The sequence below is a fragment of the Eubalaena glacialis genome, chromosome 2 (assembly GCF_028564815.1).
Source record: "Eubalaena glacialis isolate mEubGla1 chromosome 2, mEubGla1.1.hap2.+ XY, whole genome shotgun sequence".
Taxonomy (NCBI): Eukaryota; Metazoa; Chordata; class Mammalia; order Artiodactyla; family Balaenidae; genus Eubalaena; species Eubalaena glacialis.
This window is the reverse complement of record NC_083717.1, coordinates 169,703,856-169,774,604: the sequence shown is the minus strand read 5'-3', so window position 1 is coordinate 169,774,604 and position 70,749 is coordinate 169,703,856. Positions and strand designations below refer to the sequence as shown.

General features: G+C 52.3%; 1 long non-coding RNA gene across 1 annotated transcript; it reads left to right on the top strand.

The window, feature by feature from the left end:
• The first annotated feature begins 46,511 nt into the window (after positions 1–46,511).
• On the top strand, positions 46,512–67,022 carry LOC133085614 (uncharacterized). Its single transcript, XR_009699571.1, has 4 exons — positions 46,512–46,550; positions 61,064–61,270; positions 61,787–61,999; positions 66,419–67,022. It is a non-coding gene; the product is annotated as an uncharacterized LOC133085614 (long non-coding RNA).
• Positions 67,023–70,749: the final 3,727 nt, after the last annotated feature.

Genomic DNA, 70,749 nt, shown 5'->3' with positions numbered 1-70,749 from the left:
GCCAGTCAGGGTTCTTATTGGGAACAACTGAAATGGACTCTGACACTTTTAAGCAGAGGAAAGATTTGTTGGAAGGATTTGGGGATGCTCACAGCATCAGCAGGAAGGCTGGAGATCCAGCTCAGGCAGGATCTAAGGGATGCTAGGTAGTCAGCATCATTGCCAGGGTCACACCACAGGGCGGTCTGCTTAGAATGCCTTTGCTGGCACCACCCCTCTGCCATCCATGGTATGATGATGGTTAATTTTATGTGTCAACCTGACTGGGCCACACGATGCCCCGATATTTGGTCAAACATCATTCTGGGTATTTCCGTGAGGCTGTTTCTGGATAAGCTTAGCATTCGAATCTGCAGACTGAATAAAGCAGACTGTCCTTCCCAATGTGGGTGGGCTTCAGCCAATCAGTTGAGGGCTCAAATAGAACAAAAAGATGGAGGAAGGGAGAATTTTCTCTCTCTGCCTGACCACCTGAGTGGAGACATTGGTCTTCTCCTCCCCTTGGACTGGGACTTAACACTATTAGCCCATAAACACTTCCCAGGAAGGGAAATTCCCACCCTCAGCCCCCAAACGGCAAAAGAACATGGGTGACTTTCTCAGGTTGCTCATCTAGAGCTCCATACTTCTATCCTCACCCCGGACCTCCGCTCCGACTCTGAAGTCCAGGAGGCTGACCAGTGTGGGCCACATCAGCTGAAGTCTCATGCCTTCTGCTTCCGGTTGGATTTGTCCAATGGGACTGATTGGAGGTTGAGAGGAGAGAGGCTGGGGTATTTGTTCCCCTTTCTACTTTCCTTTGCAGCTATGGCTCTCTCCAGCTTCCGGTCATCTCCCTCCCTGTCCCATCAGGGTCTTCACTGTTCTTTGTGGTTTCCCTTGGCACTGCCCACCCTTGGTAAACAGACCCTTATTGAAAGACTCAATTGCCCTGTTTGAGGCTAACACTTCTTTCCTGTTGGAATCTCAAATGATACAGGAACTTTGGAGACTGGGAGGCAACAGAGCCCCCACCAGTGCCCACAACATGGTGACACAGATGCCCAGGGGAGGCAGGCAGCCTGGTAAAGTGGCAAGAGCATGAACTTGGGAGACAGACCTACTAGGGTCTGAATTTTCAGCCCAACTTTTACTATCTGTGTGAACTGGGTCAAGGTCCTCAACCAGGGTGACCCTTCTTTGGTCTTCATCTGGGAAATAAAAGTTAATTTTCATCTCCTGGATTTGTCGTGAGAACTGCACGAGAGATTTATGAAGCACTTGGCACTTAGGAGACCGGTGATGGCAAAAGGGTCCACCTTACGTGCCAGCTCCAATTGATCAGTAATGGCTCCTTGGAGCCCTGTGTGGAGAAGAAGTCTGACTCCCCATCCCGGCCCGGAGGTGATGGGTGCACTCATGATTGATTCGTGATGGCTGTCGCGTTGTGGACCAGGAAGTGGCAGTAGAATGGGCTTGCCTTCTCTGTAGTAGACACTCACTAAATGAGAGCTATCAGTTTTCCTATTTCTCTGCTCTTTGGGAAGAGAAGTAGGATTCTGCTGGGGTCAGAAAGACCAGGATCCTGCTTGACCCGTGTCCATTCCCGCCAGCACTGCCCAGGTCCTGAGTCACTGAGCCGGCTGTCCTGGCTCAGCACAGACTTCTCGGCGGCGAGGATGGTCCAGCCAGCCCTTTCCTTTAATCAGCAAACTGCTTCAGCCCTATCGAGATTGTTTAAGGTCTTCTTCCTCCTGGGACCTTCTCTTGCTCTTTTCAATCCTCAAATGCCAACCTTATCCTCCCGCCAACAGATGCCACATACACACACACTCTCACATGTGCACCACCTCCTCCCCATAGTAAGTTATAGGGAATTATTAACTTGAATTTCTCCACCCCATGTCACCCCCCCTTTCCAAATCTCCCCCATTATCTCCTGCCCCAACTCAGGGGACCTGACATTATTCCAGCAACACATACCAGAGTTGGTTGAAGACAGAATAAGTAGAAGAGAAATCACGGCCGCAGGCACCCTATGGGGCGAGCTGGAGCCTTAGTGATTGCCAAGTGGCCCCTGGAGTCACAAAGAAAGAAAAGGGAACAAGGAATCCTTTTCAGAAATCATTTTCTTTCTAGTTTCACTGGCACCTGGGAGTAACCTTCATGTACTCATTTAGTTAAGAAATATTTATTGAGCACCTCTTATGTGCTGGGCACATATATGCTCTCTGCCCTGCAGGGGAGATGGACAAGTAGAGCCCAGTGGGTGCTGGGCAGCACAGGGAGCACTGAGATGGAGGTGAGCACAGGGGCCGGGGGGAACCTCTGATCGGAGCAACACGGAGGGACAATCAGAGATGACTTCCCTGAGAAAGTGGCTCCTAAGTCAAGTCTGGAGGGATAAGGAAGCTGGTCCAGGCGGCAGCAGGCGCAGCATGTGCAAAGATCTGAAGGTGTGTGTTTGAGGAGCTGCTGGTTGCTGGCAGGTCACTGGAGCTGGGGCTCTAAGCCAGAAGAGAAGAAGTGATGGGAGGAGCCAGCGGCAAGGGAGGGGTGGGGCAGGTCCTCCAGGGCCTTGAAGGAGTCCAGGTTTTCCCAAAGTAGTCCCTACCCCTGCTACCTTCCCACCTCCTAGCCTGTCCTCTGCCCTCCACCTGCCTTAGCAGCTGAGGCTCTAAAGGAAATCTCCCATTCCTCCTCCTCCCACTAGCTGTAGCACTTCCCAGGGATTTAGGGGCAGACGCCCTCCCCCCATGCCCTGTTGAAACCGACCAGGGGTCTTGGCCTTCCCCAATCAATAGAAGTTGACTAGAGGCCAGATGAGAAATTCAGGCAAGGCTTTCCTGGGACCCCTGCTGCAGCAGGGGGGAACGAGAACAAACAACAGGTTCCCTTGCTTGCTCGCTTGCTGAGGGGGGCAAGCTTTTTCCTTATATGGAGTGAGGGTAGGGGTGTGTCTAGGGGTCAGGCCGGAGGGGCGGCTTAGGAGTTTTTCTCACCCCTTAGGTGGTGTTGAGTGCAGGGGGCATGCTCAGTACCCTGCTTTTGCCCCGACACCCTGGTTTTGCTCCCGGGTCTTCAGAAATGGCAGTTGGGTTTTTTTTGTCTTTTTGTATCTTTTGGGTCCAGAATTGGCCCCAACTGCGCAGGTTCGCAGTTATTTTTAGTCGCATATAGTTTCTTTGTATTTTGTAGCTCGAGGGGAGGTGTGTCCAGGTGCAAGCTTTGCAGGCACGCAGTTATTTTTAGTCGCATATAGTTTCTTTGTATTTTGTAGCTCGAGGGGAGGTGTGTCCAGGTGCAAGCTTTGCAGCACTGCAGCAAAGGGTCCCAGGTCCTAGGCCTGTCTCACTGTGAGTCCTCCAGAGTGTAGTGAGGGCTGATGGATGCTGAGGGTGGGTGGGCAGGGGGGTGGCAGTGCCTGAATGAGGAGGAACTACAGAACTGGGGACTGAGGCAACCTGATGAATGAAGGCTTTAATGCAGTCTGGCTAGTAACTGGCTGACCCAACCATCAGGTGCAGTTTAGGGTGAAGCAGGGATTCGTTTGGGCATTTTGTTTCTCCAGTGACTATTCGCAATTATCACCTCCTCTTGTAAAAACCCTAACACCTTTCCCCAGCTACCTCCCCTGCTCAGACCTGCTTCTCTTTGGAAAATGGGGAATAGTGTGTCTGTGTAGCTGTGTAGCTCTATGTGTGCGTGTGTGCATGAAAGTATCTCATATATGTGTGAGGAAGTGTGTGTATAAATGGGAGTGCATGTGCTTGCATCTGCATGAAAATATCTGCTGGTGCCATGTATGGGAGAGCCTGTGTGCATGAGACTTGTATGCCTCTGTGCACATGGGGGAACACGGATGCATGCATGTTCACATGTGTCCAGGAGAGTCAGTGGGTCTTTATGAGTGTGAGTGACTGTGAGGTGTGTGTTTGCAGTGAGTGTGCATGGGATTCTGTGCAAATGGCCGGCATGATTGTCTTTGCAAGGGAGTTGTTGCGCTGGGATACTTACATGAACCAAAGCAATAAAATGCCCAGCTGGTCTCCCTGCTTCTCCTCTTGTAATCCATTCTCCACCCAGCAGCCAGTGTGAGATTTTAAAAATGCAAATCAGATCGTGTCACTTCTAGGCTGAAAACCCTCTGATGGCTACTCACTGCATCTGGAATAAATCCAACCTTTGACTGTGGCCTGGAGGATGGGCCCCCATCCCAATCTTTGAACCTTTGTCCTCATCTCCTCCCACTCCTCAGGCAGGCACCCCTGCCTCAGTCACATAGGCAAGAGCCTTTATACCTGCTGTTCCCTTCTCTGGACCCCTTGGCTGCCGGGCACTCTCTTGGCTCCAGATTTCAGCCTGACATTATCAGTGGGGCCTTCCCTGACTCCCCTCAGTCCTCATCTGTCCCATCACTCTGACTTCTTTCCTCCCCAGGGCTAGGTCAGTTAGGTCTGAAGCAGGTGCTGAGACAGAGTTAGTTGTGCACAGGAGTTTGTGTGGAGCAGCCCCTGGGAAGGAGTAGAGAGAACTCCAGATTGGGCAGGTCAGGGAGAGGCCAGCAGACCACAGTACAGATCTGATAAGGTCTCTGCCAGCCTCCTAGGTGCGCGGAGCAAAGACTGTCCACTAGAGGAGTCCTGAATTAGGTGGAAATGGCTAAACCTTACACCATAGCTGGCTCAGTCAAGGGCCGGAAACATCAACTCAAAAGCCAAGGTTCAAGAGAATGAGAAGACAAACCACAGATGAGAAAACACTTGCAAAAGACAGATCTCAGGAAGGACTGGCATCCAAAATATACAAAGAACTCTTAAAACAATAATAAGTTGATTTATAAAAAATGGGCCAAAGACCTAAACAGACACCTCGCTAAAGAAAATATACAGTTGGCAAATAAGCATATGAAGAGATACTTCACATCATATGTCATTAGGGTACTGCAAGTTCAAACAACAATGGAACGGCCCAAATCCAGAACGCTGACAACACCAAATGCCGGTGAGAATGTGGAGCAACAGGAACTCTCATTCATTGCTGTTGGGAATCAAAATGGTACAGCCACTTTGGTGTTTTTTTAATAAAACTAAACATACTCTTCCCACACGATTCAGCCGTCACACTCCTTCGTATTTACCCAAAGGAGTTGAAACTTATGTCTACACAAAAACCTGCACACAGATGCTTATAGCAGCTTTATTCATAACTGCCAAAACTTGGAAGCAACCAAGATGTCTTTCAATAGGTGAATGGATAAATAAACTGTCGTACATCCAGACAATGGAATATCATTCAGCACTAAAAAAAGAAATGAGCTTTCAAGCCCTGAAAAGACCCGGAGGAATCTTTTTTTTTTTTTTTTTAAGGCAGGATTTCTTGCATTCACCTTGTTTTAAAAAAATAGATTTATTTATTTATTTATTTAATTTTTGGCTGCGTTGGGTCTTCGTTGCTGCGTGCAGGCTTTTCTCTAGTTGTGGCGAGTGGGGGCTACTCTTCGTTGCGGTGCGCGGGCTTCTTATCGCGGTGGCTTCTCTTGTTGCAGAGCATGGGCTCTAGTCGTGCGGGCTTCGGTAGTTGTGGCACGTGGGCTTCAGTAGTTGTGGCTCGCGCGCTCTAGAGCGCAGGCTCAGTAGTTGTGGCGCACGGGCTTAGTTGCTCCGTGGCATGTGGGATCTTCCTGGACCAGGGCTTGAACCCGTGTCTCCTGCATTGGCAGGTGGATTCTCAACCACTGCGCCAGCAGGGAAGCCCTGGAGGAATCTTAAATGCATATTACTAAGTGAAAGAAGCCAATCTGAAAAGGCTACTGTATGATTTTAGCTCTATGACATTCTGGAAAAGGCAAAACTATGGAGATGGTAAGAAGATCAGTGGTTGCCAAGGGTTAGTTGGGAGGGAGAGAGGAATAGGTGGAGCACAGAGGATTTTCAGAGCAGTGAATCTCTTCTGTGTGATACTACAATGGTGCATATTTGTCCAAATACATAGAATGTACAACATAAGAGTGAGCCCTAGTGTGAACCATGGACTTTGGGTGATAATGATATGTCAGTGTAGGTTCACTGATTGTAACAAGTGTACAATTCTGGTGGGGATGTTGATGGTTGGGAGGAGGCTGTGTGTGAGTGGGCACAGGAGCATATAAGAACCCTGTGTACTTTCTGCTCAATTTTGCTGTGGACCTAAAAATGCTCTTTAAAAAAAGTCTGTTAAAAAAGAAAGGAAGTGGGCTTCCCTGGTGGCGCTTTGGTTGAGAATCTGCCTGCCAATGCAGGGGACACGGGTTCGAGCCCTGGTCTGGGAAGATCCCACATGCCGCGGAGCAACTAGGCCCGTGAGCCACAATTACTGAGCCTGCGCGTCTGCAGCCTGTGCTCCGCAACAAGAGAGGCCGCGATAGTGAGAGGCCCGCGCACCGCGGTGAAGAGTGGCCCCCACTTGCCGCAACTAGAGGAAGCCCTCGCACAGAAACGAAGACCCAACACAGCCATATATAAATAAATGAATAAATAAATAAATAAATAAAAAAGAAAGGAAGTAAGGAAGAAGGAAAGAAAAAAAAAATCCTCAGACTTTTCCCCTGGGCTCCCTTCTCCTCTCTCCCCACCCTCATCCTTTCCTTCTGCTGTGCAAGTGTTTTCTGACTTCCTCACAGGAGGACATGTTTGCTAGGCATGTCTGTCTGTCTGTCCTTCTCTTTTACGTTTTGGCTGGAGCCTTTGTTAAAGATTTTCCCGCTCAGGGGCCAGGCTGACCTGGAGATTTTTCATCTCTGCAGTTCCTCTGCCAACCTTGCAGGCCCCCATTCCAGCTTCCTCCCAACCCATCGAACTTCTAGAAAGAATTCACCAACAAATGACAGCTATGATCCGCTCTGCACCTGGACACACCTCCCCTCGAGCTACAAAATACAAAGCCCTGTTCTGGTGTAAATATGTCTCCTGACACCCAGCCGAGGAGAAGGAAATTCAAGAGTGGAGAGAGAAGAAAATCCTGGATGTCTCATAGCAGCACCTCTTACCAAGCTTAATCTCGCCTCCTTTGGTGTCAGAGTGAAGCAAGAGAAGACGTCTTCCCTCTCTGTCTCCAGGGACGGACTTGAGGGGAGTCCACAGACTGTGTGCTGCATTTCCATTTCCCGGGCCGTGATTAAAACTTCCAGAGGGGCTTCCCTGGTGGCGCAGTGGTTGAGAATCTGCCTGCTAATGCAGGGGACACGGGTTCGAGCCCTGGTCTGGGAAGATCCCACATGCCGTGGAGCAACTAGGCCCGTGAGCCACAACTACTGAGCCTGCACGTCTGGAGCCTGTGCTCCTCAACAAGAGAGGCCGCGATAGTGAGAGGCCCGCGCACCGCGATGAAGAGTGGCCCCCGCTTGCCGCAACTGGAGAAAGCCCTCGCACAGAAACGAAGACCCAACACAGCAATCAATCAATCAATCAATCAATCAATCAATAAATAAATTAAAAAAAAAAAAAAAACTTCCAGAGGCACCAAGCTCCGAGAAGATTAGGCCATCTCCAGCTCCCTGAGCAGTACAAAATAAATCAATACTAAGCCACAAAATAAGTGTGAGGAAGCCCTTTAACGTTTTGAATTCTCCCATGATGACTATTTTGAAGTTTTGTATTTTTTGAAATATAAAATGCAAAATTCTTAAATGTTTTTCTTCTTTGCTGATTCCCTAAGTATGGGTTTGGTCTTGGCCGTATCTGTAATCAGCCCAGCTGAGCTTCCGGTCCCCCACCAGGGCTGCTCTGTGCTGAGGCTGCAGAGGGTGGCTCCAGGGTTGACCTTGAGGACTTCAGGGGTCCTTCCATGAAAACAGGCCTGGGGTGGGGTGGGGAGGTCACGTAGTCAAGCTCAGGGCTGACGGGGAACAAATTAAGTAGGGAACAGGGAGGGAAGAGTCTTGGACTGGCATTGGGAGGGGGTTTTCTCCTTGGCTAGGGTAACTCGGCTTAGAAAATCAAGCTTGAATCAAATCAACAGAGAGCTGCTGAGGTCCATTGTAGGCAAAAATCCAGGCTGGAGTGTGAGACCAGGAGTGGGGTCTTTTTTTAAAAATTTTTATTGGGGTATAGTTGATTTACAATGTTGTGTTAGTTTCAGGTGTACAGCAAAGTGAATCTGTTATACATACACATGTATCCACTCTTTTTTAGATTCCTTTCCCATATAGGCCATTACAGAGTATCGAGTAGAGTTCCCTGTGCTATACAGTAGGTCCTTATTAGTTATCTATTTTATATATAGTAGGGTGTATATGTCAATCCCAATCTTCCAATTTATTCCTCCCCCCCTTACCCCCCTGGTAACCATAAGTTTATTTTCTACATCTATAACTCTATTTCTGTTTTGTAGATAAGTTCATTTGTATGTAGCTTTTTTTTAGAATCCACGTATCATACACCCCAGTGTTCACTGCAGCACTATTTACAATAGCCAGGACATGGACACAACCTAAATGTCCATCAACAGAGGAATGGATAAAGAAGATGTGGTACGTATATACAATGGAATATTACTCAGCCACTAAAAAAGAATGAAATAATGCATTTGCAGCAACATGGATGGACCTAGAGATTGTCATACTGAGTGAAGTAAATCAGACAGAGAAAGACAAATATCTCATGATATCGCTTATAGGAGTGGGGTCTTATCATGCCTGGGGGTAGCAGCCTTGGGCTCCTTTGACCTGGGGGTGGCTCAGATGGTAGAACGGAATGGTCAGGCGCCCACTGTGATGCTGCCCATCAGCTCAGGTATATTCCCTCCTGTAAGTGTTGGAGGATCCTTTCTGCATCACACATGGGCAAACTGAAGCCAAGGTCACACGCCCAGTGAGGGACGAACTGGGCTTTCTAACTGGGTCAGTGTGAAGATTTTGCATCATGGTGACCCTCAGGGTCCAGAGCCTGGGGCTCCTCACTGGTGAATCTTATCATCACCTGGCTCCTCCTGAGGCTGGAGGGAAAGGGGAACGGCCTGCAGGCCTTTATGTCATAACTGCATATTTAGTCCTGCTATGTGCCAGTAAATGCTTCAAATATATCGTCTCATCCACACAACCCCGTTTTGCAAAATGGACCCCATTTTGCACACAAGCTAAGATAAAGGAAGATACTTGCCCGAAGTGACACAGAGAGCATGTGGTGGGGCCTTCCGGCCCATGAGTGCATCTGCAGAGCCCATCTGGCTTCCAGCTGAAACTCAGGTCACAGCATCTAGCTCAGTGACTGGTCTGTTATGGGTAAGAACTAAGTATCTGGTAAAAGAATGAATAAATGAATGATCGATTAACTCGTTCTGGCCCCAAATCTGTGTTCTTCCTGCTTTCCACCTAGTCTGGGGATCTGGAAGCTGAAAGCAGAAGCCCTAGGTCTTCCTGGTGGGAAAGGCTCCCAGGGTGTGCTGGTGAGAGCACCCTGGGTGAGGGGCTGCAGCAGGGCCAGGGCGTCCTGGCTTTGCCGATTCAGGGAACCCCTCCCCTCACCCTTGCCCTGCACAGCCGCTCCTGGTGGCTACGTGCAGTCTCAGAGGACCCTGGAAGGGGTTCACCACAGAATAAACATATGAGCTGTACACCCAGTGATTTAGAAGAGCCTGCTGTGCTGGCCTCCCTCTCCCCCCAGCCTTGCTGTTGCTGTGGCAACCGGCCTCACCAAACCAGAGCTTGCTGAGGGCATCCCAATTAACCCCTTCCTGGCACAGCGGGGCCCTCAGCTATGTCAGGTCTCCCGTCTACGTGGCCTGAATGCCCATGACACTGTTGCCCAAGAGCCACCAGAAGAGGCAGGGTGGTACTGTGGGCAGAAGTGGAGGCTTCGGGGGCCAGAGGGCCTGGTTGAATTTTTGGGTCAACTGTGTGAACTTGAACACTCCAGTAAACCTTTAAAGCCTCAGTTTAATGCACCTCATGGTGCGTGCCCTCATGGGTTGCTGTAAGGGTTGGATGAGGAATGCACAGGAATGCCTAGCGGGATACTTGGCACAGTTAAGGCAAGTCACAGGAGAAGCTGCTCTGTGCACAGATCCAGTCCACTCCCGTTACTGCAGGGCACGTCGGGGAAGGGCACACGCAGTCAGACACACAGAGCAGTGATTCATCTGGAGAAAAGGAAGCCCACAGCCACTCAAACTGTATGAAGCCTGGATGTTGCCCTGGGAGATCCCCATCAAACAGTCCATTCATTCCACCTTGAACTCAAACCTCTCCAGGCCCCAGTGGGCTCTGGGACTCCCAGGAGGAAACTGATGGAGAAGAGGGCAGGTCTGTGCGCACAGAGACCGGGGCTGAGTGGGGTGAGGGGAGAAGGTGGGGCCGGGCCTGGACCTCTGGAAGTCAACTTGGCAGAAGTGAGTTTGGGGCCGCCTGCTGGCAACTCCAATTGAGCAAACAGGTCCCTAAGGGAAGTGACAGCAGAGACTCCAACAGACCAGGCAGTATTAATGGCCACCATTTATTGAGGGTCAGCCAGGGGCCAGAGTGATAAACGCAAATAAGACCACATTCCCCCCACCCCTGCTTAAAGCCCTTTGATGGCTTCTCCCTGCTGTTGTCACCAGGACCCAAACCCTCAATATGGCCTACAAGATCCCCATGTCCTGAAACCTGCCCACCTCTCAGCTCACTTTGCCCCCAGTCACCAGGTTTTCTTTGGTTTTGGTTCTATTTTCAAATGAACCGTGTTTCTTCAGCCTCAGGGCTTTTGCACAAGCAGGCGCCTCTACCTGGATGCTCATTTATTATCTTTCCCCAGTTTTATCAACTGTAAGAGACACACTAAAAGAGACCAGCTTTTTACTCTGAAATAATTTTGGGCTACATAAAAGTTGCAAAAAACAGTATAAATAATTCCCGTATTCCCTTCACTCAGTTTCCCCAAATGTTGGCTTTTCAGCGTGTTTACGTTTGTACTGGTGTGTTGGATGCTAGAGCCATTTGTGTGTGTCTCTTCCCAACTCCCTGTGCAGTGACTTCATGTTGGTGGCTTGAAATTGGCTGTGGAGGCAGAGCATCTACAGCATAGAAACTGGTAATCAGGGCCTTTTCCCCAGGAAATGCTGTTTAACATTTACCACCATGCTACCCTTGTATCAATCTCTTTTCTTTCTCTCTCGTTGTGTGTGTGTATGCATCACTCTTTATGTGTATGTACACTTGTAGTCCTTTTTTTTTTTTCTGAAGTGTTTGAGAAACGGTGACAGACATGTCCCTTTATCCCTAAATACTTTGGTGCGTATTTCTTAAAAAGAAGGACATTCTCATACAATAACCACAGTACATTTATCAAAATCAGAAAATTAGTATTTATACAACTCTATGCAACTCTATTTTCTGACCTTATTCAAACATCTCCTAATGTCCTTTATAGCAAAAAAAGAAAAAAATTCTGCTCTGTGTACTATGTAAATATCTTGTGTCGTATCCCCTGCTGGTTGTAGCATCCATTTATGATTCTTGCCTAAAACAATTGATATTATGATGAGTAATGATTGGCAAATGGTGATTTTCTAATTCCATCATTTCTTCTACATTTGTTCCTTAGCGTTCTTTGTTAAGGAAGAATGTTCTTTTCTTCCCCAATCATTTGTTTGTTCATTAATTTATTTATTTTAGGATGGACTCATGGATTCTTATTTTAATCTTTGGGTTATATTCTATAACTCATTATTTATTTCAGTGCTCAAATTATGCCAGATTTGTCCAGGAGAAACCCCTTTAAGCTGGCTCCATTCTTACTGACATGTCCTCATAATTATTTTTTCTTTAAGCACATCGTCACTTTCTGGCACAACAAAATGTTCCAGGGTCATTTTATTCTTTGCCCGAGTCAGCCCTGGAATTGGCTGTTTCCCCAAAGTGCTGGTTCCTTTTAGTGGAGAATGGCATTTAGAAACCAAGATCTGGGAACTGGGGTGCTCTGTGCTTCTGGGGAAGATACATCTTTTCAATCTCTGACAACAGTATGCATTTTACAGTCTATGGTGTGTAACGATCCACTGGTCTAGCATTTGGCTCTTTTCCTTCTGGCCACTTTTCTACTCGACCTGAAGCTTAGCCCAGCAGTGAGCCCTCTGCCAGGACCACTTCCCCAACCTTCCCACTGTTCTCTCTGCTTGGTTCACACGCCCTTTTGTCCTGTCTCCCCTTTCCACTGAACCACAGTCTGGGAGCCTATCTGCCAGCACTCTGCCTGGAGATTTTACACCAGGCAAGCTTGCTGCAGGGCAAGGTGGATTTCTCTTGGATTTTACCCTATTCTGATCCCTGCCGTTACAGACCTTCTTTGTTTTAAATTGGGTGGGAGATAGGAAACTCCTCTGGGGCTGAAGGAAAGCCTAAAAGAGTTCTTTCAGTAAGCACAAAATAACATTTCTAAGGGTAAGAATGCTCTGTGTCATGGTTAATTACTAGAGTTTTTCTTTCTTGGTGTTATCTAAAATAATAGTGTTTTAGATTCAGTGAACTAGATCACACCTAGTTATCCTTCAGAACGGAGCTCCCAGTACTTCCTCATGAGTACTTTTCCTCCATAGCACTCAACACAATCTAACATAGATTCTGGGGTCACTGTTGGTTCATACCTGTCTGATGGCCCCATGAGCACGTGCCCTGTCTCTCATATTCAGAGCTGTATCATCAATGCCTGGCACATTGTAGGTGCTCAGTAAAAATTTGTTGAATGAATGACTGAATTAATTTTATCTTCTCAATAATCTGCAAAGCAGAGATGACTCTCCCTACTTTACAGATGGGGAAACTGAAGCTCTAAGAGACAAGGTTTGTTCAATGTTGTTCCACCAGTAAGTGGTGGGATGGGGATTCAAAACTGGATTTGTTGGAATCCAACATCTGTGCAAAGTGTTTCAATGGAGGACATGCTTTTAGTGGAGGATTGAATTGAGTTTTTATTCCCATGATGAGTTTGGTTGCTGAAGGAGTTTCTAAGTTCTTAGAAATTAGGGCAGCACAAAAATGATCCAAAAGAGGGCACAGAACAGGGGCTGGCGCTGCAAAACTGCCGCAAGGGGCCCTCTGAGTGGCCATTGCCACTCATCTCATCCTTTGCCATACTCCTACTGGACCAGCCTGGACTACCAGGTCCCATTAGGGAAAGGCCAGGCAGAGGTAGGGGCCAGGGACTTGACCCCAACCATGAGCCCCGCCCCCCAGCTCCACCTGACTAGCCCTGGGCCCAGCCAGGGTGCCTTCTATGGCAGAAGGCACTTGTCCCAAGGGCTCCACCATCCCATCTTCCCTGCCTCCTACACATGCCCAGCAGCTGGGCAGAATGGAGGTTACACCTCTGCTCGGGAGATAGGGAAACGCAGTCCCAGAGGATATAAATACTCACCAGAGAGTAAATTTCTCCATCTGTACAATGGGAGGATTGGACTTGGTGATATCACAGGTTTCTCCAGTTCTCCTTGTAGTGGTTTGATGACCAGTGGCCCCTCCCCCAGCTTTCCTCCCCCCCTCCCCCAAACCTCAGGGCTTTTCTGCCCTCCTCCCAGGGGAAACAGTGCTTCCAGTTGCTTCCGGTTGAACTGACCGAGTCAAAACACAATCCTCATTCACATTTCAAAGACCCCGATTGCCTAATCCAGATTATAGACACACCAGCCACCTGGTCTCTGAAAGTCCCTGTCCTGGCCAGGCAGCTGGGTTGGCCTTTCATGAGATGTGGAAAGCACCTTTGGAGATGGTTTGAGAGGCACTGAAAGACATTTCCACTTCTAAACAGATCTCTCCTAGAAATACCGCAAATTATAATGCTACTCACACTTGAGCTTGTATGCATTAGGTGGCAGGTACTCATTTAATCCTTTACCATAACCCTGCGAGGCGGGTGCTACTCTTTCCCCATTTTACATATGAGGACACAGAGGCATAAGGAGGTTAAACGACTTGCCCAAGGTCAAGGTGGAGAATTGGAACTTCTTGAGTCCAGGTTCATAACCACTGCACTCCGCTACCTGAAATTCCACTCTCGGCTGCCTCACCTCTCATTTGGAATGCGAACACCATGGAAGATAGCCTTGGAACACCAGCATTTCAGTGAAAAGTTAGATGGGCCAGCTGGGCTGCAGACCACCACCCACCGGATGCTTTAGGGACTTCAGGCCCTGGGCAACTTCTGGTCAGCTCTACCTCCGGCCTGCCCCCTCCCCTCCTCACTGCCCCAGGGCCAGCCTTGAGCTCACCGACAGACCAGACACACACCCAGGCCTGCAACACAGGTGAGAGGGGCTGCAGGTGACTAGAAATCACCTCCCAGTGTTCAGACAGGCCTGGGGTTCCTGGTGTCATGAAATGTGAAGGGCAAGGTCCCAGCCTGTTCTTCCTGAGGGGCCAAGACCCTTGCTTCAGACGTGGTGAGAAGTGGGCTCAGGTACCCCGGAATGAGAGGCCATAGCACTCATTAAAGATGGCTTTAAAATGAACTCCTGGCCAGAGGGACTGGTACACTATGTGCCCTACTTAGGACCACAAATACAGCTTAAATAGACTTTAAATACAAACTCACCTGTCACCTGATGAATCTACTTCCTGTGCACACAGGGGGTGCATTCTCCAGAGGCTGTACCATGGGCTCCTGTGAGCACACCCCAGCCACATTCACATCTGCATTTGTACACACACACACACACACACACACTTATAGTTGAGCCCCCAAGCACACCCAGCTTTCCAAAGCAGGCACCCACAGGTGATAGAAAGAGCGTCATATCATTATCATCTCTTACTGGGATAGAGACACCCAGGGGGAAAAATTGCCTGGTGCTACTCAAATGGAGAGTGATGCTCTCCTCTCCTTCCCCACTTCCTCTCCACACATCCCTCACCCTACTCTGAGAGCCACTCCTGTAGGGAGTGTGGCAGCTGGAGAGGCAAGAGGGTGCTGGGAGATAGAGTCTGGCTCTAGGCAAGAAAGGGTTAGCCTAACGGGGTCTGAGTCTCCAGTATTACAGCCAGGCCTCCCTCCCACCCCCACCCCGATACAGACGCACACACAGCTCCCTACCCTGGAAAGAGGGCCAGCGTACCCAAAACCAAAGCTCAGAACGGTGGCAACACGATCATGGGTTTGCCTCTGAAATCTGCATCCCTCACATGGCTACATCCTAAGGAGACTGATGGTGGTGGGGGAGGAGAGGGGTTGGGAAGGGGAGGGGAGGAGGAGAAGGAGGGGGAGTGGAAAGAGGGAGACAGGGCAGGGTGCCTGGGTTGGATGCAATGACCATGGGACTCAGCCTTCAGGCAGGACTGGGGTATCCAATGGTTAAGGGGGTGATTCAAACCCAGGCCTCTAGCCATAGGTGACCCAAAAGGACATCCCCTCTGGGCTCCCTCTTCTTCATCCATCATTCTAGAACCAAGACTTGTTGACCCTAACTTATTAGGGGTCAGGGACCTCTTGGAGGAATTTGTACAACCTCTAGACCCCATGCCAGGAAGATCTTCCTACACACGGTCATTAGCTAGTACTGCCCAGGCCAATCTGAGGACCCCTCCAAGGGGTTCATTAGGAACCTCACCCCAAATGGTGAAGCAGTGTTTTCCAAGAGTCAGCGGGGAATGCTTGCAAAGAATACAGATTCCCAGGCCCAACCTCCCCCAAACTTAAGTAAAATCTCTGGAGGATGGGTCTGGACCTGCATTTTAGAGGCACATCAGCCAGATTTGGGGCTGGTTGTAGGTAGTTGTAGAGGGTCTGGGGAAGGGGTACTAGATAAGAAAGCAGATTCCTGGGCTCCAGCCTCAGACATCCTGATTTGAAAAGTCGAGATGGGGTTCAGGAATCTGCATTTTAATCCAGCAGCTCAATGTTATTGATGCAAAGACCTTGGGGAGGGAAGGGAGAGCTATGACCCAGTCCTAAGTTATTAGGCTAGGTAGGGGCACAGGGAGACCTGTTGATGGATTCATACGGTGCTCCAGAAGACGGTTCTAGAAACACATGTGCCAGGTCAGGTAACTGGTACTCCCCAGGGCTCAGTGAAAGGCCCTGAGGTGGGCTGGTACAGGAGCCCTGCTCCAGAAGGTGGGCAGCTGGTCTTAAGTGCCAGTTCTGTGCTCATCAACTGTGGGGCCTGTTTTGCTGCTTGTGAAATGAGGGGACTTTACAACTCCAGCTTCTGTGACCACATAACGGTGGCCTTGGCCACGTGTCAGGGCATCACACAGCCCAGCACGCAGCCAGCTCTCCTCACCAGCACCCTGCCCCAACCCCGGAGAGGAGCTGGGGCCAGAGGCTATCTGTTCCAGTGCCTCCTCCATGCCAGCTTCCTCGTGGGCCTTGAGGAATGCACCTGACAAAGCCACTCGCCAACCCCGCATTGTCCTCATCCCTCGAGGCAGCCAGGACCCAAGGGGCAGGATGAGAGTTTGACTGGGATGGTTGTTGGTGTGTGTGTGTGTGTGTGTGTGTGTGTGTGTGTGTGTTAGGGATGCATGGGCCCTGGTTGGAGGCTGAGGTCTGGAGGTCAGGATGTGTGGGAAATCAGACCCGCTAAGGCTGGGACCAGGCTGCCCTGTGCTCCTGCCACCTGAGGGAAAAGTGTTTCCAGGCCTGAGTGGATGTGCCTGGGGTGGTTCCCTCGTGGGGGTGGGACACAGAGTGACAGGCTTTGGATCCTCTCTACTAAGGCTCTGGAGTAAGACGCCGGGAGCGCAGAGACCACGTGGTGCCTTCCCTGGCCTCACGCCTTTCTGTGGACAGATCAGGCACCTTTCAGTCTGCAGGCAGCTACCTTCAGTTGGGGCAGGGTGCTGGTGAGGAGAGCTGGCTGCATGCTGGGCTGTGTGATGCCCTGCAGGCAGCTCCTAGCTTACTCCTCTTCTCTGCTCACTCCTCTCCCCGCCCCATTCCCTCCTCCTCCTCCAACCTTCTGGTTTGGAAGGGCAGCTGTGGGCAGCCACCTGCACCCCCCTCCCTTACATCCAGATTCCAAAACCCCAAGGAAGTGGGGTTGGTGGGAGGATGGAAAGGAGCCCAAGCCAAGTATCCTTCTCTGCCCCACCTTCCCAAAGTTCTCCCCAGCACCACTATTTTGTGTGTGTGTGTATCTTAAGTAGCTCCTTTTTAAAGAAAATACTGAAGTATAGTTGATTTACAATATTGTGTTAGTTTCAGGTGTACAGCATAGTGATTTTTTTTGCAGATTGTATTCCATTATAGGTTTTTACAAGATATTGGATATAATTCCCTGTGCTACACAGTAAATCCTGTTGCTTATCTATTTTATATATAGCAATTTATATCTGTTAATCCCATACTCCTAATTTGTCCCTCCCCCTCCCTCTCCCCTTTGGTAACCATGAATTTGTTTTCTCTGTCTGTGAGTCTGTTTCTATTTTGCATGTAGATTCATTTGTACTATTTTTTAGATTCCACATATGAGTGATATCACATATTTGTCTTTCTCTGTCTGACTTATTTTACTAAGCATTATATTCTCTAGGTCCATCCATGTTGCTGCAAATGGCAATATTTCATTCTTTTTAATGGCAGAGTTATATTCCACTGTATATATACCACAACTTCTTAAGCCAATCATCTGTTGATGGGCAACTGGGTTGTTTCCATATCTTGGCTGTTGTAAATAGTGCTGCTAGACTATTGGGGTGCATTTATCTTTTTGAATTACAGTTTTTGTCTTTTCTGGATATATGCCCAGGAGTGGGATTGCTGGATCATATGGTAAGTCTATTTTTAGTTTTTTAAGCGACCTCCATACTGTTCTCCATAGTGGCTGCACCAATTTACATTCCCACCAACAGTGCAAGAGGGTTCCCTTTTCTTCACATCCTCACCAGCATTTATTATTTGTAGACTTTTTGAAGATAGCCTTTCTGACCGGTGTGAGGTGATACCTCATTGTGGTTTTGATTTGCATTTCTCTAATAATTAGTGATGTTGAGCATCTTTTCATGTGCCAGTTGGCCATCTGCATGTTTTCTTTAAAAAATGTCTATTTAGGTCTTCTGCCCAAGCACCACTATTTTTTTTTTTTTTTTTAAATTTCCACCACCACCTCCCCTTCCTAGCTCTTTTTTTTTTTTTTTTTTTTAATATTTATTTATTTATATTTGGCTGTGCTGGGTCTTCGTTTCTGTGGGAGGGCTTTCTCTAGTTGTGGCAAGTGGGGGGCCACTCTTCATCACGGTGCGCGGGCCTCTCACTGTCGCGGCCTCTCTTGTTGCGGAGCACAGGCTCCAGACGCGCAGGCTCAGTAGTTGTGGCTCATGGGCCCAGTTGCTCCGCGGCATGTGGGATCTTCCCAGACCAGGGCTCGAACCCGCGTCCCCTGCATTGGCAGGCAGATTCTCAACCACTGCGCCACCAGGGAAGCCCAAGCACCACTGTTTTAACCCCTGTTCCATACGAGAAACTCACAGACTGAGAAAACCTGACAGTCCCGATAGAGGAAACGGGCTGGCATTTAAAGTTCATTCAGTCATTACGTTCAGCAGCATCTACTATGTGCCAGGTGCTGGTGAGACAGCAGTGAACAGATGAGATAAAGTCTTTGCTCTCAGGGAAGCACCGACCATAGACAACGGGAGGCCCTCTTTGGGAGCCTTTGTGTCTTTCTGTCCCGGTTGGTGGTGAACAGCTGTCCCTAGCCCCCCTCCCCCACCTTGAGAGCCCAGGGAACAGAGGCAGGATTCAGTGCCGCTCACTGAACGCTTGTTTTCTGTAGAATCCCCTCTCTTCTGGGCCTTGTCCTTCACCTGTCCCAGCGCCTCTGCACTTTTCCCCTGGGCAGCTGTCCCTCCTCGCCCCTTCCTTCTGTCTTGCCTGCCTTCCTCTCTCCCCTACCTTGGGGCACTGACCCTGGTTCTCAATCCTGGCTGGCCATCTGCATCCCTGGAAGAACCTTCACAAAACATAGGACCCACCTGAGATGGTCAGACTCTGCAGGTGTGAGGGTGGGGTCCTGGCTTCTGATATTTGTAAGCTCTCCAGGTCTTTCTGAGGCAATTCCAGGTTGAGATCTTGGCGCCAAGGGCCTACAGGGAAGGCCTCAGGGCGATTCCCCCCAGCTTTGAATTGGAGCTGTGATGCACTGAGGGATGGAGCAAGGGGCTTCTGAAGAAGGCTGGGCACCTCAAAGCCAGGTCAGAGGAGTCAGGACTGAGCCCAGCAGGTCCAGAGAGGGATGCTCACTTGTGGGGCTGATATATACTCCAGGAGGGGAGTGAGGGGGCACCCTCTGCCTCCTTCCCAGGCCACCCCGAGAGCTCTCTGTCCTCAAGGCTGCAGAGGGCTCCTGGGGCAGAGCCTGGTTCTCTGAGGTCAAGGAGGGGAAGCGGGAGGAGTGAAGGAGTGGGGGCAGCTCTGTCTTCTTTCTCTCCTTTCCCTGTTAAATCCTGCTCATCTTTCAAGGCACAGTTCAAATTTTACCTCCTCCGTGAATCCTTCCCTTATTGCCCAGATGAAAACCAACCAATCATTTCCTCATAGGACTTCCTTTGGATTCACTCTGTATGCTTGACTCATCAAACTGAGATTTGGAAATGACCTTGAAGTTGGCCAGTTCTCCTCTACTTCAGGCAGGCCTACGTGCATACATCTCATACATGTGTACCCCTCACCCTGAGGTCAGAGTCCCCAATACTTGGGGCCACCTGCAGGTATAGGGGCTCAGTTCCTTTGGCCACATCATTCCTGTGGGGTGGGGGCAGGGCCTGGAGCTCCTGGAGGACTGGGAACACGGCTTTGTTAGACCCCTCTGGCCCCCAGCCCCATGCCAGGACTCTGCCTTTGAGGACTTTGGCCTGGGGGAACCAGGTGAGGGTTTGCCGCATACAGAGGGACTGGACACTTCAACCAGAAAACCTGCTGCATGACTGTGGGCAACCAGCCCTCTTTGTGGATGTGTGGACCCAGACTAGGGCCCCATCTGGAAAGGGCTGTGGGCCTTCTTCCCCCGCGTGTAGTACAAGAAAAACCCCATCCAAAAACAAGCAAAGAAACCCAGTGAAGATTCTGATTTTCCCCATGCTGACCTTCTCATTTTTAAATATCACATTCTAAAAATTTTTTTCTCACTTTTTTGGGTGTCTTGCTTTGCTGGTGACCTCAGCAGTATGTGTTACTTTGTGTGTTGGGAAATCCATCTTTGCATGTTGTGTGTGTATAGGTTTCCATGCATGGGTTATATATGCACGCAGCCTGTGTACACACGCACACATCACAACATACCATATTTAGTGGTTCTCAACCGTGGCTGCCTGCTGGGAACACCTAGGGAGTAACAAAATCCCAGCGCTCAGGCCGCCCTCCAGTTAAAACAAATCAGAACCACAAGGGGTAGGGCCCAGGTGTCGGTAGTTTGCAAATCTCCCCAGGTGATCCCTCTGTGCCATCACGGCTAAGAAGCACTGATACAGATGGCACCATGTCTGATGGAAATCCTTTATTGAACAGTTAACAAGAGTGAGCGTTCAGACTCTGAAATTAAGGGATGGCACTTGGAAAGAAGCAGATGGTAAAGGCTTGGCCTGGATGCAGTATTCTCACCTGCAAAGTAAGACCTTTGGACAAGACCATCTCTGGAGTCTCGCCCAATTCTTAGAAAATGCTTTGACTGCAATGGATATGCTCAGGAAGGAGAGGAAGGAATATGCTCTCCGGGGAGAGGCCAGGCCCCCTCTCTAGAGGCTGACATGTCCTGGGGTTCTGAGTATCTATAGGGCCACAGCTGCTTCCTTTTTTATGATGGGTATAAACCAAGGGGACTCCTGCCCACTTCCCACAGGAGCAGACAGCAGCCAGTCTGAGCTGCTGGGGAGCTGGGATTAGGCAGGGATTAGTGAGTGTGGTTTGGAGGGGCTCTGGAGCCTTGCAGCCAGCTCAGGAGTCTCAGGTCCAAAGATAGTAAATGGGAGCAGGAGATGAGACAGCATGTGGAAGGGAGGGGGCGATGAGGGAGAGGGGACAGTTGGCAAACTGATGCTTGGGCCATGAAAAGTTCATCTATTAACTACTAATTTTTAAAAAGTTTAATTACAAAGCTAAGATATTCTTATAAAAATGTGGACAATATTGAAGCATACAGATGAAAAATGAAAAGTTCTATTTCACCTCCCATTTCCTCCCGAATTCTGCTTCCCACTGTCATCATTTTGGCGTATATGCTTTCAGACCATTTTCTATATATACACATGTTTTCTATACACATTGTTTTATTGCTTTTTTAAAACTTGGATTATTCTCTACATACTATTTTGCAACTCGTTTTTAAAACACTATACCACAGGACTTCCCTGGTGGCGCAGTAGTTAAGAATCCGCCTGCCAGTGCGGGGGACACGGGTTCGAGCCCTGGTCCGGGAAGATTCCACATGCCGTGGTGCAATTAAGTCCATGAGCCACAACTACTGAGCCTGCACTCTAGAGCCCGTGAGCCACAACTACTGAAGCCCGCACGCCCTAGAGTCCGTGCTCTGCAACAAGAGAAGCCACCGCAATGAGAAGCCCGCGCACCGCAACGAAGAGTAGCCCCTGCTCCCCGCAACTAGAGAAAGCCCGCGAGCAGCAACGAAGACCCAATGCAACCGATAAATAAATAAATAAATATTTAAAATTAAAAAAAAATTGGCTTCTTTAAAAAAATAAAATAAAACACTCTACCACAGACATTTTCTGTGCCTGTTCCTAAGTCAGAGTTACTTGATTCCTTTTGACAGCTGCCTAGAATTCCACAGCCTGTTACAATTTATGGGAATGCTGCAGTCAGCTTACTTGTTCGATGTTTCTGTAGGATACCTTCCTAAAACTGGAATGGCTAGTTCTAAGGGTACGTCCTTTCCTAAATGGGATGGATTTTATCCAGTTGTCTCCCCCAAAGCACTTGCAGTCCCACCAAAGCACCTTCTTCCTCATAACCTCATCTGCACTGAGTATTGTCAATTCTTTATACGTTTCCCAATGTATTGATAAATGGGGAGTGTAAACAAAGCTGAAACAAAATGCAGTCCCACGGGGCTTGTCAACTTCCAGTTTCCTGTTTTCCAGGTGGGGAAGGCGAGGGGAGCGGCGTCTGTCAGCTAAGCGCTGGGGAAAGCGGGAGACTCAGGTGGCATTCCCTGGAGCCCTCGAGGTGGTTTTGTGAAGGGTTCCGTGACAAAGGGGTTTTCCTGTGCCAGTGCATGGCTGGGACCCAGCAGCCCCACCCAGGGGGTCAGAAAGGTGGGATAATGCCGTGTGTAAGGACAGGCCACCTGAGGCCAAACTGTCTCCGCTCAAATCCCAGCTCTGCCCTCACTAGCCGCTCCTTTCCGCTTCTTTCCCCATCTATTAAGTAGAGGTGATGGAGGTGCTCTTCATCAGCTCCTGGGATGGGGATTAAGTGAATGGATGCGTGTAAAGTGTAGAACAGCGCCTGGCAAGAAATGTTAGTGCGGGGTGAGTGTCCAGTTGATAAGCTACTCCCCGCTGCATGCACACCCCTGCCCCTCCACACACACGTTCCAACTCCTCTTCCTCGGGGTAACCGCTATTAACAGTTTGGTGCACATCATTCCAGACTTGTAGGAACATCTAGACACACGACTTGCAGGCACATGCAGGTACATGTGACAATTATAAAATTCCCGTGTGCTCACTCTATCACTTAGGAGTCTTCTTCTTTTTAAAACTTTATTTTCTGAACAGGTATTACATACACATGGTATAAAATTCAAAGAGTAAAGGAGGGTAGATAGTGAAAAGTAAGCATCCTTCTCTTCTCAGTTTCCTAGCTGTTTAGGTTCTTGTTGTTATCAATTTCTTGAGCATCCTTCAAGAGATATTTCAAGCATTTTTAGAACCATATTCATTTACACGTTATTTTTTTCTCACACAAATGGTAGCACACTTTACATAATCTTCACTTTTTTTCACTTAATGAAATATCTTGGGTATATCTTTTTATATCAACACATACAGAGTTGTTTTTTTGTTTTTTTTTTTTAATTTTGGCTGTGTAGAATTTCATGGTTAGAAGTACCATCACTTCTTTAATCTGTTTTTAAGGAAACTGAGATTTTAAAATATTTTGTTTATTAATAAGCTATAATAAATATCCTATGAGTCATCTTTATAAAGCAAAAGAAAACCTAGCTAAAATTGACTTAAACCAATAAACAAATGGAGTTTGAAGGCTCAGTAACCGCACAGGTCCAGATCCAAAGCTGACTTCCATTCAGGCTTGATCCAGCCACTCAGTATCCTCAGAGACCTGGTTCTCTGACTCTTTTTTGTCCGTTGATAGGTGGACTTTCTCTTTAGGCTCCACTCAGTATTTGCTCCCCTCCCCCCTTCACCAACTCTAGGGTCTTCCCTCGTGGAACAAAAAAGGCTGCCACAGCCACATCTATCCTCAAACCACACCATCCAAGGCAAGGCAGAATGTGTCCCCTGTAGCTTCTAGAGGAGAGGGAGGAAGTGACTTTCCCCGGAAACCCAGCAAGCCATAGCATCTTCTACATTGTCCTATCACTTGCATTTTTCATTTTAATATTTTATCAGGAACATAGTTCCTATATATACATCTATTTCATTCTCTTTTTAATGACTTCATGTACTTAATTGTGTGGAGTTACCATGGCTCCCTTACTTACTCTCTCTCTGATGGACATTCAGGCATTTCCATTAAAAAAAAAAACGTATAAACAATGTTGAAATGAACGTCTGTATTAGTTAGGATGCAGTTCTTTCACAAAGACGCACAGTAACAGGCGCTTAAACGAGCCAGAAGTTATCTCTCCGGTTTCAGTAGGTGTTTAAGCAGTTCGTGGCAGACAGGGTGGCTCTGCTTTGTCAGGGAGGCAAATTCCCTTTATCTTGAAGCCCTTGCCTATGTGGCTGATAGAAGACTCAACACCATACCTTCCGGGTCCACATTCCAGCCATCGGAAGTGGAGGAGAGGGAAAATGGAAGATCCCTTCCCTCCAAGCACATAACCCACAAACTGCACATCACTTTTGCCCACACCCACCGGCCAGAACTTGATCACGTGGCCACACCTCGCTGGAAATGTAATCTTTATACTGAGTAGGATGTGCCCCACTAAAAGTTGGGGGTTCTATTGCTAAAAGAAGAAGAGGAGAAAATATATTATGGAATAATTAGCCACCGCTGGTACAACATCCTTAAAAATTGATCTATAAACAGCCCTGTATTTTTTGGGGATTGAATTCTTTTTGATACCCCCCAAAATGTTTCTACCGGTATATGCTCCCACTGACAGCTCCTGGAGGGACGCTCTGCCACACGCAGTCACTGTCGCTGCTGCCACCACAACCAAGGCTACAAGCTTACCCTGGGCCATTGCTGGCCGTGCCCACCGCATGGGCCGGTGGCTCTGATTGTTCACCTGCCAATCCCTAGCTCTGTGGCCTTAGCTGTACTCAGTTCCTGTATCTATCAAATTAAGACATTGAACTCTAGTCTAGGTCTCAAAGAATCTCAGCTTCTTTTCCAGTCTTAGAGTTAGATCTATGATTGAGGGTAGTACACCCAGGGAGAGGCGGCTTTGCAGAAAACAGCATCTAGAAAGAGGGAGGTGACGGTCCCACCCTGCATGCTGGCAGAACATACCCAGGTGGGCGGTGTTCGGATCTGGGCACGATTCTAAGAGCAAACAAGCTGGATTGTGGTGAGAAGAGAGCAACCCGTGGCAGAAACAGGCCTGAGAATAGAGAAAGAAGAATGCAGAGAAATGGGAGTGTTTAATCTGGGGAACAGGAGACTGAGTGATAGTGGTAAATACTTTCTGGACCGGCTCTGGAATGGGGGGGGGGGACAAGGACCTGTCAAGTTCCATGTGGCCTCCAGGGGTCACAGGTTTGGGCACAAAATAAGAAATAATCTCTTAAGAAACGTAAAGACATTTTAATGACACTTTAGTGGAAGGTTAAGAGGATATTTGGGGCCTATCAGGCCTTGCTGAGCTGGCCTGGCCTCAGGACGCTCCCTTCCCTACCTGCCATTCCCCAACCTCAAAACCAAACTGCTATCTGTCACTCTCCTCTGCCACCATCACCGAAACTGCTCTCACTACGAAAACGGCCCTCCATCTCATGGAAGCCTTGCTGGCCTCCTCTCCCTGCCCTCTCAGCAGCACGCCACACCCGGACCGCATCCCTCTCCTGGAAGCATCGGGTTTGCCCCGACCTACCCTGAGTTGTCCTCCTGCCTCTCCTTCTCTGGTGCTTTGCTGGTGTCATGTCATCCTCTGCCAGTGGCTCCTCTACTGTAGGCCCTCACATCTTCACGTCTTCTCCCACTGCACCTCACCTTGCCTTCCATTACCACTGCACATAGGTGGCGGCCAGTCTAGAACTCTGCCCCAGGCCCCCGTTCAGGGGCACAGAGCACTGTAGCCAATGGCTTAGTGTCCCGCAGGCACGTGGAATTCAAACTGTCCAGAATCTTGTCATCCACCCCCCCCACACGCCCTCCCCCCCCCCCCCACCAACCTCTTCCTCCTGTAGGGAACAAAGAGGACCACCATTTATGCAGGAACTGTGGGTCACCCCGGCCTGCTTCCTTTCCCCAACCTCCAGTACCCAATCAACCCTGCGTCCTCAGTATGGCTCACGTCCATCCGCTTCCTCCCATTGCAGCTACCCGATCCTGAGCCACCTCTCCGTGTCCAGTCTTGCCCTCTAACCCTGTCTGTGCAATTATGTCACTCTGGCTTAAGACCCTTCAGTGGCTCCCCATCACCCTCAGGACCGAATCCAGATAGCTTAGCAAGCTTTCAAGGTCCTTTTAGATCTGCCTCCTTCCTGCCTTTGGGGACCCCAGCTCCTCTCACTAACCCCCACTCGGTGGGCTCCAGCCAGCCTCACCAACAGGCCACCGTTCACAGGCTGTTCCCTTGGCCTGGAACGACTCCTCCCTTTCTTCCTCTGGCTAACGGCCAACTCCAAGCCCTTCAGGCCTCAGTGCGGACTTCTTCCCCTCCAGGGAGCCCTCCCGGGCTGCCCCAGGATGGCTTAGCTGTCCCTCTCCGTGGCCTCACTAGCACCATGGATCAAGCTGCAGTGCACTGTTTCTAATCGCTTGATTGTGTCTCTGTATCACCAGACTTCTAGAAGCTGTGTGTGCAGGAGCCTTGCCCGGGTCGCTATCATTGCTTACTTGAAGACTGGAACAGAATGCGTTGGATAAATATTTGTTGACTGGCGTGGAATCAAAACCTGACTAATTGGGTGCAGCTCAGGGCTTCAGCAGTGACCCCCGCGTATAGAAAGGGCCAGGGCTCCAGGGGAAGAAGCCAAGGGAGAGTGAGAGTGACTAGAAAGTGAAAGGAGAGCCGAGCGGGAGGAAAGAACCCCAGAGGGTGCAGTCTGGCGAGGAGGGGCCAGGCCAAGAGTTCATTCAACCCAGTCTAGCGAGGGAGCTGGGGCTAGTGCGGGGAGGCACTGCAGGCAGGGAAGTGAGCAGAATGAAAGAGAGAGAAAATGTGTTTTGTAATTAGTCATGGCCCCCTGGGGTGATGCTGGGAGTTTTCACTGGAGGTGGGTAGACCAGATTTGCAAAATGACAAACAGGGGCTAACCACCAGCTGGGGCCACAGTGGGGCTTCCGGCCCTGGTGGCAGAAGTTGAGCTTTCTAGTTTTTTCTCTGTCCCGCCCCACTACGTTCAAGATGCTGCCAAATTCTGGAAATGGGAGGGGAGGGCATCTGAGGAAAGACTTCCCGAGGGGCCAGACCTGTCTTTCCTGACCTCGGTGGCTGGCCTCTGCCTCTCAGCAGGTTCTTAGGACAAGGAATGGGATAGGTTGGCGCTTGCCACTGAGAAGGCTCTGAAATGACCTTGTATCCAAAGATCTTGACCAACTTGCCCAGTGGAGTTTCTTGGGAAACATGAAAACATTCTGGAGATGGAGAATCTGAGTAAAAGCCCCACCCGTCCCCTCCTGCTAAGGAAAGCAGCGGAAAAGAGCACAGGGTGATGTAAAGGGGATGCCTCCTTCTATGCTTAGGAAAGTGGGGGTCAACTGCTCCCCCCCAGACACCTGGGGAGGCTGGAACCGAACATCAGGACAAAGAGACCCCTGCCCCTCATACACACAAAGGGCGCCCTATGGGCTCCACGCCTTTGTTTCTAGAGCAGTGGCTTCCAAACTTTCAAAACCAACACCCTCAGTGAGAAATGCATTTCGCATCTCAACCCGTTACTCAGATGAGTGTTTATATACACTGAAACAAGCTGTACGAAACTATACTTTCCTTTTTCCCATATGTAACCCACACTTATGTTTTTCCTTTCTATTCTTTTTAAAAAAAATTCTGGGTGCAATCCACGAAACTGATTTCATGATCCACTAGTGGGTCTCAAGCCACAGTTGCTCTGGGGATGTCAGTTCTTCACTCTGCAGGGTCTTCAACCCCTGACAGCTGGAATTTGTCAATTTTCCTGCTGAGATCCTCTCTCCATGTTCTACTTCCTAATACACCCTCGACCAGACCTGCAGTCCTAAAAGTCACCACTTTCATCAGGTTACCACATCTGTTCCTCTGATCCCCCCGGACTCTCAGGCACCTCTAGGATAGGCAAGGAGCCCTGTTACTAGCAGAGTGCCTGAGATAAGGATAACACTCCCAGGAGGCCCACCAGGTTCATAGTGGGCGGGGGCAGCGGGGAGTGGGCTGCTCTGGGCTGCAAGAATACGGCAAAAATAAAATACTTAACTCAAGCAACTTAAATAGTAAGGAGTTGGTTAATAAAATCACACACCAGGAAGCTCAGAGGTAGGTGGATCTTGAGTTGGGTAAGTGATCACATGACTTCTTGGTTTTTTTTACCTTTGGTTGTCATCTGCCAACCTTTCCCTACCTTAGTCTCCATGTGACAAGAGTGCTATGTTAAGGGGCTTTTGTGGGTAGCAGAAGAAGGGAAGGGTGGGGCCTGGGTTTTAGCTGGCTGGGTAAGTGAGTGAGTCACTGGGTGGCTGGGCCCCTTCAGCCCCATGTAAGGACAGGCTGCAGCCGCCCACTGCCCGCCCGAACTGTGTCTGGACAGAAATGGGCATGTCTGCTTTGCAAGGGGCCCTACCTCATGCTCGGATAACCCTGTGAATCAGGAAGGCTGGAGATGCTTATCATCCCTTTTCTCCCCACGAGTCACAGGCCCCCAAAGCGGAAGTGACTCCTGGCCTCACCTACAGATGCAGGCCTGAGCTGAGCAGAGAACTGGCGTCCCGTCTCCATCTTGGTGCTGGATTCCCTGGAGCAGGAAGGGCCAATCAGGAACAAAAGAAGCTCTCTGGTGCTTGTTTCCCCTTTGGGCTTTTTGTAAGTAAGTCCCATCTCCAGGCACCCAGACCCCTAATGCTGTCTCCTTCTGCCCACATGGCCCGTTGTCTGCTGGTTTCCCAGGGAAAGTAGGAGGCAGGGCGGGGGCAGAGTGTGGTGGCGGTAGTGTCTCCTGGTATCTACGTCTTTGGTAGCATCTGATAGTATTGACCTAGCCATGATGGAGGTCTAGTAGCCTCTGGGACTGTATGTGAGCTGGAAGGAACCTGAGAGCAACCTCCCTCATTTCACAGCTGTGAGCACTCAGGCCCAGAGAGGGGTAGTGACTTGCTCGAGACCACACAGCTAGTTAACTGTGAGTTCATGACTCCAGAGGCATGAACTGGGGTCCCTTGCCCTCCAAGCCCCCACTCTTTCACTACTCTCACTGCCTGGATCCCTGGGTTGCCCGCCAGCTGGTTCCACCTCTTACCCTCTGATTCCAGGACCAAGCCTAGGCAGCAACTCTGAAGTGTGGGGCTGCCTGCCCCAGGCTCCCCTGCCACCGGAAGCAGGCCCAGTGTCCTGATCCCAAGCTGGTTTTCCTTTTTCCTGCTGGACATAGCAATAAGATGGAGTGAGAATCCACACTGCAAGCCTTGAGACAATAAATATTCACCTTTCTGAAGAAAGTCTACCTTTAGCAAAGGGGAGCAGGAACTGGCTGGCCCTGGGAGGAATTTGCTGCAGGAGCTAGTGCTAGGGAGAGTGTGGTGCCAGCGTATGTGGGTGCTTGAGGGTGGGGAGGGAGGGCCCTCCGAAGTGTGAGCTGGCGTATATCTGTGTGTGCGGGAAGAGGGCAGATGGTGTAGACATCCAGGGAGTACTGGACTGGGAATTGGAATGCCAGGGTTCTCTCTGCCACAGGTCAGCACTGTGATCTTGGAACTTAACCTCCTAGAGTCTCAGTTTTCCCAGCTGCAAAATGGGGATGCAAGAATCTCCTTCACAGGGTTGTTAAGAAGATCTAAACAAATGCATGTGAGTGGTCTCCCAGGGACACAACAGGAGGGCTGCTCTGGGGGTGGGGTGGGGTGTGGGGAGGAGTTCTGCTGCTCCCCTTGGACGCTTGCTGGAGCTGGGTGTCAAGCAGCACTCAATTTGGGGAAGATCAGGGCAGGGCAGGTCCAAGGCCCTGGCCTTCGATTTCCTCCCTTGCTTCCTTGGCTGCCCCAGGCAGCACTAAATCAGGTCACCACTTGTCTTTCCTTGCTTTAGCTGTCATGCACACAGCTCCTGCCCAGCTCCCAATCCAGGTCACCATCTCCCACACCCTTCCCTTCCCCAGTGGCCAAGGAGACTGCCTCTCAGTGCTTTTGTTCTTTAGACCCTGGCTGTGTGCCTGACCCTGGGCCAGTTGCTTTAGGAAGAAATAGCAGGTACCCTTTGCAGCATGTGGTATGCCAGGCTCCATCACGAGATTATTTATCTCTTTTAGGGAGATATGATCACTTCTACTTTATAAGTGAGGAAACTGAGGCTCAGAAAAAGTAAGAATCTCAAGGTCACTCAGCTGACAAGTGCAGAGCCAAGGCTGAAACCTAGATCTGTCTGATTCCAGAGCTCATGCTTGTAATCCCTGAGTTCCTGTGTTTAGAGGACAGAAGCTAGAGGGTGCAGGCAGCAGATGGGGCTGAGGGCACCAGGGGAGGTAAGGTGAGGGTCATTTCAGGAGTCTGTGAGGTCTGAGGGGAGGATGCTGGGCCTGAAGGAGAGAGGAGGGGAAAGGCCCGCAATGTGATGGGGAAGCTCCCTCCCCACACTCACCCAGACAGACACACACACACACACACACACACACACACAAGACAGAGTCCAACACACACCCACAGACATATACAAGGACCTATAGGATACACACACATACACACAAACACACACCTAGAAGACACACACAGACCCAGAAATGCACACTCATGTTGGCACACATCAGAGACACACACAGACCCAGTGACACTCAGACTCACATACACAGGCACATAGAGACACAGACACCCACGCGCACACATGTCCTAGAGGGAAGGGAAGGAAGAGCCAGAGCCGCCTCATTTCCAGGCCTCCTCCTCTAAGGCAAAAGGAAAGCCTTCCCCAGAAGTGCTGAGTCAGCAGCGGGTGACAAATGAGCCTGGGGCGGCGGTTCGGGTGGGAGCATCTAGCATGCAGAGCGCATTGTGCCAGCGCCAGCCCTGGCCAGCCCAGCGAGGGGGCAGGGAGCGGCCGCCAGCTGCCCGCTCAGGGGGAGGCCCCAGGGAGGAAGTGACTCACTTTGACTTTGGAAACGCCAGACCTACAGCTCAAGGTCAAGCAGCAGGGCTGCCAGCCGGCTTCCTGCAGGGAGGTGGGGTGGGCCTGGCCGGTGGGGGGCTAGCCTGGCCGGGCCTGGGAGGGGCTGGATGCAGGTGGGAGGCAGGCAGGGGCTGGCTGGGCTCCGCTGGCACAGATGATGGAAAGGTGGGGAGAGGTCCCTGGCGCTGAGGGTCGTCTCAGAAATGGCCAGGGCTGGCTGGGGGAAGGGGGGGTGATCCCTGGGCTCCTTCTCCGCTCCCTAAGACCCCCACTGGAATCTAGCGCGAGGGCACATGACCGTACGCCTGGGTGGCCGCAGCCGCCCCTGGCCTGGCTCTTCTGCCCTCTTGCCCCCCTAATTTGCCCCAGTGAGATCTTTTCAAGACATCAATCACATGATTTCCTCCAATGGCTTCCCGCTGCACTGAGACTAAATTCAACCCCTCATGAGGAACATCTTCCAAACGTGCCACTCTTGACAGTGAAATTAAATTTCACTATTAAAAATGACACCAGGACAACATGTGTGAACAGGGGCTGTCCTAGGCAGGCAGCCCTACTTGGGGCTTAGAGCTTTCGTCCCCACCCCGTCTTTGCCTGGCTCCCCTAATCTCTGCGTAAATGTCCCTCACCTCCTCAGAGAGACTGACCCTGACCGTCCTACTGCCACTCATTCTCCATGTACCTCCTCTGCTTTATTTCCTTCATGGCATTTACTGCTACCTGGATTTATCTTTGTTTGTTTACATATTTTTTGTCTGTCTACTCCTCCCTCTATAAAGGCTTCTTCTATAGTTTTTTTTTCTTTTTTCTTTTTTTTTGGCTGCACTGCGTGTCTTGCGGGATCTTCCCCAACCAGGGACTGAACGGGGGCCACCACAATGAAAGCCCGGAATCCTAACCACTAGGCCACCAGGGAAGTCCCCATAAAAGCTTCCTGACAGCAAAGACTTTTTCTGTTTTGTGTGACCCCGCTGTGTCCCCAGTCCCTAGAACAGTGTCTGGGACAAGTGGTACTTAGTAACACTTAATCCATGAGATGGCAGATAAGGGGCAGGCCTGAAAGGGAAAACAAGACCTCAAAAGGCAGGCTTGGAGAGACTCCGTCAGGTAAAGGGACAGGGCCTGCGGGGAGTGTCCGTGAGCAGGGCCTATGGATGCGAGCTACAGGGGTAGCTACCGCCCCGAGACCAGCAGGAAGGCTTCGGAGTAATCCAGACCTGGCTGAGAATTCCCCGTCTCGGTTGCTAGCTCTGCGCCTTTAAGCCAGTTATTTACTATCTAGAAAATGAGAATGAACACAATTTCTCTTCTGGAGTTATTGATGCTCTGGGTGCCCCCCGCTTCCAGATGTCACTTCCTCTCTTGAGACACATTTGGCTCTGCTGGGGAATCCACAAGTGGAGAATTCCTTTCCCTCAGGAGCATCTGGGAGGTGCCAGCCCCATTTCCACTCCAGGTCCTGCCAGGCGACATGCCTCAGTTTCCTCCTAGGTGGACAGGGATTGAGCAGGGCAACGAGTTCAAAGGTGGACCTCCGGTTAAAGTGAGGAAATCTGGCAAAATGGAAACGGTACGAGGTGTTCGTGTCCTGGTTCTGTGGCTTCGGTCGCCTCTGAGCCTGGAGGACATTCCCTGCTTTTGATTTTTCACTGCTGTCTTCTCCATCCCCCCTGCCCCAGACTGTGGATCCAGGAAGACCATGATCACGATGGTGCTCTGGAAAGTATCCCTGACGGAGGAGTGTAAGGGAGGATCCTTAGTTGAGATTTACCCTCAGGGGTATGGGCACAGGAAGCTGCTGAGCCCCCTTTCTCCCCGGGGCCAGTCTTTCTGACCCCTCAGCCCTTACTCCATCTCCACAAGCTGGTGCCGCCGCCCCTGGCCTGGCCGGTCCTGCTTTGGTGGAGAGAATAGAAAGTGAAAGTGGCCCTGTGGAGGAGGTGGCCCCGGGGAGCGCAGAGCCCGCCAGCTGCCTGCAGAGGGACCCCAGTCAGGAAGGGCAGCTCCTTGTCCCCAGGTCCCCTGCCTGGAGCTGCCTGCACAGCTCTCAGCCTGCCCTGTGCCTGGGGCTCCTTCTTGCGGCAGCCCCGGGCAGAGCGGGGTGGCTGAGCAGTGAGAGGGTGGCCTGAGGCCACTGTCCCCGTCTTCTGTCCTGACTCAACCTCCTGCGTGAGTGAAAGGAGGGGAGCGAGGGCCTGGCAGCTGGGGGTTGTCCTGTGGGATGGGTCAGAAGCGGGAGTGGCCGGCTCCTGGGTCACGATGCTGTCTGTCTCAGCCAAGGCTTCCCTCTGCGGGCTCCCAGCAGGGCTTCTGAAGGGTGACACTGGGATGCCTGAGGTGTGGGTGTGGGCGGAACAAAGTGAAAGGAACCAGACAATAGCTTCAGCCAACTTCCAGCCAACCAGGGGCCAGGCCCCATGCCAGGTGCCTCACAATCACAGCCTAGCAGTATACCTGGGCCACTGGCGCATCCGCATTCATCCATTTGTTCAAGAAAAATTTTTTGAGTGTTTCTGCCCCAGACACTGTTCTAATCACAGGGGACAAGTCATGGAAACAGAGTTTTTAAAAATCCCTGCCTTCATGGAGCTTACATTCTAGTGGAGAGAAAACAGTCAACAATCAAAGGAAACAGCTGAAATAGTGTATAAGATGGTGATATGTGCTGGAGAAAAATAAAGAGGGGAAAGAGGAAAGGGGTGATGGGGTGGGGACAGGTTTGTAATTTTAAGAGGAGAGGGTTGGGAAGGCCTTGCTGAGAAGGGGACAGATTCTGATCCAGTAAGTCACTTTATTTCACATAAAAGTCAAGGATGCAGATATGATCATTATCATCCCTGCGAAGGACAAGGAAATCAAACCCAAGGACGAGTCCAAAGTCAAATGTCTGGGAAGTGGAAAAACTAAAATTTGAGCTCAGGCTCTGTCTGTGTCTGTAACCACCACATGCTCTTGGGCAGAGAGACAAAGAGAGGACAGAATGGAAGGGAAAAGGGAAATAAAGGCCGTATGGGGGCCTCGCAATGGTGGCCATCTGTTTTCCAAACTGAAAACCAGGACACGATCTGAAAAGATTTTCCTGTTGCTCATAATGAGAGTGGCTGTCTGGGAGAGGTGGTTTGGATGCTGGCCTGAATGGTGGGATTTCTGAGACATTCCAGTGGCTTGTGGGGCCCACGAGGAAGTCCAGGGGTAGGGCACTGCCATGGCAACCCCAGCTTGGCCTTGGGGCCAAGATCCTGGTGCAGGCCCACATGGCAGAGAAGCTACACTGGGCACGGACCCGAGACGCTGCAGGCCCAGGGGTGGCCAACACCGAGGAGACAGCGGAAAGGGGGGAGGGGTATGGCCCACAGCCCATGTTCTGGGCCAATTGGAAGGGTGGGCTGGCAGGTTCCAGAAAACCCGCTGGCAGGAGCCTGAGAGGCATGTGGGGCAAGAAACCAGACTTTCTTGTTAGGCAAGTCTGGGTTTGAATCCTCCCCCTCTCTGGCCCTGGGCAAGTCACACAACTCTGATGAGCTTGTTTCTCCATCTGTGAAATGGGGATAATAACTCACCTCATAGATAGTTGCAAAGAGTATCACGTTTTGAGGTAATGCATGAGTTGTACACAGCATATTGCAGACTTCAGACTTGGTTCCTGCTGTTTCCCTCCACCCAGTGGGGCACTGGGGGCATGCCAAGGTGGTGAGCGGGTGAAACGGGAAGAATTGTGGGGCTTGGGAAATGGATGACCCAGTCAACAGGGCAGTTACAGGTTCCCAGCCAAGCCCTGCACATGGGCTGGGGCTTAGTCAGCAACAAAACAACATGCCCTTCCCAAACAGCCAGGCCCACAGGGCGAGCCCTTCCCCCAGCTCCCACCACTCTGCAACCCCAGTGCCCTGGTCCACAGGCCTCTCCACGCACTCACCCCTGCTCCAGCATCCTGGGGGCTCCAGGGCCCACAGTGCCCTCTGCTCGGGTGGGTGGCAAGGTGCCTCCAAGGTGGAACATGGGCACGCCCAACTGCTCCTGCTGGTGACGCTTTCCTTTCTGCCCCGCTGCCTGAGCCTCCCAGGAAACTCATTGCTGCCCCACTATTGCTTCTGGAAGATTGTCCTTAAAGAAGGGAAAGAAGAAGAAGGGAAAAGCCTTTTGCATCACCCCCTATTTCCATGGGCTGAACTGCACCGCTCTGGCCACAGCCATGACAGAGTCAAGGACAGCTGGAATGTAGCCCAGCTTTTACCAACAATTCATTGTGTGACCTTGGGCATCCTCTCTGGGCCTCCTTTCCTTCATTTGCAAAGTAAGGGGTTTAGACTAGATCATCTCTAAAATCTAGTTGTGATGTCTAAATGATAGCATGAGTCGAATTTTTATCCGTTTGTTCATTCATTCATAGCACTTATTGCTTCCCGACATGGTATATTTTGTTTGTTTGCTTATTGTCTGTCTTACTCTATGCCAGCTCTATGAGGGAAGGTGTTTTTGTTTGCTTTGTTCACTGCTGTATTCCTGCCACCTGCAAGAGGGCATGACAGAGAGCAGGAGCTTTTATTTGACCAAGTCGTGGCAGGAAACTGAAGATTGCAGGCTCGAACAGGGTGCTGGAGGGCAGCTCCTTGAGAGCACTATTTCTGAAGTTGTAGACAAGGTAAGGAGAACTGAAAAGCATCCCAGGGCTCACAACAGGGTAGGGGGTGGGCCCGAGGGAGTGTGGCCGACCTGAGCTGTAGGAGGGGACGATGGGACAGGAGCTGAGGCCTGTGGCAGAGGAAAGCAGCCACCGCCAACCCCTGGCCCGGCAGGAAAGTGAGCGGAGAATAAAGACCCCCATCTCTTTCTCCTCCTGCCTCTCACCTCTGGCTGCAGCATCCCGTTGGCTGAATCCAAGCAGCAGCCAGAGAGCAAGAGTTCCCTGACACAGTCTTTAGAGGTCAGGCTCCAGGGCACAAAGAGGGTGGGGAAAGGTGGACCTGGATCTGCGGGGAGGTGGGTGTGGGGGGGAGATATGGGGGCCCTTCAATGCCCGCGCAATAAACATTCACTGAGCACTTGCCCCGTCTCAGAGTCTGCGCGCTGGAGACAATGTGATGTGAACGTTGGTAGAGCGAGGGCTCTGCCCTGCAGGCAGCACAAACGTGCCTGGACTGGGTCTGGAAGACACCCCACCCCCGCCTGGGGGTCTCCCATCTTTATCTGATTTGGGGGCATCAAGCAGATGAATCAGTCTGATTTGCAAAATCACACTGACAAATGGAAATGAGGGCGGGGGGGTGGGGTGGGGTGGGGTGGGAGGTTAGGGGGCCTGGGTGATGGGAACTGGTGGCAGCGCCCTGAATCAGCCCACAGGAAGGTGACCTTGAAGTTGTGATTCAGGCTCCAGAGTCTGAAGGGTTCAAATCCCACTCCATCAGTCATTTGCTGTGTGATCTTGGGCCTTGATTCTGTTTCAACATCTATAAAAATGGGTGGGGGTGAGGGTGGGGCGTGGATATATAGGACATAGGAATTTGGGGAGGATTAAACAAGAATCTGTGCAAAAGGCCTAGCCGGGTGTCTGGGCACACAGCGAATACTATCATTATAATTAGAAACAAGGGCCCCCCCGCCCCCCACTATTGCATTTCTCACAGGCGAGGGATCTCCACCCCCTCTCCAGCTCCATTTAGTTCTGAATGTTTTAGGTCATTCTACGCCTGGCGTTCCGCCAAGGCTCTGACAAAGACAGGAGTTTCTGCTCATTCATCCTAATGCAAGTTCCTGCGTTTATGATAATAGGGAAAAAAAATGCATGAAAGGGCTCTCTGCCTGTGGAGGGGAAATCTGCTTAGAATTGAAAATCTGAGTCCTTCGTTGGCCCAGCTCTCCCCTCCCAGCGCTTTGGCAAAGGCTGCCGAAGGGAGGGTGGCTGGGAGGAAGAGGAGGGGGAGGAAGGGGTGGGGGAGGAAGAGCCGGCCGGAGCCGACAGAAGGGCGGGCCGGTGGGGGGCAGGGGCGAGGCCCCGGCTCGCTTGGGTGAATGGGTTTCAGGGTGGCTGAGGAAGCCGGCCAAAGAGGCAGAGTGAAAAGGCCAAGCCCCGGGTGGCGCTGCGCACGGTTTCCATGGCGACGCCAGCTGCTGCCTGGCCCGGCTTGCTGGCTCCTTCCGCGGGGCCTCGGCTGCCTCCACATGGTTACCCGGCTCGCTGAGGAGGAAAGATCTGACAGGTCGCCTTGGCCCGGTGCGTCACCACCATGTTCTGGGCACCGTGCTGCCCTCCTTGGGGGAGATGGGGTCCAGGGAGGTGCCGTGCGAACCTCTGGAAACTCATGCTTCATCCAGCCCAGCGTGGAAGGAGGGGCTGTCACGGGAGCCAGACAGGCGGGGTCAGGAATGGGGAGGGGGACAAGCCAGGCTCTCGGAGGCCTGTGGGCCCTCGGTGAGGAAGGGCGAGGCCAGATGTGTTTTTTAAAGATGGCTGTGCCTATGGAGGGCCCGTGGAGGAGGGATGAGGTGGTGGAGGTGAGGGGGATGGTTAGGGTTAGATGGATGAGAGGTTAAGGGGAGGTTATACAGCAATCCAGCAGAGGGACAATGGCCTGACCTAGGGCGCCAGCAGGAGGTGGGGAGGAGATCAGAGCTCTCTAAGAAGAAGTGACTGTATCTGGTGCTTGAGTGAAAGGATGATGAAGTGGAGGAGTCCAGGACATCTCCCAGGGCAGCAGGTAGGTGGGACTGTGCTCCCCAAGACAGAAAATAGGGACATGAACTGTTCTGGAAGAGAACTCCTTCCTACCATTCTTGTCTAGCTTCTCTCCAACCCCAGAGCCCACCGAGGACTAGATCACAGTGGGGTTGTTTACATTTGCCGAAAGGGGAAGAGATAAGAAAGTACGGGAAACAAGAAATACAAGGGTGCGCCACTCAAATACACACTGCCCCCTAGATGCACGCAACCTGAAGGAGCCGGTGCCCAGACAGAGTGGCGCTGGCCCCTCACGTGCAGACGCGCAACTGGTTGAACTTCGTCACCTAGATGTGCAGTCATTTTGTTTTGTCTTGTTTCGGTCGTCTTAGTGTCCAAATCAGGTATCACACACTTAATTACAGTTCTGTTTTTACTCCCTGCAGAGTTCCTTTTACTAGCCATGTCAGGGTGGAGCCCCGTTTCCTGCACCATAAGACAGGTCTCCCTGTGAGGGCATCGGTTTGCAGCCACCCCTCGCTTTAAGTAAGCAGATCGGGCAGGTGGGTATGGAACACAAAGGACCTGGCAGTGCTGACCTTGGGCTCTACAGGAGGAATCTCTGCCACTTTCCTTTATGCAACAAGCTCCATGAGACTGAGGCTGCCGGGAGGTTCTAAAGGGCTCAGTGGACACAGAGCTTCCCAGGGACACAGCTACCTACCTGTGTCATTTTTATGGGGATCCAGCCAGCCAAGGATACACTTCATTGGCCCCCTCCCGCCTAGTTTTGTCTTTCTACCCATAGCATCTTGACATTTGGTGAGAAAATGGGGGTGGGTGAGGGGGAGTTCGTGCATAACAGACCTGCCCTGTGTTCATAGCCCTCAGACCTCCCCTGACCACCTTCTCTAACACACTACCTTCCTCAAACTCTACTCCCAAGACCTAGTTTCCGTTTTTGCTGTACCCTTACCACCATCTGTAATAGTTTTGTTGTTTACTTGGTTATTACCCAAGGTTTATTGTGCGAGTGTACGGTCCTTGAAGCAGGGACTTTGTCAGTATGGTTCACCACTAAAGTTTCAGTCCCTAGAATGGTTTCTGGCTACCAGGAATGCTCAGTTTTTGCTGAAGGAATTACTAAGTGAATGAGTGAACAGATATACCCAGGAGAACTGGCCAGTTTTTCTTCAATGCAATCCTCCTCTGATGGAGTTCAGGAGGCCCTTGGGTGGTTTCCATGTCCATCTCTCTGTTTCCAAGGAGGGCTGGATTCCAAATATCCCTGTAGACTGGGCAAGGGCAAGGGTGTTATTTATCATCCAACACATATTCCCTCTGTGCCCATGCGTGCCAGGCCCAATGTGGGATGCAGCAGGTCCAGCAGGGGGCAAGATAAACAGGGCTCCTGTTCTCATGGAGCTTATATGCTTGTGTGGTAGACAAACAATAATATAAAGAATGAGTACACGAATAAATACATTGTAAGTGACAGAGATGAAATGAAAAAAGCCCTATAACAGAGGCTCTAATTAAAGTAGGGTAGTCACAGGAGGTCTTTCTGAGAAGGTAACAGTCGAGCTGAGTCCTGAAGGTTAAAAGGAGCCAGGCCTGTGAAGACCTAATGGAATGATGTTCCAAGGAGAGGGACTCGCGAGTGCAAAGGCCCTGCGGCAGGAAAAGACTTGGCATGCTCTGGAAGGCCACTGGTCAAGGAGGTGGGGCAGAACCTGGTGTTGAAGGCCTTATAGCCCATGATGAGGAGTTTGGTTTTTTATCGAGGCACATTGACAACCACTGTTAGGTTTACCCAGGTGAATGATGGGCTCTGACCCATGCTTTGGCTTCTAGGTAGAGAATGAACTGGGGGGGTGGGGGGTGGATCTGGAAGTGGAGAGTGAGGAGGTGAGAGGTAAAGGCAATTTAGGTTAGGGTGCTGGCCATAAGGATGGAGAAAAGTGGGTAGAAATGAGACCTGCGGGGGGAGGGGGTACGGGGTGGGGTGGGGAACTGAGAGGACCTGTTCAGGGTGGGGGTGGGGAGGGAATGAGGTGAGTCTCCAGGACACCCAGATCTCTGGCCTGAGGAATCCAATCAATCTGGTAAACAATGCAGTGTCCAGCTGCTGTCAGAGAAAGACCCAATATTTATTGGACATGTGAGAATCTTTCCTCCAGAGTCTACCCAGGCTGGGCAGTAAACGATTCCACCCCGCTGCCTAAAGAGCCCCCGTGTGCATGGCGTGAGACACGGGGTCACGAGCAGAGTTGGGAAGTGTTATTATCAACACTGCAGCATGATTTTGAATCATCTAATTCTTTCCCCAATTCTCGCATTTGAAAGCATGCCTGGACCCAATCGTTGGAGAGACAGTGCTCTACCTCTGAAAGGCCTTCCTGCTTAAGGGGAGCAGCTTTGTGGCTCCAGAGGGCAGAACCAGATGGTGAGAGGCACAGGGATGGAGAGTCTAGCTCAACACAACAAGGAAGAGATTGCTAATAACCAGAGCTTTTTCACAGGGATGAGCCTCCCATCACTGGATGTATTCAAGCGGAGGCTGACAGGATGCTGGGGTATCCCCAACCCAGGAGCCAGTCAGAAAGGAGACTGGGTTCCTGCGATTGTGAACACTCCTTTTCTGTAGCCTCCCTGCATCTCAGAAGGACAGCACCCACCTCCCACAGCCGCTCAAAAACCCCTCTGCCGGCTGGCTAAAGACTACGCGGCTAAGTCACAGCTAAGCTGGCCCTGCTCGCTCTGGATTTAAGAGTCTCTGTTTCCTCTCTGCCCATGGCCAGGAGAAGAGCAAACCCCAGCGTGGGCGGAGCAGTGGGCTGGGCTGATGCTGTGCAGGCCGGTCCAAGCCCTCCCCGCTTTTCAGGAAAGGGCGTCCTCACGTCTGTGGGGCTACTGCAGCCAGGCATGGTTGCCTGAAACTCGTCCACGCACAGTCCAGACTCCTGCAGGGACACTCCAGGGGCATCATGGATATGAGGAAAGGGCTCTCCTGCCTAAGCTATCAGGCCAACCCCAGCTCCCCGACCTCTTCCCAGCAGAGACGCAGCTGCCCCTAGATGGACAGAACTGTACCCGGGGAGTCCTCAGGGACCCGGACCCACACAGGCCAAGACACAGGCTGCCTGGTCCCAGCTGCGGCGGAGAGTGGGCTAACACTTCCAGAGGCTCTGAACTCTGGCAGATGTGATTGCTTTGCTCCAGGACTGGTCTCAGCTGCTGCAGTGGATCCCTCTGAGCTGCTGGAGGGGAGAGAGTTGGCATCTAGTGCCACTCTAGGGGGCCGGGGTGTTGTGCTTGTAGGAGGAACAAGGTCCGTCCTGGTCTGAAGGAGCTGTCCTTTGCTGATAGGGCTGCAAACTCCTCTGTTATCAAGATGATGATGATGATGACGACAATAGAAAAGGCAGGAGGGAGGGTCAGCTGCTGAGCTGTGGCCCCACTGGAGCTGCCCAGACTTTCCACTGGCCACCATGGAGGGGGAGGGCCTAGCTGACATGAGCTCCCCGCCTGCCTTGGCTATGGCCCTACACCTGGGGGCCAGTGTGGAGACAGCAGATTGGTATTCCTGACTTCTCAGATTTGGAGACCCAGTTGAGAGCTGCGGGATGGGTGGGGGGCTGGCTGGGGCCGCCCTGCAGGGGTGGGGCGGGCCCGGAGGCCTCCTAGCACTTCTAGCCAGCTGACCCTGTTATTTTTAGCTCTGGAATGCTCCTCCCGAGCCCCCTTCAGTTCTGTTTATCTTGATTTTGTGTCTCTCTCTGTTCCTCTCCAGGAAACTCTGCAGCAGGAGTGGGATAAATGGAGGGGAGGGGGAGGAGATTCCGGGGGCCAGAAAGAATAGGAGAAATTGGCTGGGGCCAGGCTGGAGAAAGAGGTGGCCGCTGCTCCGCCCCCGCCCCTCCCCCAGGTCCAGAGGCTGCCTCTTTCTCTTTTCTGCGTCTCTTGGGTTCGTGCCACCACCTCCTCCTCCTCCTCCTCCTCCTCCTCCACCACCCCTGATAAGCTCCCCTTTGTGCTTGTCAGCATCCCGGTCCCGGTCCAGGCCTCGGGCAGCCCCAACCTCTCACCTTTCCTCCTGGGCCCTCAGGTGACGTCATACCTAGGGTGGGGGTGGGCAGGCTCAGCCCCTGACCCCTGCCTCTCGGTCAGGACGCACTGTGATCCCTTGAAGGACCTCCTCTGTGAAAATGAAGAACAGGCGCAGTGGGACTGGCGACTGGGTGAACCCGGACCTCAGTCGCATTCTCTGTAAAATGGGAATGACAACCGGTCCTCTCTCTGAGGGGCCTGTCGTCAGGGCTGCATGAAATGGCGGATGTGAAGCCCTATTGACACGGGGAAGCTGCGAGCCTGCGGTTGGGGGGTCGGTCACATCCCATGGGGTGCTTGCGGGGACTGGCGAGCGTGAGTCTCCTGGAGGCTTTTTAGCAGCACTTGGCAGGAAGCCACGTCCCTCCCCGCAGCCTTCCTTAGTCACCGCCTGGCTGCTGAAGCTCTGGTTACAAGGGCGGATCACTCAACCACCGGCTCCTCTCCCGCCTCCCCCAGTGCACGCAGGGGTGCTGGTCTGCAAGATGCTGGGGATGAGGAGCACCTGTTGGCTGCCTGAGGCGGGGGCGGGGTGGAGGGGGGCTTCCAGATGACACGCCTCCCGCCAGCAGAGGAGAGGGGGCAGCGTGGGAAGGGGAGGGGAGTGTAATCCTGCAGTTTACCGTGATGATTTCCTGACTGGGGTGGGCGTGCCTTCTCTTCCTGTCCTTTCCTTTAAGCCGCCGTATAGGGAAAGCCCATCAGCCCTTGGGGAGGGCCTGGCATCACCTGGAGGCGGAACTCAGGGGAAGAGGCCCTGTGGTCAGCAGTGAGCCCTGGTAGTCCCGGGGCTGAAGGAGCGACAAGAGCATTCTGGCCACTGGCTGCGGTCAGTGAGTCAGTCAAAAATGGCTATGCTCCAGGCCGAGCGGCAGCCTTGGAAAACTGCGTGTAAAGTGGGTTAGGCATGCCCAGGCCAGTCCTGGGTAAAGGAGAGGGAGGGGGAACCACCTGGGGCGACCACTGTCCCTGGAGCATGGGACTGACACCACTTAGAGGAAGAGAAGAGGCAGCAGCTGCCAAATCCCGGGAAAGGCACTGACCTTTAGAACAGGAGACAGAAATAGCTGGGGAGAGGACAGAACCTGTGTGGGAGAGATGTCCCAGGCTGGGCAGGGGCAGGCCCAAACATGAGGATGGGAAGAAAGCCCTACTGGTACCGACAGCTCCATACACTGTGCTGGGCATTTCATGTACTTTCACTTATTTCCCACCTCCAGCCTGCGGGGGGGGGGGTGTGTATTATCATCCCCATTTCACAGATGAGAAAACTGAGGCTCAGAGGGGTGTGGCCAGGCTGGTAACCAGCAGAGTTGAGACTGAGCCAAGCCCAGCTGGTCTGGTAGTCCACATTGCCTGTAGGCCTGCCTCCCACTGCCAATTACTGCTGCCATCACAGGTGGGGTGAGGGTATTCAGCTGAACTGATGCTTGCTGCTGGCCTGATGTGGGGGAAGAGGAAATCCTCTCAATGAGGCCTAGAGGCCCTGAAAAGTAAACCTCAACTAGTGCTGTGTATTAGGTGACCCCAGAGCCCCTGTACTTTGGCCGCCTGTGACCAACTTTTCTGCCCTCCCTTCCTCACAGAAAGAGGGAGGGTCAGCAGTCCCCCCCACCCCCCACCCCCTTCCCCCAAATTGTGCTGGGCTCAGGGCTGGGCAGAGCCCCAGGAGACCCCTCCCCTGCAGCAGTGGCAAGGACAAGCTTGGGGGAAAGGCCCTCTCTCAAACCGTGGCCTGGGAGGGAAGGTGAGAATAGCAGGCTGAAAATAAGGCCGCCTGGCTGGCTGGCTCCCCCATCTCCCTCCCCACTGACAGCTTCCCAGCCTGGGCAGCTCCCAGCTGTTTCTGCTTATCTGAAGCCAGGGAGGTTGGTTGCCTGGATACCAGTGCTTCTGATTAGCAGTTGGGTCCTTCTGGGGCAGGCGGAACTGCCGCATCCCCAGCCAGCTGGGCGTGGCATACCCAGGCTCTGCTGAACCGGCCCTTGGAAAGGTGGCAAGGGAGGATTTGGGCGGGCATGGGGAATGCTTAGAAAAAGACCCCCTTTGCCAGGAGTTGGCTCAAAGCGGTGCTTTAGAGTCAGAGAATCTGGGCCTTGCTGGCTGTGTGACTTTGGTCACATCAACATCTCTGAGCTTGTTTCCCTGCTTCAAAGAGTTGTTTAAAGAGTAAATATGATGACTAGGTGAGTGCTCAGAGCACGGTGACCCGGTGATTTTAACCCGTTGCCCCCACCTGCCACGGTAGGGCCCCTCTGGACCCTGTCGTCTGTCTGCGTCCTCCAGGGAAGCCATGTGGGGTCACCAGGGCAGGCAGCTGTGGAGCCTTGGAGGAGGTGACCCAGCTCCTGCCTCCTTGCTTCAGGGGGAGGGCATGCCACACCTGCCCGGTGCCCTCAGTGTGCAGCTGGGGCTGGGGAGGCGGGCCTGGGGATGGAATAGGGAAGACTGGACAAGAGAACAGCTACTGGGAGTGGGGTGAACACAGCCCAGTGGTGGGAGCAGCCCAAGGTGGCTTGTTACCAGCCCTGGGGGTGAGGGCGGAGGAGAGCAAAGCCATGGGGGCAGGAACATGACCAAGAAGACCTGTTCTCCTGTCTCCTTAGGTCCAATGGTCCCCAAGGGACCTGCTTCACTTGAAGGGCAGAGTCCAGGGCTGTGAGCAGGATGGGAGAAACCCAAATCCGCTCTGCAGGAAGGATTTTCCTAGCTCACCCCTCAGCTCTCCCAAAACCTTCCATAGAGCCAGGCCCACAGAGCGGGCAGCAGGTCTGGATGAGAAGCAGCAAATGGCTAAAGGGCCCCAGTGACCCCGGAGGTGTGTGTGGCCATCACAGACCCTCTTCTTTTTTTTTTTTTTTTAATTTATTTATTTATTTATTGGCTGTGTTGGGTCTTCGTTTCTGTGTGAGGGCTTTCTCTAGTTGCGGCGAGCGGGGGCCACTCTTCATCGCGGTGCGCGGGCCTCTCACTGTCGCGGCCTCTCTTGTTGCGGAGCACAAGCTCCAGATGCGCAGGCTCAGTAATTGTGACTCACGGGCCTAGTTGCTCCGTGGCACGTGGGATCCTCCCAGACCAGGGCTCGAACCCGTGTCCCCTGCATTGGCAGGCAGATTCTCAACCACTGCGCCACCAGGGAAGCCCCAGACCCTCTTCTTGACCCTCTTGACTTAAGAAAAGGGCAGAGAAGAAAAGGGATGGTGGAAGGGGCAAAGAAGGGGCACTATTCACCAGGGCCTTGACTTTCTCACTCTCCGAATGGAGCAGGAGATCAGCCTGTGTCAGTAGTAAAGGGAGTGGAGCCCATCAATAATGCAGAGAAGAGCTTGGGGCAGCTAGGAAACGGTTACCAGTCCATCAAAGCAGGGAATGGGCCTCGAATACAAAATGGAGGGGAGACTGGGGGCTGGAGCGAGAAGGGAGAGCTCGGTGCTGCCCTTGGGGCTCTGGGCTGAGAGACTTGCGGTCCCTCGGTTGGGCCCAGGTGTTTTGCACGGTTGGCCTTCCAGCTGGTTAAGGCAGAAGGAGGCAGTGCCCACCCATCAATACCTTCCCAAGCAGGGTAGAAGGAAGGCTTAGAGATAAACTTACTCAGGGAAACTTCCAGAGATGGGGGCTCACTTCCAGCAGCTTGGGAATTGGGGAAATTCTAAGGGAGGGGTGTTGCTTAAGAGTCGAGAGAAGAAAGTGAATCCCATCAGGAAGGGTCTGGAGTAGGTCTGGGTGGAAAAGGCCCCCAGCTCTCCTCCCGTGCAGCACCATCTTGCCCCAGGAGACCTTCAAGTTACACGTCTGGACTTTTTTTTCTGAGATCAGAGGAAATCTATGGAAGATTTGAACAGAACGGAGACAAGATCAGATGTGAATGAGCAAATCCACTCGGGCTGCTAGTGGAGACGGTAGGGTGGTCAGGAAACCTGGAGACATGGATCATATGATTGTGTCCTATGTTGTCCCTCGAGATCAACAAGCCATTTATTGTATATTCACCTTTGCCTCCAGCCTGGGTGGTCCCGCTGTGATTTGGGAGAGAGGGAACGCAGGGGCGAGTGAAGGGACCATCAGAGCCGTCCAGTGTCACAGTCTGGTGTGGCCGAGGGCCTGGGTGGCAGCCGCGGGGCACGGTTCGGGGGTACAAATGACAATTCTTGGTGACTGGCTCAATGTGCGTGGTGGGGAGAGAGCCCTCAAAAGAAACTCCTGGTTTCTGGCTCGGGCAGTTAGGTGCTGGGGGCATGGGGCTGCCCTGTATCCAGAAGAGAAGCCCTGAGGCTCTGGGGCTGGAAGGTAGGGGGAAGATGGCGAGTTTAAGATCCCTGTGAGACCACCAGCTGGCAGCTGAAAACCCGGTCGGGCCTTGCTGCTGCGATGGGCCAGCTGACTGCACGCAGGCAGCCCTGCTCCTGCGTGCCCCCCACCCACAGGAAGAAAGGGGTTAGGCGAGGCTCTGTTAAAGCCCTTCTGACTGGGGCCTGGGGCTAGGTGCAATTCTGTCACCCAGAGCAGCCTCCCTTCCAGAAGGGGACCTTTGCTCCTCCGCAGCCCAGGGCACCCCGAGGCCTTTCTTCCCTCTGCCTGCAGTCGGGCCCCGGAGCAGCCCCATGAGGCTCTTTCCCATGGGCAACACCCCAGGAGAAAGGCTTCCTCCTCCACCACCTCCTCCTCTGCCAGCAAGGCGCCCCGGGGGGCCCAGGTGCCCTGGGGTGGTGGGTATTGAGTGCGAGCCCTCCCCCCCTCCCCCCGGGGGTGAGTGTTTATGCTCTCTGTTGCCTCCCAGCACCGCCCTCCCCCAACCAGGGGCTCCTGGGCCTTCTCCTGCTGGCACCCGACCCCGCACAACTGCGCTAGGAAAGGCTTTCCCACGAACGAGTCCCCAGACAGCACGTGCATGCAAACAGTCCGATTACAGGGGCAAACAGCAGCCTGGAGGGAAGGACAGATAACCTATGAGTGGCCCAAGCGAGGGCAGAAAGGAACAGAGTTCAGCTGAAACTGGAGGGGTGGAGTCTCTAGCAGGCTGTTTGGCGAGGCCCAGAATGCCAGGAAAGGCCGCAGAACAGCAGGAAGTTGGAGAGGAGGAAGCTCGGGGGCGGGCAGGAGACAGAAGGTCCCAGGGACCTGGTGAAGACCGGCGGGTGTCAGGTCAAATGTGAGAACCCGAGGAAGGCAGATCAAAGGAGTCCTGCAGGGTCTGGACGATAAGGTATTGTTTCCTTACGTGTGCGTCGTTCACGTCCACACCTGCTGTGTCCCAGGGAATGTCCAAAGATGCAGAGAAAGGACACAGTCCTGGTCCTGGAGCAGCTCACAGCTGTGAGGGGCAGACACAGGGCAGGGCCCCAGATGACAGAGCCCAGACGCAGGCTGGAAGGCTCTGGGGGCGGGGGTCAGTGTCCTGGAGACGGTGGACCCAGCTTAATCTATCTCGAGGGAGAAGGAGCAGACGTCTGGGGAGAGGAGCCGCAGTACAAAGGCAGAGAGGCAGGAAAGAGCCTGGGGCTTCCCAAGGGCTACGTTTAGGTCACAGTGTGGCTTTGTGTGTTTGTGTGTGTGTACATGTGTGTACACGCACAGGACTGCGAGAGATGAGATGGGGGGGCACAAGTAGGTCAGAGCCACCTTGCCAAAGGTCCTATGTTCTCCGCTGCAAATTTTTGGACCTGACTTGAAGGCAGGGGAACACATATAGGTGACATGGTAAGATTTGTGTTTCGAGGACAGACTGGAGCCGGAAAGCAGTTGGCTCGGGAGCTGCTGCAGTGATCCATGCTTGAAATGACGAAGGCCTGAAATGGTACCTCACACTTCTGCGGCCTTGTCCGTGCCAGGCATCGCTCTTCTCTTTGCAAAGAGGAATTCACTTGATCACCGCAACAATCCTATAAAGTAGGTTCTATTATCCCCACTTTGCAGGCCAGGCAAGTGGGGCCCAGAGGGGTGAAGTAACATTCTCAAGTTTCCACATTGAAACAGGGAAGCCAGGACTCAGACTGGCCCCGGAGTCGGCGCTGAATGGAAAGGGCCCGTCTGTCAGGATGGTGAACTGGGGCAGACTGGCAGGATGTGAAGGAGGAAGAGCCGGGCTGACTGGAAAGCTTTTGAGGGTGGTGGGCGTAGGGGAGAGAGAGAAGTGAAAGATGAGGGTGAGGGCGCCCACTGGGTCAAACAGTGTCCCCCGCCCAAGAGTCACATGTACCAGGAGCCTGCAAATGTGACCTTATTTAGAAATAGGGTCTTTGCAGGTATAATCAAGTTAAGATGAGGCCATACTGGAGTAGTAGTGTGGACCCTAAGTCCAAAGAATAGTATCCTTATAAGAAGAAGGAAATATGGACACGGGCACAGAGAGACCTACAGGGAAAGCTATGTGATGATGGATGCAGCAATCGGAGTAATCAGCCTACAAGCCTAGGAACGCCAGGGATTGCTGGCTAACATCAGAAGCTGGAAGAGGCAAGGAAGGATCCTCCCCTAGAGCCTTCAGAGGGAGCACGGCCCTGCTGGCACCTTGATGTCAGACTTCTAGCCCCCAAACTGTGAGAGAATAAATGTCTGTTGTTTTAAGGCACCCAGTCTGTGGTAATTTGTTACTGCAGCCTTAGGAAACGAATACACTCTCCCACTTCAAAGAAACTGAGAGGAGGACACTAGCATACCTAACTTGGTCAGGTAACATTCCAAACACAGAAGGAAAAGACAGGCATGATCCTCTAGGTGAGCCTTAAGAGAAGAATGTTGAGCTAGTCTGGGAGGCCCTCGAAAACAAAATTCTGACTGTGTAACCATGAAAGGTCCTGATGAGAAGGAGAAGGGGAGGAGCCTAAGAGATGAAGTGCATCATCACAGAGCTGGCAGATGAGCTCAGGCTGGAGAAGGACACATTCAAAGCTGGAGGAAGGACGCAGAACCAAAGGCAAGAATAAAGGAGCATCTGAGATGGCAAGAATAGGACCCAGCCTGCTGCCCCCCGCATGGGGCTCAGGCTTGCAGAAAGGGCCAAGGGCAAAACAGTGTTTCAGAGAGTGGGGTGAAGGGAAAGTAGGGAGTTTTAAAAGTTTGGCTAGAATCAGGAAAACCTGCTTGGGGTGAGAGCTAGTTTAGCCTTCATGGATGACAGATAGACCCAGATGCTATTTGTCATTGATCTTCTCTGTAAAGATAATGGAATAGAAAGCACAGCTTTTTTTTTTTTTTTTCTTTTTAAATGAAAAGGGTAGCATAAATATTAGCGAGAGAAAACTGAAACCCAGGATTAGGGAGAGGACGTATCTGTAAGAAGATGAGATCCCCGTCACAGAAGGCATTCAAGCAGAGGGTGGAGGAAGCTCTCATCTGGGGTGTTGTAGAGGCAATTTCTCTGAGACTTTAGAGTGGACACGACTCACTGCCAGGCCTTCTGACCCTTGGTCCTCCCGCACCAGAGAGAAGGGAAGCTGGACGGTACCCTAGAGGCACTTTTACTTGGCTTTGGTGAGGAGACAGCAGAAAGACAGCATTGCTTCAGGGCCTTGGCTCAGACTGGGTAGTACCAGGCAAATCAGAGCCTTGTGATGTGGTGGTTTTCTTGCTATGAAGGTTTTGTGACCTGAAAAGTACAAACCTGACTTTTCAGCTTTTTAAATTACCAAGCACTGAATGCAACCCCCCATCACAAAAAATCCTGACCCTCCGCATTTCGTTCCCGCCCCCCATCCCTGACCTTCAGCGCCTCCCAGTCTGTTCTTGGTGGCCTCACCGAGGAGCACAGCGGAGCAAGGCAAGGCTCTCTCCCCCGTGGCTGGCTGGGTGGCAGGGAGAGCGGGTCTCCTCTTTCTCCGGCTTTCCCTCCCTCCTCGGCCTCTCCTCTTTGTTCTCCTCCTGTCCCTCTCTCTGCCTTTAAGCCTGGCAGGATTAGCTGACAGGGGTGAGCCAAGGCCAGCCCTCGCCTCCCCTGTTGTCTGTCTGTCCATCGAATGGGGGGACGGTGAGAACATTCGCATGATCTCTCAGGCCCCTACATCCCCCCACCGCCCGTCCCCCAGGGTGCTCGGATTTCCGATGCGCCTGGGTCCGCTGCCAGTGTGTTGACTGCAGGTGGGGGGAAGGAGACAGAGACGGGTGCCCGTGGCTGAGGACAAGCATCTGCGTGACACTTTCTTTGACCTTGAGAAGGCCTTCCCCGCCCTGCCTCTCAGGAGACGGAGACGGAGATCTGGAACTTGCCCCTTTGGCAGTGTCAGCCTGCAGGCAGCTTTCACACATGCTCTAGCACAGTGGAGCCAAATTCCCTGCCTGAGGCCTGAGAGACAGGGCGGGGACGGGGGTATGGGGAGGGGGTGCCAGCGCCCACCTTGGGCTGAAGTACATACAGCGGGGTGAGGCCTGCCTGGGCTGCTACTGTGTCCTGGGCCTCACAGCCCCACTGCGGTCACCTCGATACATGCAGATGCCAGAGTCTCACCCCGCCTGCCCTTCCCTGGGCTGACAGCCTTTCTCTCCTGCTCTAACTTAAGATCCCTGGCGCCTCTTTTAGGCCACAGTGGAGCATCGCCTCACCTCTCCTGGCCCCAGCGCGTGACACAAGAGGCCGGGTCAGGTAGTCATGCCACCACCTGCTCCAGCCTTTAGGGAGAAGAGCCTCTGACTTGGGCCAGTCTCTGGCCTCTTTCAAGTTCCCTTCCCTCTTTTCTCCAAGATCAAACAAATAAACCTGTTGTTTATTCTTTTTATACATTTAATACACGTTGGCTGAAGAAAAGAAGCAAAAAGGCTATAATAAGATCACCACCTAGAAAAGTCACTATGAACATTTTGGTGTATATTATTTTTTTCTCTCTCCCCCCAGACACTGAGGATTCATCAGCGACAAGTCAGGTAGGGCTCCCACCCTTTAAGAGCTTACATGTCAGTGGGAAAAATTACACATAACCTATATAACATCTACTGACGAGTAAGACAGAACTCTCCCGTATGCTTCCTCTCTCCTCTGCCTGCATCTCTACTGCCATTGATTTCCTCCCCAGAAGCCTTCCTTTTCTTTCACACATCTACTCTGTGGCAGGAAGAGGCTTTGTATGTAACGTGAGGTGCCGGACACACGTCTGGGGTAGGTTCTGTCCTGGGCGGGGAGAACGCAGGCCCCTACCCTGTCCGAGGCAGGATTCGCCTGGCTCCTTGTCTAGAGCACTCAAGGCTGCTTGTACCCCACGCCGCTGGGGATCAGAACAGCTACATTGCAGCGTGGGGAAGGAAGGGCCTCTGCAGATGCGCCCCGTGGGCCCAGTCATGGCGATGGCCCAGCCAGCGGCCAGGACCCAGTTGGCTCCCAAGGTGCCGGGCAGGGGTGGGGAACTTCCGTTGCTTTTTCTTGCCTCCCAGGTAGTGTGAAGTTTTCAATTTTCTCTCGCTAATATTTGTGGTGTGAAGGAGAAGGAGGTGACGAGGAAGGCAGGGAAAGTGAGAGGGGAGGGGAGGAGGGGAGGAGAACCACCAGCCTTGTTTCTACAGCAACCACACATGTGAGCCAGCTGCTGTCACCATGGAAACAAGGGGAGCCTGCTCAGAGGCTGCGTTGTCTCAGGGGAGACACAATTTTTGACAAAAAATACCCTTTGATAAAAATAAAGAAAAAACAATGAAAGCCACCCTCTCCGGGATTCGGGGGCACTGCCGAATGAGGTGACAAAGGAAAGGAGGGGGCTGGGCTGTGGGGCGGGAGGCTGCAGGCCAGGCGCTTCTGCCAGCTGCAGAGAGTTGCCGAGTCAGTGTTTTAGAGCCAAGGGGGCCCTTGGAGATCACCCCCCACTTGATGGATGAGGCAGAGAGGCCCAGAGAGGGAGGCAGGCAGCCCACTCAGGGTCCCAGGGCACGAGGAAGCAGCTCAGGGAAACCCAGGGCCTCTTGGGAGAAGGGAAGGGGCATGCTGTTTCCAGCGGGTGGCTGACTGTATGTAGCCTGTGGGGTTCCTCTTGAGCCAGTGCCTGGAGACTGGGGGGAAGAGAGACACAAATGGCCAAGTTCAAGCCCCTTTTGCTGGGGTAGGGAGTGTGGCAGGCGTTTTGGCCTCTTTCTTCCTCTCCCTGCCCTTGGCATTCCCTGCCAAGCTCGGCTTCCCAGGGTTTTGGCTGTCTCTCAGGGGACCAAGCCCCAGTGAGTCCCCACAAGCAGGGCTGGAGAGAAATTGCCAGCCAGAGACCACAAGGGAGTCTCCTAGTCTAAAGACAGGAGGGGAGAAAGGGCGGAAACACCCAGAGAAGGATGTGCTGCTGTCCTCTACAGGGAAAGCCTCACCGGCCCAAAGCATCAGAATGATGGAGGCAGGGCAGCGAGGCACGTTCACGGGGCACTTGGTTCTGCACTAGATTTTTGGCCAGAAGGAGATGCTCCTGGTAAAGGGTCAAGTCCTGGGAAGATCAATCAAGACACAGTACAGGAAGGTGAGGGCTTAAAAAAAAATCAGGGCTTTAATACAAGGGTTTCTGAACTGCAGGTTCTTTGTAGTACAGCCGGGACCCTGGCCACAGAGAGAGGCAAAGGGTGGGCTCTGAGTGCCCTCCTATTTCACCTGGAGCTTCTCTGCTGCTCTCTCTTTTACATGTTTCTTTTTTCACATAGTACTTTCCCAAATGTTGTCTCATGTGCTCCCCTCTGACAACACGGAGAAGTGGATGTGCCCATTCCCATTGTAAAGAGGACACAGTCTCAGAGAGGTCAAGCCCCTCTCCCAAGGTCACACAGCTCAGAACAGCGGAGCAAGAATTCAAACCCCAGCTCCAGAACAGGACGCTGACCCCGGTTCACAGGAAGGGATGATGAGACACAACAGAAGGCACGTTCCTACTCAGGCTCTCCCCTGACCTCTCCTTGAAGAGAACAGAGGCCAGACGATGACGAGATGCTGTCCCAGGGCCCATGGCAGTGGCACAGGAAGGCTCAGGTCAAGGACACATTTGAGGGAAGTGATCTTGCCACCTCTTTGTCCTGGTGCTCCCTCTCCTCTCTCCTTGGGGTCTTTGTGGGGCCTCAGCCAGGTGCCCTGGAGGGAAGGGTGAAGGTCGGAGGGGCGGCAGGGCCTGGGAGGGTGAGACTCTGGCCTCACCCACCAGGAGCGCCTCTTGCCTCCTGTCAGCTGCCCTTCACAGCTCCCCGCCTCAGCCTCTAAGGCGGAGACCACGTGGGTGAGTTGCCATGGAAACTGCGGAGTTCTATTTGAAAGCCAGGCGTAGTGTAATCTGAGCTGGGTGGGGGGGAAGGATGGGGGGGAAGGGTACCGAGGTGGGGCAACTACACCTGTTTGGCTGATGTCCTCTTGGCTCCCCTCTTCTCACCAGAAACTGTCTTAAGGTTTCACCACCGGCTCTTTCCCATAAATTACCTGCCGCCTGCGGTCCCGCGGCCACTGCCCTCTTTCCCCACGCCCGTTTGTAATCTCAGGCAGTAGCCCCACAGGGCCTGCCCTGATTCCCCAGAGAAGGAGCCGATTATCCCCGTTATACAACACAGGGTGGCAAAAACACAAGAGAGATCATTTTTGCCATACAAGGGGGGGGGGGGACGGAACCTCGGGGATTATCAGCATTGCAGGGGGTGTGTGTGGGAAGGAGGGGGAGTGTCCGGGACGTGGTGCTCCAGAGATGGGAACCTGGACCCCACCCCTCCCTTCCCCACCTGGTTCAACAGCAAGAATTCTGGCGCTGGTTGAGCACTGACCCAGGAAATAGGAAGGCTCAGATTCGGACCCAAGGGGGAGCAGTGGGCTTGCGGTGGCCTCAGTTAGAATTTCCCCCTAGCCACAGCCAGGCCCTCCCTGTTCCCTGCTCGTGCCTGGTTTGCAGGTTGGCTTGGTCTTGCCAGCTGTCACTCTGCTATGCCCCACCCCCACCCCAAGTGATAGCAGAGGAGTTAAGAATTTTGCTTCTCCACCTTGCTGTGTGACTTGGGGCAAATTGCCTAGCCTTGCTGAGCCTCAACTTCCAGCCACAGAGATTAAAAAAGAAAAGAACTGCCTCATAAGGTTGCTGGGGATTAAAGGAGACAATGCATTCAAAGTGCTTAGCATAGCACCTGGTGTCAACAAAAATAGAAGTATGATTACTATTATTATCCATCCCTCAACACCCAGAACAAACCCATCTCCTCCACGGAGCCTTCTTTCTCTAAGGAGAGAAAACTGGCGCTTAGGTAGGAGCAGCCATCGAGTGTCAAGCACTTCCTCTGCGTTCTCTCCCTGCGTTCTCACCACTGCCCTGGGAGGGAGGTGCTCTTTTACTATCCCCATTGTACAGAGGTGGACACTGAGATGCAGAGAGTGTCTTGCTCAAGGTCATTGGCTACTAAGAAATAGGGTCAACATTCAAGCTCAGCCTGTCTGGCTTCAAAGCCTCATGCTTTTCCTACTACAACGTGCCCCTCATATATGGAACAACCCTCCCCCAGCCATTTCCTTCCAATTCGAAGCAGGTTATTATCCCTTCTGATTTCTTTCTTGCCTTCTCACCTGTACTCACCAGGGCAGAGAGCAAGGAGGTAAGCAGAGCCAGGGAGGGTCAGGATTCAGACATTCCCTGCTCCACTGGCAGCATACGCAGCAGGGAGCTGGGAGCCAGGTGGGGCGTTTGTAAGAAGCAGGTGGCCTGGCATAGGAACCCCAGGTAGGGAGAGGGTTCCAGGTGCCCTAGGGGTTGTCTGGACGCCGAGACAGACTCTCTCCAACCTACTCTGATTTTCTGCTCAGCTCTGATCTTGGTCTCTGGACCCCAATCTCCCAGATCAGGGCTGGGGAGGGCTTGATGGATGACCTTGACCTGGCTTTGTCTGTCTGTGGACTCAAGAGTGTCTCCTTTAAGTGAAGAAGAGATAGAGAGAGAGAAGGTGGAGGATAAGAGGGGAGAGAAAGGAGAAACAGGAGGGAAGGAGGAGGAGGGAGGAAATGGAGAGGGGGAGGGAAGAGAAGCTGCTGGAGGAGAGGGTGGAGGGAAGGACACAGGGGAGGGAGGGAGGTGGGAGGGAGGACTGCCTGCCAAGTGTGATTCTGAGCTCGGAGGAAGAAGAAAGGATGAGAAAGCAAGAAATCAGCTTCAAGGGAAGGATGAAAGGGGGAGGGAACAGAGAAAGGGCGAGAAAGTGAATGAGGGAGAGAGAAAGCTGGGGGGAAGGAAATGAAAGAATGGGGAGAGGCCGAGGGGAGAGAGAAAGATGAACAAAGATGAGATTGAGCAGCTGCCCCGTCCTCCCTCCTGCCAAGTGAAGGCCTCAGAGGGCCGCGTGTGGCTGAATGAACTGGGAGCCAGCCATGCTCGGTCTCAGTGGCTCCTGCTCGGCACCAAATCCTTCCTGGCTCAGCAGTTTCAGCAGTTTACACGGCCGCCAGAAGGGGGGGGGGGGGAGGGGGGGCGGGGCAGTGGCCCACCATCCTCCACCATCCACTCCTTTTCTGGAGCAGCATCTTCTCTGAGGTCCCAAAGAACCTCCCAGGTCTTTATGGCTGGTGCCTGTCCGCAGAGTTCTCCCAGGTGCACTGTCCTGGACAACCCTTCTAGAACCTTCCAAAGAGGCAGAAACCAGTTGCTGTGCTGAGGGGAGAGCAGGTGTGCATGCAGCCCAAGGAGTTCCCCCTTCTCACACTGCTGAAACCTGACACCTTTCTTAGGAGGCAGTGCCCAGTGACTGGCTACACTTTAATACAGGAACTGAAATGTACTGCCATCTTAGCCGGAACTCAGCAGGTTACGTGTTTTTTTATATACTTAAAAAATTTTTTTTTCATTTATTTATTTTTGGCTGAGTTGGGTCTTTGTTGCTGCGTGTGGGCTTCCTCTAGTTGCGGCCAGCAGGGGCTACTCTTCCCTGCGGTGCGCGGGCTTCTCATTGCAGTGGCTTCTCTTGTTGCGGAGCACGGGCTCTAGACGTGCGGGCGTCAGTAGTTGAGGCTCACGGGCTCTAGAGCGCAGGCTCAGTAGTTGTGGCGCACGGGGTTAGCTGCTTCGCGGCACGTGGGATCTTCCCGGACCAGGGCACGAACCTGTGTCCCCTGCACTGGCAGGCAGATTCTTAACAGCTGCGCCACCAGGGAAGCCCAGGTTACATGTTTTATCTCATCCAATCCTCACAGCAACCCTAAGACGTTTGTATTTTCCAGAAGGCGAAGGGAGAGCTAAGGAGGTCTGGTTATTTGCCCAGCTCACACTGGGGAGGGACCTGGGCATCTAACTGGTGGAGACAGAGGTCATGGCCCTCCTGGGGTTTAAATCCAGGGCAGGGGCTGAGGCTGGAGGACACGGGTACAGGGTTGGCAGCTCTGAGGGGCCATGGAGGAGCTAATGGTCTGTGATGGTTCGGGCAGGTCTTGGAAGTCTCTGTTCCTCAGTTTCCCCATCTGACATCACCATTGCTGTAGGAACATGCAAGGGGAGGAGCTGGCGAGAGGAGCCAGGGCACAAAGTCAGTGAGGCCCTCTTTGAGGGTAGTGTCCACTTGCAGGGAGGAAGATCTGGCCACGTGGAAGGAAAGCTGTGTAAATAGCATCGCCTTCCCACCAGCCTCACCAGCATCTCCAGGGATGGGTGGTAATATGGCCCTGCTTTCATGGGGCTTCTAGGAACCTTCCTCTAAAGCACTTTGATCTATGGGCACACACACACACACACACACACACACACGCGCGCGCACCATTCTTAACTTCACAGCCACCTTCCATGACACATAAAGTATGCCTGGCTTTATTTTATGAGGCTGGAGGAAGCCAAGGTCACTCAGCTGGCAGCAGGGAGAGCAGATACCACCCGGATGCAAGGGCAGTGCGATAAAGTTTCTGCCCTCAAGGCACCCAGTGGACTCTCAGGGGAACAGGAGGCACTCAGTGCCCACTCTGCACCCAGGCCCCATCCCATCTCCCATCCCATCTCCCACCCCTCCACAACGCCCAGCAGTCATCCCTCAGACCCTGCGGGTGCCATTGCTCCCTTGGCACCACCCGGCAGCCTCTCTGAGCCCCTCTCCAGCCTGAAGAGCTGTGCCCGCCCCCTCCCACTCCAGGGCCCTGATAGATTCCTCTGTCACTTTCAGTCAGGGTCCATGTTACAGTGCGGGTTTGGAAAAGGGCTTCCCCTCCTCCTCCCCCGCCCTCTGCCCAGATGGCAGCTCCCCTTCCCCAGGGACCAGGGATGCAGCAGCTCTTGTAGCCTGTGGTTACCATGGCAATGGCCTTCCCTTAGGTTTCCGTGGGGGCGGTGAGGGAGGATGTCACGGAGGGTGCGTGAGCGCGCGCATGTGCATCCATTTTCAGCTCCAGGTGAGGGGGGCTCAGGGATTGGGATCCCCTCCTCCTTGGGTGGGGCCCGTCTCTCCTCCCAGCTCGGTCCCAGCCAGCTCAGCTGCATCCCGGTGGCAGGGAAGATTGCATGACAGACAGAGGACACTGGAGGGAAGAAGTATGCTCCAGAAGGAAAGCTGGAGGGGAAGGGTAGAGATGGGCATCTGTACAGTTGTCCAAGGTAGAAGGACTGGATGGATGTGGAGTGGGACATGCAGGAAGGAGGGAGCCAGGGTGGGCACAGTGAAGGATCCAGATCCTCAGAGGGGAAGACCCGGGAAGGGGTGGGCCCCTTATTTCTGCCGTCTACAAACCACCCCCACCCCGAGGTGGGGGTGTCTCCTGCTGCGCTTCCCTAGCCGAGAGAAGGCCCCTCTGCTCCTCCAACATGATCTGTAATTTCCGGCAGACATTTGAGGTCCCTGACATCTGCATAATGTGGGCCAGTCTCTTAGCAACAGGGAACAGCTGTCTGGCATTTCCAAGATTAAACTGTAACTATACACGGTCCTTGCCAGGGGGAGGGGGAGGGAGAAGGGGATAAACACTGCCTCCTGGCATTTTCAGACTCATTTAGCTTTTATTCATTTCCTGCCTCCAGTAAAGAGGCCAGGGATTCAGGCTGGGCCAGGCTGTTCCCGCCCCTGCCTCCGCCGCCACTGTTGCTGAGGTTGCAGATGGCTTTTCACCCAGATCTGTTCGCTCTCGGGAGGGGAGAGGGATAGGGGACAGCAATAGCCATTTTGGTTTTTATTGTATTTATTTTACGTAGGTGCAGTGATCCTGACACGCAGGGTGGGTGCAGCCCAGGAAGAAAGGATGTGTGGTCCATCAGTAAAAACCCTCAAGGCGGCTCCAGCCTGGTTTAATTCCATCCAGCTCCATTGCTAATAGCTGCGTGACCTTGGGCCAAATCCCTTTATCTGTCTACACCTCCATCTCCCCACCTCTAAAAGGTGATAATTCTACCACCCCGAGGGTTGCTGTGAAGATAAAATGAACATGCGCTCAGGCAATAGAGTCCTGATTAATCATGGTGCCTCTCTCTTCCTCCGCTCAGCCTCCCGCCCGTCATCCGTGGTAGCAACCTCGGGCTCTGCTATGGGGCAGAGGCAGACACAGTCCGGTTCCCTGGGAGCCACCTTGAACTCCTGTTCCCTGGAGCCCCAGGCAATGACACTTTAGCACCATAGGACTTAAGCCGAATTCAGCAGTCCCCAGCAGGGCCCTGCGGGGGCGGCGGGGGGGGGGGGGGGGGTTGGGTGGGCGGGAGGTGTCCTCAGCCCCTGGCCTCCTTGGGTCTGGGCAGCTCCTATGTCCCAACCCCTCCGCCGCTGGCTCCTGCCATTTGGCCGCAGCTCCTGAACTCGTGAGTGCAGTGTTTTGGTTTTGCAGCAAGAAGGAAAAATTGAAGGGCGGGTGTGGGCAGGGGAGAGGAAAGGGAGGAGGAGGGAAAAACCCTTGAGCGGCCTGTGCTGGCCAGTTCCAGGAATGTGTTCTCGGACATCGGTGCCAAAGCAGTGACCCAGGCGAGGCAGCCAGGCCGGGAGAAGGGAGAGGCCGGCTCCAGGGCGAGAGCTCGCCTCCTTCCCCCACCCCAGCCGCCTCTGCTGACTCATCGCAGCTCCAGCTGGCAGGAGCCTTTTCTGAGGATGGCGGTTGCTAAGATTCCACGGATATGACTGATTGCTTCTCGTTGAGCTTGGTGAAAACATGTTTGTAGACTGCACACAAACACACGCACCCACTACTGTGTATACCTGCACATGGGTGTTTTATGCCCAAATGTGCGTCTGCACACGGAGCACCGAACTTGCTTACTGTCCCCAATGCCTTCGTGACACTTAGGTGCCGATGCCACACACGTGTGTGGACCAGCTCTGGGCCCCCAGAAGGGTGGAGACGCACCAGGTTTTCCTCGGCCAGTAACTCAGGCAGTGGGGAAGCCGCCAGTGTCTGGGCCAGCTTTAATCTGAAGGAGTTTTCAGGTTGCCTTGAACACATTCTTGGCCTCTGGCCCTCCTCCCCTCCCTGGGTTTCTTGGTTGCCTTCATTCTGCTGTAATGATCTAATCTTCCCTTCTCCCTCTGCCTGCCAGGTTTTTGATGTCTGCTGTTCCAGGCACTCAGCTGGGAGCTGGAATGCTCTAGAGCTGGATTCCTGGCCTGGACCTGATGCCCCAGGGAGCTCCTGGGGGTCCCCAGTGGCTCTTTTACCCCTGCAGAGAGGGGACCGCAGTGAGGACTCCTGGATGGAACGCGCTGGGTCTTTCTCTGGGCTCTGCTGCTGACAGGAATCCAGGCAATGTTCTTTCCTGCTCTGTGCCAGGCCCAGAGCCTTGGCTGGAGTGGCCCAATGGCTCAGGGGTCAGCCTGCAGCCTTGGATGCCCCGCCTCTGGTTGCCAGCACTGTGTGTGAGCTTGGTCACATTGGGCTCTCGCTGCCTTGGTTTCCCCACCCGCTGGGCTGAAATTGGACTCCTTACGGAATCTGCCAGGGTTTTACTGCGACAGGGCTTGGCAGGCGCTCGGGCACCAGGCAAGGTTGTTTGTCACGGGTTCTTGCAGGGGTGGAGGGGCAGGCGGCCCCGTGCCAGCGCGGAGCCCACGCGCTTCCTCTCGCCAGCTCTGCCGGCTCAGGCTCAAGTGTGGCTTCTTCACAGGGACCCACCCCGGGGGCCAGATCCCACGAGCGAGTGATCTCTGCCGTGATTCAGGGGCAGTTGCTAAGGAAGGCCTGGTACCCGGCCTAGAGGGTTGAGCTGTGGCCAGCCTGGATTCGGCAGGCTTGGCGAGGCTCCCACCAGCCACAGAAAAAATATTCTCGTCTGAGCTCAGGGTCCTCTGTCCTAAAATGAAGACAAGGCCGGCTCCATGGTTCCTGCTGATTTTGACATATGATGATGCAGGGCAGGGGTGGAAATGAAGAGAGTAAAGCAAATGATAAAAGTTAAAAGGAGCTGCATCAGTCTGTTGCCTAATGCTCCTGGCCAGCAGGATTCCAGCAAGCCCACCTTGGCCGGAGACCACTGCTGGAACCCAGAGTTCACCCTCTGGGCTTCCCAGCTCATGAGCTTCCTTTTTCATTGACTTACCCTGTAATTCCCAAACCCGACAACACAGATAGAAGCTCTAGCCTCCTCCTGGTGAAAGTAAGGCAGGTTGAAAGCAGGCAGGTTGAGGGGTGCCAGCTTTGTCCCACGGCTGGAGTCGGGGGCATGGGTGGGCTATTTTCCAGATAAGGAAACGGAGGTGCAGAGATGTTAAGAAGCATCTAGTAAGTAATAGGGCCAGGATTCCAGCCACAGAAGTTTGTCTCCAGAGCCCAGCCCTTAACCGCTTTCCTTCATTGTCTCCCCGTGACTGTCGTGTCCCAGGTTGGCACAGCGACACCACGTGTCCCCACCTTCCCCACTGTTGTCATAGGCTGTAGAGGAAACAAGTGTTCCCGTAGTCCACTTCCACACCGCTTCCACCTCTGCCCTCCAGTGAGCCCACGTGTCAGCCTTACATGAGATAAGCTTCATGGCCAATTTTATTACCTTGTTCACTGCTGAGTGACCCGAGGCATATGATTTAGGCCCTTGGACTTTTCTCTTCCCCTTCTGTATAGTGAGAGGCCTATGGGACCCCTGGGTTCCTTTGCTGCTCTGACATGCAACAATTCTTAGAAACTCCTTCATCTAGGACTCCCAAGCACAAAGCTACAGATGCTACTGATATGCCTGGTCTTACACATGCAAACACACACACATACACACACATGCACAGACACATAGGTGCAAAATCTTGAGCAGACACTGGAAATCAGGCAGGGCTTCTGGGAGTCTTGTATGTTTGTTGTATTTTTTTATGCTAGGAATGATCAGGGAGCAGCCATAAATGAGCAAACATTTAATAGCTGGGGTCTCACACACTTGTACAGTTATCACGAGCTTTCTCAGCCAATGTTGCATGCTATGCACACACACACAAGTGTTCTTGTTCTTAAGTCTTGTCTCCCTGCCTAGACCTAGACCGTAACACCTTTGGGAACAGGATGCTTCTGGTGTCTCCCTTATATTGCCTGGCACAGTGCAGCCTCCAGTGGGTGATCAGTTTGTATTTGTGCTTTGATGCATAAAGGAAGGACAGTGGGTGATTTATGCTAACAGAATTTTTTAGTTAGATGCACCCACCACCCCCGTGATACCTTCAGTAGCCATTACCCAGACCAAACCCCTCAACCCCCTATCTCAGCCGGCTCCTCACTGGGCTGTTCCACCCCTGCCTCCCAACACCTGCAGAGGGTGCATCCTGCCTCCCCTGCTTTTCTTGGGCCTCTTCCCATCCCCTGCCTTCCTTTTCCATCTCACCCATGGGGCTTTGAGTCACTCACAGAGCTACTGCCTTCTTCCCCCCCTCAACCCCTTTGATTTTCCTTTCCAGGGAAGAGCTAGGTGGTGGCCTCTGCGTGGCTGTCAGAGACAGAAGGGCTTGGAGCTGGAGGGACTGAGCCCCAGGCCTGTGGGGGACACCCACCCCTCTGCATTCTGACATTCCCTCCCTTGAGGCCCACCTGGGGAGCCAGAAGTGCCAGAACTGTATGTAACTCGACCTCTGGGAGCTGCAGAGTGAGCCCACAGCTGTCCTCAGGTGGGTGGAGCCTGAGGAAATTAAAATGCTCCAAGTCCTTCCACTGCAATACCCAGGGCCTCCAGTACGTGGAGCCTCAGGATTTAGAGGCTGGAATAGGTGAGGACAAAAAAACATATTTCCTCCCGTCTCCCTCCATGGCCGGAGGAGGATGGGACGGAAGCCAGTGTCGGGGCCTGCTGGCTTCTGGGTGACAAGCCTTTGGGGCTCTGGTTAGGCTGGAAGTGACCAGTCTGAGTCTCCCAGCCCTGCCTGACTTTGAACCAGCTTTGCTTGGGGGTGAGATCAGGGGCTCTGCTCTCTGGCCCTGAAGAGATGCATGCAGTCTACATGGCTCGCTGGCCTCTGTGGGTGGGGCTGGGGTAGCCCCAGGCAGGGCCCCAGGAAGCTGAGGGGAGCTCCTGGAGCGGGTGGGAGGGCGCCTCCAGTCCCAGGGCGGGCTTGCTGGGATGGGGAAATGTGGCCTGGCAGACAGATCGGAAATTGCTCTCCCACCTCCGCCTTATCTCATTTCAGGCCTTGGACGGAGACCTCTGCTGTCCCCAGGCTCACGGATCACGACATGTGCCTTCGAAGGGGGTGCTTCCGCTGGCCTGCAGGCCGGGGGACAGGGCCACCACTCTGCTCCACCCGGGCCTCCTGCCTTTGCTTCCCCAGTCCCTAGTGTCGGTGGTGGAGAAAATCCTCCCGCCATCACCCTTCATCGCGCCGGCTACACAGCGACACCTGGTGGGTCTTGGGCGCCATTACAAGGAGACCCCAGAGGCCCTTTATGGGCCGAGTCCCTGGTTCCAGCATCCCACAGGGCATCTGAGCACGGGGGTGGAGTCTGAGTCCATTCCTACAAGGGGTTGCAACCCACCATTTTACACCAGCCCAGGGTCCCAGGCACTGGGGACCACTGGAGACAAGGAGATGAGTCTTGGAAGGATTCAACGCCCCATCACACAAGGATTTTTTGGGGCCTGGCCAGGTCGTGATGTAGTGGCACTTGGCCACTAGGGTTGGATGCTTCCAGAAAGGTCTCAGAGGGAGTGGGCCTGGAGTAAGCCCTCAGCTCCAGCGCTTGGGGATGTTTGGGGGCAAAGCAGATTCTGCTATCCTCAGGGGTGAGTTGGAATCCGTGCCAGGCCCTGAGCCAGAATTAACAGACCCCAGTGGGGACATGCTGGGTGACCTGATTCCACACAGTTTCTCTGGCAGCACCCCCCATGCCGAGGGGCTGCGCCTGTGTGCTTTTAGAACCACAGAATGAATGGGAAGGGCTTTGAGCATGCTGTTGTCTACCTCCTGTTTTTCACATGACTTAGGCAAGGTCACAGGGCTACTGAATGGAGAATGGCCCTTATGGCACCTCCCTGGAGGGCACGCAGCGGCAGGTCACGTCCTGTGGACTATGCCAAGCTGGGAACCAAGTTTGTTCTCCCACACAGCACTGTCCGGTGTCTGAATGCAGGGTCTTCCATTTCTGATGATTCTCTGAGGTGGTCGTGGGCAGTCTTGCCTTTCTCTCCTTCCTCAGTTTCTCGGGGTTGAGGAGTGCTGGATTTAGACTGCCGGGTTAGAATCCAGTTTTACAGTATTACCGTGTGACCTTGTTTCCCAAACCTCTCTGTGCCTCAGTTGCCTCATCTGTATAATGGTTATACAGGTATCTCCCGCTTTTTGAAAGTTTGCTTTATGCCACTTCGCTTTTACAAAAGACCTACATTAGTACCTGTTTTTGCTAACTGAAATCCAAAGAGGATTTTTGCTTTTATGAAAAAAAGGCGTAAAGTGCAGATAGCGTTCAGCGTTAGTTTTGCAGCAAGCAGTGTAGAGGCAGCGTGCACCCCAAGCAATGAGGGTGGCCCCACCAAGCTCCTTCCCAGGAATTACAGTCAGCATCTCAGCATCAAGTTACCATAGCTTTGAACTGTGTCTGAGCATCTGTGCTTCATCTCCTAAGGTAACTCCTTTGCTTATGCCATTTCAGCTTACAAAAGCTTTCGTAGGAACTCTCTGCTTTCAGATATCAGGGGAAACCTGTAATGTTGCCTATTTCGGAGTGTTGTTATGAGGACTCAGTGAGTTAAGGTATGGAAAGCGCTTAGAATAGCCTGGCATGTGGTAACTGCTGAGAACTCTTGGCTAAGAATTATTTCTTCACCACCACATGGGGCCTTCTGGTGGGGGTGGAGAGGAGTGTCCCTCAGTCAGCTCTGGCTGTCATAACAAAATACCATAGACTGAGTGGCTTAAACAGCAGACATTTATTTTCTCACTGTTCTGGAGGCTGCAAGTCTGAGATTAGGGCTCCAGCATGGTCAGGTTCTGGTGAGGGCCCTCTTCCTTGTGAGCAGACAGCTGCCTGCCAGCTTTGTGCTCATGTGGCCTTTCCTTGGAGCCCGTGCTTGCAGAGAGATTTAGCTTTTCCTCTTCTTAAAAGGTCACCAAGTCTATTGGTCAGGACCCCACCCTTACCATCTCATTTAATCTTAATTGCTTCCTAAAAGCCTTGTCTCCAAATATAGTCATATTGGGGGTTAGGGCTTCAGCATACGAATTTTGAGAGGAAACAGCTCAGTCCATAGCAAAGCTGTGCATTACAGATTCCACTTGCCTGTTTTCCTGGGTGCTATGTGACTTGGGGCAAGGACATCCTTTTTCAAAACTGCTCTCAAGCTTTGGGCTTGAAAAACATGCATGATGGCACTGGGTCATGGGTTAGGTTAGAAGAGTGCCCCTCCATAAGGCTGAAGCTAAGGGATTGTCAAAGCACATGGCAGGAGAGATATGTGGGGCGGTTCTGAGGTTTGTTGCCTTGGGCTGGAGGTTTAAGCTGGCAGATTCTACCCCTCCATATACTCAATACCCCCTCGCATAGCCCTACTGCTGAAGGGCTGTATTAGTTAGGACTGGTTCAGTTGTAAGTTACAGAAACCCAAATTAAACTAGCTTAAGCAAAAAGAGAATTAACTCACAACTGGGCATCAGGTCAGGCACAGTTTGATCCAGGGATTCAAACAATGTTATCAAGGCTTTATCTGTCTCTTGGGCTCTCAGCTTTGTTGTGCTCTGTATCCTGGCTTTATTCTATAGATGGGCTTTCTTCTTGTGTCAGGAAGATGACAGCTGGTAGCCTTAGACTCACACCTTTCTAGCCTAATAAGTCCCTTTAAACATCATTTCTGTCTTCCATATCCCAGGGAAGAGTCTTAACTGGCTCACACAGGAGCATGTCCATTAATGAACCAATCAACATAGGGAGGGTCCTCTGCCTGGGACACTCGCCCACCCTTACACTCTTGGAATAAGGTAGGGCATCATATTGACAGCCGCATCAGTACCACCTGGGGAAGGAGAGAGGCTCACAGGGAAACTAGAGGAAGAAGGAGGGGAAGTGAGTTGGGTATGCAAAGCCATGGCTGCCACACTCTTCCAAGGGGGACTTGCCTAGGCTTTCATCTTCAAATCAGAATGTCAGTGCAAGAGTGTTAAAACTTACCAAGTCCACCCCACTTCACTAGACAAAGAAGAGAGCTGAGGCCACAATAAATGCCTTGCTCAAAGTCATCCTCTAGTCTCCCGCAGAGGCATGACATCATTCCTGGCTCCAGATCTAATTATTCCAGTCAAGAGCCAAGTGCAGTGGCCAAAGGGTTGTCTGAGAATCGCCTGTTCCCCCAGAGGGACTCAGCTGAGAGCCAAGAGGTGAAGGGGGTTTTGCAGGGGGCTCCTCACTGATCAGCCCAAGGCATTTGTCTCCCCTGCTCCTCGCCCTTCTCGGCGTTACAGGCCAGGAGTCCCCCACCCCTTCTCCGCCTGCCTGCTGAGGAGACTGCAAATGGCTCTCAGGGCCCACGAAGGTGTGGCTGGGATACTGGCTAAGAATGAGGGGAGGTTACAAAACAGGGAGATGGATCTCCACGTGTGGGAGTGATTCATCTGAGGGTCGGAAAGTCATGCAAACCTTTAGAGGGGGGTGCAGTGGGCTTGGAAAAGCCAAGTAAATTCTGATCAATGTGGGATTCTCAACCAAAATCATTTTCCGGTGCTGTCTTCATCAGGGGTCCCCTCTCAGGGCAGGATGTGAAGTTGGGAGAGGAACCAGGAAGGAAGGCAGCTGCCCCTCCTTCTGGCCACATGATCTCAATTTTTCTCTTTATCTCTGTGCACATGGCCACCCAGACCCGCTTTCCCATGTCCTCCATACAACCACTCACTCCTGCCATACCCATGTCATTCCCATCCCTCCCCTAGGGCATTGCCCCGCTTTTCTCTAGTTCCAGAAATTCTCCAGTATCTGCAGACCTGGCTCAGGTTGTGCCTTCTCTAGATTCTGCCTTGATTCTCTAACCCAGTAGCTCTCTAACTATGTCTGGCGACATTTTGGTCGTTGCTGATGCTGGGGGTGTAATGGCATCTGATGGGTGGAAGCCAGGGATGCTGCTAAACATCTCACTCTGCCCAGGACAGCCCCCGCAACAAAGAGTTATCTAACCCATAATATGAATTGTGCTGAGGTTGAGAAACACTGCAGCTCAGAGGGCCTGGGGCCATGCTCCTCAGATTTGACCCAGTTCCCTCAGGCTGAGCCTCCTCCCCCAGGAAAGCCAGTTTGCCAGGGTTCAAACCCCAGCTCCCCGGCTCACTTGCTGTGCAACCTTGGGCAAGTAACTCAACCTCTCTGGGCCTCTGTTTCTCATCTGTAAAATGGGCCTATTAGAGCATCTACCTCATAGTGTTGTGAAGATTAGATGACTTTATATATATATATATATGGAGAGAGAGAGAGAGAGAGAGAGAGAGAGAAAGAGAGAGAGAGAGCCTGGCTCTGAGAAAGCATTCACTATACACCAGGGATGATTACTCTAATCAGTGGTCCTCTGGCTTGAATCTCCCCTAGGGAGAGTTTTGGAAATCTGTGTGTGCCTTTGGTGGCGGTGGTGGAGGTGAGGGGATGCTGTCTTGTACTGTATAGTCTTGCCTGAGCTTTTACATATTGAAATACTTGTTGTTTTATTAGAAACTATTTTTTTCCTTTCTAATACAGTTAGGGCATCAGATTGACTGACAATATATATTATGCCTGTAGGTAGGTTATATTATCAACAAATTTACTTTCAGGTTATTAAAGTATTATAAAATATTTGTAAATGTTTGCAGGCTTGTTGTTGGGCCTCAGAAGTTTGAGACCCACGGTTCCAGAGGACTGAGCTCACACGGCCGCTCGTGACTTTTGAGCGAGCCCCCTGCTGCCCCTAAACTGAAGACTTGGTAAAGAGGCACGCATTTAAGCAACTGTCCCCGGCTCTCCCCACGACACGACGCACACCCAGGATAAACCCAGTCCAACGCTGCCCTCTCCCCACGCCCACCTGCCCTGCGAGTACAGGCCCAAAGGGGTGGAACTCAATCACGGGTGCACACAGAGCCAGGCCCGGCTTCCCCTAGCAGAGGCAGGCACCCAGCTCTGCCTGCTGCCTGATCCAGAAAAAGTCCAAGTGTTCGGAGGACGGTGTTGCTTCCTACCACACCGTCCGGTCCACTCAGCCCTGGAATCCAGCCCCTCCCTTCCTCCCCAAAAACACTACCTGGGCTCCTTCTGTCAGGTGTGTCCTTGTTACAAAATGATCCTTGTAAGAAAAAATGGATGAAGACATAGAATAGAAATCACACCTACTCCTGTTATCCAGAGATCGTCTCTGCTAATATTTTGATTTTTTTTCTTGGAAATCACACCTCTGTATTTTATTTTTTAACAATCCATTTGCACATGCCATTTTGTAACCTGCTTCTTTTTTTTTTCCACTCAACTGTATATCTTGAACATCTTTCCAGGTCATTAAATATTCTTCTACCAAGAAATGTCAATGGCTGCTCAGTATTCCATAAATAAACCATTATTTATTTAACCAGTCTGTTGATTGCTGGACATTCTGTACCTCATTCTTGACCTTGCTTGAATGCTGGCTCTGCTCTTAATGGCTGTGTGATATCAGGAAAATCATCTCCTTTTTCTGAGCCTCGGTTTGCTCATCTGTCCATTGAATCGTCTAGTGCCCCAGTGCCCTTGGGCTTTGCTTTGAAGATCCCCGAGCTGGTATATGATGCAGCACTGGGCACGGTGCCTGGGACATGTCCCCCAAAGTGTGTTCTCAGTGTGACTCCTCATCCTTTTCTCTGCTGTACCTTCTGCTGGTTATTCTGGAACTCCCAGTTCATCTTGGCCACCCTGAAAGATTGTCCCAGGGTCTTCCTGCAACTGTCATTCTCAGTGTCTCTGGCTCCTGGCTGCAGGAACAAGAGTTTGTCATGGACCCTGCACTGGAAACTAGCACCCAGTGGGGACTGGACTCATGACCAGGCCAACTTCTTCCACGGCTAACCCTGGATTTCAGATCAGATCTCTTAGGGCAGAGCCTTTGGGAACTCCCATGATGCAAATTTCCCTGCCCCTCGACCTCTTCCAAGGTGACGGTAAAGATCTGCTCAGGTCCTGGGGCCCATGCCAGGCTGTGTGCGTCAACCTTGACGTCCAGCAATGTGACCCTCCTGTCTAGTGGCCATGGTCCAGGAGCCTTGTACGCCTGCCACGGGCCATTCTTTCCTGGACTGTCCCTGACGAAAGTCTGACGGTGTGGCCCTGTACCAGCTCGGAGGGAGCATTGGCTCTCCAGCCTGGCCTCCCCATTGTCCAGTCACTGGCATGACTAACGGCAGCACCCGTTTCTAGTGCAAAAGGAAATGCCCAGGCCCACGCCGCTGGGATGAAAGAGGCCTCCAGCTGAGGTATTGGGCTGGGCAAAAAGTACCTTCGGTTTCTAAGTAAAAATAAAAGACACATTTTTCATTTTCACCAAGAACTTTATCGAACAACGTATTCAGCCTTTTGTTCCACTACCTTCTGCCATTTTTCAGGCAACTTCATAATTCCATCTTCCCAAAACTTATCTTTTTGAGCAAAGAACTGTTCCAGGTGCCTTTTACAGTCTTCCAGGGAATTGAAAATTTTTCCATTAAGAGAATTTTGTAAAAACCGAAATAAATGGAAATCCAAAGGTGCAATGTCTGGTGAATACAGCGGATGAATCAGAACTTCCCAGCCAAATTGTAACAGTTTTTGCCTGGTCATCAAAGAAACCTGCAGTCTTGCAGTATCCTGATGGAAGATTATGCGTTTTCTGTTGACTAATTCCGGACGATTATCGTCGAGTGCTGCTTTCAGTTGGTCTAATTGGGAGCAGTACTTGTTGGAATTAATCGTTTGGTTTTCCAGAAGGAGCTCATAATAGAGGACTCCCTTCCAATCCCACCATATACACAACATCACCTTCTTTGGATGAAGACCGGCCTTTGGTGTGGCTGGTGGTGGTTCATTTCACTTGCCCCACCATCTCTTCCATTCCACATTCTCATACAGTATCCACTTTTCATCACCCGTCACAATTTGTTTTAAAAACGGAACGTTTTCATTACGTTTAAGTAGAGAATCGCGTGCGGAAATACGGTCAAGAAGGCTTTTTTCGCTTATGTGGAACCCAAACATCAAAGCGATTGACATATCCAAGCTGGTGCAAATGATTTTCAATGCTTGATTTGGATATTTTGAGTATGTGAGCTATCTCCCATGTGGTGTAACGTTGATTGTTCTTAATAAATGTCTCGATTTGATCGCTATCAACTTCAACTGGTCTACCCGACCCTGGAGCATCGTCCAGTGAGAAATCTCCAGCACGAAACTTCACAAACCACTTTTGACGTGTTCGCTCAGTCACAGCACCTTCTCCATACACGGCACAAATCTTTTTTTGCATTTTGGTTGCGTTTTTACCTTTCTTGAAACAATAAAGCATAATATGCCGAAAATGTTGCTTTTTTTCTTCCATATTAAAATGGCTACACAAAAATTCACCAATTTTGATGAGTCTTTTTTAAAATGCAGGCTGATATGACAACTGTCACATACAAACTAACAAAACTGTTTTGAATGAAGTTAAAGACAACTAAGTGCTACTAGAGTCATCTTACCGAAAAAACTGAACGAACCTTTTGGCCAACCCAATACCTGCTTCCAGCAACCGAATCCAGGCCCTGAATAACCTGAAGCTGAAACCTTGTGTTCGGGCCCTGCAAGCGCATGCGCACACGCGAACATGGTCCCACATCCTCCCACGCTCCCTCCCTCCCTCTCCCGAGCACGCCCACAGTCACCCACACATTTTCACACACACGTGTGCACACACAACCATCCTGTTCAGGGGCCAGACAGCAGTTAATCCGACTCAGCTCAGGTTTTTGACGTTCTGAAGAAAAAGAGGAGACTAGGATTTGAGAGACCCCAGATGTCGACCGCAGTACCTCTTTACAGATCAAGACTCCGTGGGCCAGCTCTCAATCCTCCACACCCCTTGAGGGGAGGGAGAAGGGGCCTGCGCTGCCCACCTCGAACACCCCATGTATCTGACTGTCTGCACCACAGCGGGGCTCTGACTGGGCTAAGAGCCTCTTACCTCCTCTTTACTTACATGATAAGCATGGGGCAGGGTGGAGGTGGGGCGGGGGGGGGGGAGGTCAAGGTTCTGGGAGAGGTGGGAAGGGTCATGGGAGAGAGGCCCCAGGGCAGGGAGGCAGAATTGCAGATGGGCCTCCAAGTATTGAGAGGATCTCGGCCTCCAATGAGTCCCAAAACAACATGGAGTCAGTGTAGAAACCTTTAAAATTGCATTTAACTCAACTCAGCTTAGTGAGGGTCTGCTATGTGCCAGTCACTGTCAAAGGATGCTAAAGAGAGGAGAAAAAAAAAAAAAAAAAACCCATTGTTCCATCCTCCCCAGGGAAGTGCTGCCGCCCTCTGGGGGCACATTTCTCCCCACTTTCTTTCTGAGAAGGGGCCTTCTTAAATGTGATGGCCAGCACAACTCTGCCACTTTGGGGGGATTTCCATCAGCGTGATAGAGGGGCAGGAGAGCCAGCCAGGGAAGCTCTGGGTCAGTGGAAAGCATGGTGTGACTCTGCCATAAACGACTCACCCTTGAGGGCCAGGGATTGATGCTGGGCTCTGCCCCTTTAACTAACTGGCCTGGGCTGTTGCAGTTTTGTTGTTGTTCTTGTGAATATTTTAAAACTGTTTGTCACTCTCTTCTTATAGCACAATCGTTCTCCACCTGGCATGATTTTGTCCTTCAGGGACTTGTGGCAATGTTGGGGACATTTTTGGTTGACACGAATAGAGGGAGTGCTACTGGCATCTAGTGGGCAGCAGGATGCTGGTAAACATTGTGCAATGCACAGGACAGCTCCCTGCAACAAAGAATTAACTGACCCCAAATGTCATTTGTGCTGAGGTGGAGAAGCCCTGTGGTGGCTTATCAGTTCCCGCCACTATCACTGTGATTCCTCTAATAGCATCTCTCTCCATTTCTAATGTGGGATTTCCAATCCATCGTGGGCTGGGAAACTGGTTAATCAAGCTTGCTAGGACTGCTTCCTAAATA